This window comes from Cyrtonyx montezumae, unplaced genomic scaffold (genome assembly GCF_038088225.1).
Source record: "Cyrtonyx montezumae isolate F1298 unplaced genomic scaffold, pur_monq_1.0 scaffold_2, whole genome shotgun sequence".
In the NCBI taxonomy this organism is placed as follows: domain Eukaryota; kingdom Metazoa; phylum Chordata; class Aves; order Galliformes; family Odontophoridae; genus Cyrtonyx; species Cyrtonyx montezumae.
The window spans coordinates 19,205,366-19,275,928 of NW_027071936.1; the positions used below are offsets into that span (position 1 = coordinate 19,205,366).

The 70,563-nt window shown below is 40.5% G+C and overlaps 1 protein-coding gene across 2 annotated transcripts; it reads left to right on the plus strand.

Moving 5' to 3' along the window:
- The first annotated feature begins 5,892 nt into the window (after nt 1–5,892).
- Nucleotides 5,893–46,893, plus strand: DCTD (dCMP deaminase). 2 transcript variants are annotated; one of them, XM_065736562.1, is made up of 6 exons: nt 5,893–5,984; nt 32,074–32,185; nt 33,524–33,659; nt 41,774–41,890; nt 43,441–43,537; nt 45,492–46,893. In XM_065736562.1, exons 1-6 carry the CDS (start codon nt 5,893–5,895, stop codon nt 45,568–45,570), a joined length of 633 nt encoding a protein of 210 aa, XP_065592634.1. In that variant the 3' UTR covers nt 45,571–46,893. The 2 variants fall into 2 exon arrangements, with proteins under 2 accessions (XP_065592634.1, XP_065592633.1); XM_065736561.1 differs by lacking the exon at nt 5,893–5,984 and adding an exon at nt 28,665–28,743.
- The last annotated feature ends 23,670 nt before the right edge of the window (nt 46,894–70,563 follow it).

Below are 70,563 nucleotides of genomic sequence, written 5' to 3' on the forward strand. Positions count from 1 at the left end.
CACAAATTTGACTTTCCTGCACGCCATCATAACTGTGGAATTGCACTGTGTATTCACTTCTGTCTAATGGCTTTGGAGAACCACAGAGGCGCACCTGGTCAGCACAGCAGGTCTCCAAGAGCCTGCATGCATGATCAGAAAAGATCTTCTGTCTGATGAAGAAACTTAAGGAACTTTTTTTCTATCAAATGAAAAATACTGTTTGAAACACAAAACAAGTAGAAACCTTCCAAACTGAAATATGAAAAAAAAAAATGCACATTTTCTACCTGCTTCCCTTCTCTTATTTCCCCTTAATCAAAAAAAGCTCAATTTCCTCATTTGAGTGCAAAGCAGTTTGACTTCTATCCTGGCAAACAAACAAACCCCAGTTCTATCTTATTACTGACAGAGGCTAAAAATGTGCTACATGGTTATTCAAAACCCAGAATCTCAATGAAAAGATGAAAAGATCACAGCATACTATTATTATGTTCATTTTGTGGTAGACGTATGAAAAGAGATGTGTTAAGTGGCTTAATGGAGTAAAAAATACCTAAATGAAATAGGACAGAGATCAGAACATAGGATGCTTTCAGCTCCCGAGCTGAATCTGTCGAATTGCACCAGTTCATTTTTACTATTTCAATATGTGATTTCATGACCATCTGGGCCACACTTTCTTATCACAAAGAAGAGACTATAATTCATACCAAAAAATCCTTCTATTATAGTATATATATATAATATAAATATTTATTTACCATTCCCAAGTAAAATATGATGTATAAAAGTTACAAAGTCTACATGGTGAAACATACGTTGAAGTACCTACGTCTGCATATAAGATGTGACACTATTCTTCCAGCTCTTCTTTGAATTTCTTGGTGAAACAGTGTAAGAAAAGCATACATTGTGGTTAGCTATACTTGTATTTTCACAACCAGAATGCACTAATAAAAAAATAACCTCCAAGAATATAAGAAGATTGTACTCGAGAGGAATTCAAAGAAAATAATTAAAAGCTAGGCAAAGTCTGCAAAATTTAAGTATTAAAATGTAATCTTCAGACAGAAATGTAAGAGTTGTTGCTGATAGTCAGCTGTTCTGTAAAGGTATAAATGCAAATCTGAAGGATATATGGTTGATGCTTACTCCTGAGGAATCACAGAATCATTGAATGAATGAGGTAGGAAGAGGCTTAAGGAGGTCATATGGTCCCACCCCCCTGCTGAAGCAGGGACACCCTGAGCCAGTTGCTCAGGATGTCTGTGTGGCTTTGATAAACTGAAGATCCCAACACTACTGTGGGCAGTCTGTGGCAGAGGGACACACCTCCTCCAGGACATCCAGATCCTTTTCTGCAGATCAGTTTTCCAGCCTGCTGGTCTGGAGTGTGAGATTATTCCTCTAGGATTCAGCACATTTCCTGCTTGCCCATTTCTCCACTTCCAAGAACACAAAGGAGTGCCACATTATTCAAAACAAAGAAATTACCGTGCTGCAGACAGCCTTCTAGAACTCTAGAGCAGTGATGTCCCAGCAAATAAACAGCTAGATGTTTAGGATCCATTCTGATTTCCTCCTAGCCTAGCTAGGCAATGAGAACAAAAGGCAGATCTCCTCAGAATGGAGATCTCAGCAGGCTCCAGCGGTATCGTCGTTCACAGCAAACTTTGTTGGTTTTTCAAAATGGAAATATTCATACTTGTTTCTCCAACTCAATATGCCACCTTCAGCAATAGAAACAAAAGTGTTCTTTTATAAAAAGGAAAAAGGGAGCTTTTCAAGCAGCAGCTCAGAAACTCACTGATTACTTACCACTCATCTCCTTATTTCAAAAAATAAAATATGCGACAGAAGGATGGTACATACAATAGAACTACGTTATGCAGCAGCCTGCTTCCCAATCCAGGAATTCTAAAAAAACCCCACCACCAATAACAAAAGAGTTTATTTCTCAGATTGCACAGCAAGGCCTTTCAACCTGAGCAAATAAAGTGGATAATACCTTCTAAATGCAATGAAGCAAGGGCTGGCTGTTGCACAGTTTCCATCTAGTTTCACCTTGTATACTTACCCCAGGATTCGGTGGGATTGGCTGGAGTTATCACTGAAGCCATCTTGCTCTTGAGAGAGAACCCTGTCAAAGTCAAACCAGGAATACTGAGTTTTACCCCTGAGTTATCTTGGGAAAACCTCCAGGTGGAAATGAGTATGCTGTACATCCTCCCATGGACTAGAAACAGCACAAATGCCTGATTGCCACCCCAGCAGAACCAGAGAAGCTGTCATCCTCTTTGCCATCCTCATGCCCAACCCATGCCTCAGGTCATCCTGTGCATCCAACTAGCTTCCCTCCATTGGGACTTACCACCAGCACTGGTTCTTCTTTCCAGTAGATCTCTTTACCATATGCCACGACACTTCAGGTCCCAGGAAGGCTAACTGCAATGTTCAGGAGCAGCACTAAGCTGCTTAAGTAGGTATTGGTGGACATCATGTGGAACTAAGGCCTGAAATCAGTGTTCCTTCTAACTAGTTACAGGGGAAGAGCAGTTTTCAGGTTATACATAACTGCTAATTACAGCCTTGAGATACTGTTAAGAGAAAGCAAAGATAGGACTGATAAAAACGTATATTTCTGAAGTTCTAGGTTGTTTTCATAGGCCTTGAACAAACTAATGCAAGCTTTTTGTTTTGTTTTGGTGAGGAGGAAAATATATATGCAGGAGAGGTAGGGAGTTATGAATATAAGAGATTCTCAGAAGGGCACATGCAGATTTCATGTGTCTGTAACACCACATTAACACTTTTCTAATATATCTCTAAGAAATCTGTTTCTATGTCTCACTGTAAATGAAGAAAGGTACAGAGAAAAGCTGATGGCTTCAGAACACTGCCAGCTGTAGTGAACCTCTACAGCTACTCATGTCCTTCATCCTTTAACCCACGAAAGAAAACGTAAGGTACACTACCTTTTAATGCAGCAGAGGCCTCTTCTGAGCCAGCTTGTTTAATCTCCCTTCTCAATATTCCACATCTGTGGAATACAGTTCTCTAGCAATCTCATTTTAATAACATATTCTAATCCATTAAACTCACTCTGGTAAGCTTTCAGTGAACCATGACATTTCTAAATCAAAGTAAAATCAAAGGCCTTAAACTGGACTGCAGAGCTAAAATTCTTTCTTATCCCTTCACTTTATTTACAAAAGATTCTTATGTTCAAATATACCAAATCATTGTGACAGAATAATTACGGTGTCTTGTCCTGTCATATTTTTGGAAACAGTCAAAAAATGACCTGAAGAACCTGCCAAAAACTAAGAAATAGCAATAATAATAATAATAATAATAATAGTAAACTCAACCAAAAAAACTCGAGCCAACCCAAAGACCTTGAACTTAGCTAAGCAGTGATGGATGAAGGACAACCCGTAATGAGTCTTGTCAGAACTTTCAGTTTCGTCTCCAACATTACCTGACAGTTGATGCTTTTGCAGCACCAGGGGAAGTCCTTTTTTATTCCAATTATTTGAAATCCTTAGCATGACTCCTCCACGCCAAATGCTGTCAGTGCAAACCTTTCTTCTCCTGATTAGCACTGGGATCTAATCTACACTGATTGTTACATGCGGTTGTGATATTGATGCTTTTCACTGGGCACAGTTTTAGACTAACTGCAAAATAATTTGAACTACCTTTTTATTAGTTAGTCTCGAACTGTTTTGTAAAACTAAACTGATTGTATTTCTATAAGGCAGTTTTGCAACCCAAGAAAGCCTACCACAAAAGCTGGGCTCGGGGAAAATCAGTAATCTTATATTTCTTCTGCTGAAGACTTATTTGATATTTTACCAAATCTCTTGAGCACTCTTCATTTCCCATCTATTCCCTGGTGGCCCTTCCTTTCCCCAGCCCTGAACCCTCACACCTTTCCAAAAATCTCGCTTCTCATTCCTTCAGGACAGCCTGATAAATAGATGCACTGATAAAGGGCTATCACTTCTACTGCTGCTCTGACTCATCCAGGCTGCTTGGAAGGGAGTACAGGAAAGGGCACAACCCCTTTCTATAACAAATCATCTTCTGGACATTTTTCTGCCCCATGAAATTGAGTTTTATGGCTCCAGGATTTTAGAGGGACCTTTTAGAGCCACCAATCTGTGACATCGGAAAGCAGCAGGTTTCTGGAGAAGCAGCACCTGGAGTTTTCTTTCCTGCTGGAAGCAGTAGGGGCAGCACTCGGTATTTCATCTGCCTTGGCAGCCAGGCTGGAGTACTTCACTGAGTGAGCCTGGCTGATTGCACTCTCATCCTCCTGCCGTCAGCACCGTGCTAAGCAGGAAGGATGCTGGCGCGCCCCTGCCCTTTCAGCAAAGTGGTTTAATAGGGCTTTTCTCATTGCTCAAGGTTTCATGTTTTCTACAGACACAGGCAGACATTACAACGGGGATCATGCATATCAGGATTCAGTCAATCTAACTGCCTGCCCGTGACATATTAAAATGTGTTTGCACGCTTAGATTTTCAGATAGCACGTGGATAACAGGTCACATATGCATGCAGAATGTTTGGAGGAGCTGAACTTTGTAAAGTAGCAGAAGCTTAGAAGCTGGGCAAAATGTAATTTTAAGCTAAATAGTAAAAATAATAGTATGTGTATATATGTATAATTTGACAATACATTAGGTTTTGCTATTCTTTGCTAAGAATGATACCTTTAATCTCTTGCTGCATCTGGACATTTATTTGACACAATAACCACAATTTTTTCATCAATATTACAAAAATTGCACCTCAAATAAAAATATTGTTCTCACGGGATGAAACTTTAGATGATATATGTGGAAGTTACAGCAGCATCCATGAGTTCATATTTTGTAGCTGTTTTCATTAGGGAAAACCTTTATTAACATTTAGCATTTTTTTCATCAGCAAAGCGCTTTCCAAACATTTGCTAATTAAAACCTTTATATCTTTTAGACAGTGAAAGTGCCTTTTCCAGCCCGCACATGCTATGTAACTTATTTTATGAGTGGTTTAGTAATAAAGTCAGATAAACCTTTGATTTAATAATTAGCATTTATAGAGTGCTTTCTGCCTTCAAAGCACTTTGCAAACATTAACTAATTAATTCTTGCAACTCCCCTGTAATTTGGGGAAGCAAGCATATTCATATGTGTTTGTATGTGGTTTAGGGAAGAAAGTATTATCTCAGGCATTTTACAAAACAGAGAATTAAAACATATAAATTAAGTCCACAAAGACAGAAACACGTTGTCAGAGTAGGAACTGGAGCACATTCATCCTCTCATCCTTGGCCATGCTCTTGACCGCTTGGCTCTTTCAGTAGTTTTCTATGGAGAAGTGCAGCTAGGTCATCTAAAGCAAGGAAGGCATGGATGCTAAGCAGTGGTTCCCACCTTCCTACAACTCGGTGTCCCAGGCACAAACCTACCCAAGGAACATGTGTGGGGTATGCTTAATGTGGTGATCCACAAGGCAAGCTTGTCTTGGACGCTGGCCACGTGCCTGTGGTTCACAAACAAGGTGAGGGTCATAGCAAAGGGTTGCAGTGGGGCTGGCAGCTTCCAGCAGGCTCTCATTAATGAACTCTGCTCACTCTTATCCACCAGGCATTCACACTGCCACTCTATGAAAACACTGTCAGTATTCTGTGGACAGCTTCCTTTGTTTCTGTCTCCAGTTTAGGTGCAGCTTGTTGTAAGTATGCATCACAGTAAAACAGGAATATAGGCTGTCCCTTTTCTTTCCTAACTCATTGATTGATTTGGTACCTACAGTAATACAGCTTTCCTGCCTACCCCTTCCAATCTGTCTGGGATATTATGCCACATTTTGGTCACACAGTAGATAAATACTTCTTCTGCATGTGCTATAGGTGGAATGAGAAGAGTACGAGGTGCAAGAAGGCTTCACTATGCACCAGAGCACCAGAGGTCTTTGAAATGTCATTTGTGGTGTTTCAACTCAGGAAAACAAGTAAGTTCTCTTTACCTTACAGGCTTTGAGATTTTTTTTTTAGATAAAATGCATTCTTAAAACATGTGAATGCCATGAAGGAGGTTTCAGAATGAACAGCTTGTTTTCAATGAATTTAAGAATTTCATGAGGTGCAAATGTCCAAATATTTATCATTGTTTATTTTTGCTAGATGTTGGGAATTAGTGTTATTGTGTACATTTTTGAGTGATGAAGCAGTAAACCAGAAATCAGAGCTGTGTATCAGCTAACATTTCAAATCTCCAAGAAACTTCAGGACATTTTCAGTAGCTCAATTGAGCCAAGTTTTCATGTGTCACAGTGTCTTCTTCAGACAAGTGAAATAGAGTGAAATAATAAGAAATATCTGGCTGCTTGCTAATGCACATTTCATCATTGCATTCAGATAAACCAAACAATTAAATAATGCAGGAGGTTTGTGTAGATTAGAGAATTAGGGACAAAGCATTCCTTGGTGGTCAGCTATCTGTTAAGAGTTGAAGAGTAACTTTTGTAATTCTGCCTCTGTAAGCCGTGTCTATCAAGTAGAGACTACTGGAAAACAGAAGAGTGCTGCATTTTGCATGTGGTGTGCCAAGCACGATTTCTCTGTGGATATGAACAGATTCTTTTTTAATTTGTTATTTTATTGTATTTATAATTAGCCGTCTGGAAAAAAAAAAAGAGAGAAAAAAGTTCTCTTTTAGCATCTGCAGTGATGCATTGATTCTTTCATTACAGCAAATACGCATGACCCCCGGTGTTCAACTGTAAACAATAATAGTTACTGGCTTCATTAGTAAGCTAGCAGATGGCTTATAAGTTCTCATGGTAGCTTTTATCCATTTGAGGCTTGCAGTGTGCAAATGTTTGTCTTTTAAATAGGATAAAAACAATGTAAAAGGGACTCTGTGCTTTGTTTTCATTAGTAGCAATTCATTTGGATCGGAGATTTGAATCTGAACGTACTGTCAGTTTTTCCTGTCTCCAGGTGAAGTACTTGCTGGGCCTTGCCTCTGCCTCTATGGCATTTTCTGTACCGAAATAAATGAGGTCAAATATATCTTCTCGAGTTTTGTCAGGGTCAGATTTTAATTAGTAGCAGTCCCGTTCTAAACTCACCCTTCCCTTCTTTCCAGATTCAGGTGGTGCCCCCTTTCAGCAGAGAGGCAGCATTGCCTCTGGTTCACCCTACGTGGCTCAGGAATCTGACCGCTGATGCCATTAGTGCCATTTTGTATTCCAAAAACTTTCCTTATGCTGGCAATATTTTTGCATATGCTTTTGGAATACCCAGTGGAATACAGCTGATCTGTGTCATCACCAGTTTGGTGCCCAGAGTGTGAGGAACTTCAGGATGGTACCCTGAGAGGCTGCACACAGTTACAATGAATCTCAAACTTAACCTAAACATTCATTATGGGACCATGCAGAGCTATCTAAAGACTAGTTCAGCTATCTAAGGACCAGTTTCCCTTCAGTAAGACTGAATACATACCTCTTTTAAAAGCAGAACCATTTTTGCATTTGACTGGTTGATTTTTTGCAAAACAGTTGCCTCTGCTTAGATAGGAATCAGCCCTGTGTTAGAATTAGAAACTTTTCCTTTAGTAAAGGATAAGTCTTATTTCGGGGGCTTAAATGAACTAGACTTCATGGTCCATGCGTTTCCTTGTGGTGCATTAAATAATTTTCTATGACTATCAAACTAGGGGGCTTTTCTGAGTACACGGCGATCTAGTGAATTTTTAGAGTTTTATATTGTATTTTCATATCCAGTTTTAAAGTTTAAACAACTTTTGTTTGGAGAGGTGGCTATATCTCTTGGATAAATATGGGCATGTTGGTTTCAGAGCATATATTTTCAATTCTTATCTTCTTATCTTTTATTTTAATATTACAAATAATATGTGCATAAAAATTTACTTTCTTCTAAGCCCATCTGCTTTTGCTTCTACCTTACCTGAAGATCTAACCCTTTGCAAGTGACATCTTCAAGGAAGAAAAAGCAGCAGGAGCAGATGATCTTTCAAGAAATAAAGATCCTATTTTAATGCAAATTTACAAGTAATTAAAAGTGATGAGAGGAAAAAAAAAGCATCTCAATATGCAATATCTTCAAATTTAATTTGAAATATAATAGCTTTAAACTTTCCCATAAGAACTCCTGGACTTTTTAAGTGAATTCATTTTGAGAATTGTCATTCAGATTAATGGTGTGTTTTTCTCTTATCAAAAGACACCTTTAAAACAAGTTTGTGGGTAATGGCAAGAAGTTTTAAATGCTGGTTTTTTTTTTCCCCTATGGTTTGAAATAAAGGTAATTAATTTCCTAATTAAACTGAAATTCCATCCAAGTCTGTGTGTGCACTACTCAAACAAGCCATTCTAAGGACTACTTCAAACCCAATGTGGCTTCCATTTCAGGAAGCATGCTGGCTGTACCTTCAGTATTTACTGTTGCCTCATTAGCTATCTCCTCTTTCTGAAAGGAAGTATTTTATTAAAAAAGAAAAAAAAAAAGAGGGCCTCTTTTTTATGAAGTTTTACCATTAATTATTAATCACTAAAAATTTTAAAAATCAGGAAGGGGAAAATATTTTCTGGTAGTAATGTATTCTACGGTTCTGTCCTTTTAAAACTGCTGCAGAAATTGAGAGATTTAACTTACATCTGTTCTGTCCTATTCCATTCCATCCCACCCCATTCCATTCTATCCCATTCCATCCCATCCCATTCCATTCTTTGTCTACTCTAAAATGGAATCTGAGGTGTTGAGCATTCTTGACTCTCATGAAAGACCAAGGGAGTTAAAAGCACACAAATCAGAATCAAATTAAAATATTGCCAAAGCAGTGCATACAGTTCTGTTCATCTTTGCTCTGAAGCTTTAAAGTTGCAGAACTGGAATGCATAAACAACTGCTGCCATTTTATCCTATGCTATTTAAATTCATTACTCAGTATATAAAAGTAGTTACAACTCCCATGATAGGTGAGCATTTATTGATGAGAAGTAAGTTTATTTCTGATGAGTTTGGAAAGGCTTGGCATTACACACATGTATAGGAACAATGTAAAGCTACATAACTTACATCCTGCAGAATGAAAGAAAAAGTGACGTATTGATGATTTATTGATGACAGCTCTCATTTAGATGAGCAGGTGCAGGAAGTGATAAATAGTGTAAATATTCTAAAATTCTGTCAGTGATAATCTAAAGGGAATATTGTGTTTGCAATAATACATGGAAAAATTCCTTCACTAATGCTAGTAACTAGAATTTTTTGTAGGACAGACTGAGGTACTGCCTGTGGATTTCATAGGGATTTGGTAATGGCCTATATGCGTCGGCTGATTCTTCCTATGCATTTGTGTTTGGTTTGTTTGTTTGTTTCCTAAGGGAAGCTGCAGGGCTGCAAGGATAAAGTGAGGCAGCTCTATGGAAAACTATTACTCTTATGTGCTATGAATAGGACCTACTGCTGTATTTCAGTGTCTGACATTTCAGTGGAATCAACTGAGCAGGCTAACAGTGGTTGGGTGTAGCCACATCAAGATGGCATCCTGTCCTCTAATAAACATCTTTCTGGATAAGATGTACTCAGATATTTTAGCTTCACTTTTGTACAACTTCTTCCAACTTTTAAACTGTTGGAACTTCATTGCAGATTTGGTTAGCTGCTGCCTTAGGCAGCTACACCAAGTATTCAAATTTCTTATGATAATGAACAGTTAAAGCTAACTGGAGTGTCTCTATTTTTTAATTGATTTAGCAGTTGATTGTCTCACAAGATTTATGATTCCCATGTGCTCAGAAAATAATGTTGTCAGTTGATGCCTGAAGCTAGATTATTTTTATTACAAACATCGCGCATGAAACATCATTTTTGTCAATTATGATTTTAGAGGTTGAAACAGATTGTTCATAAAAGCAGAGGATATAAAATACTATGTAAAGGTCACTATATAGGTCGGAGCTGATGACCATCTAGCTATAAATGAGCTACCAGAAGCTAGAAAATATATCAAATGAGAACGTTTGATATACTAATTCTTTTCCATGTAGTAACATAAAGCAAGCAAACTTGCAATACGTCTTTTTTTGTACAGAAGTAAGACTGCTTCCTTTTCTGCTTCTGTCCTCATTTCATTTTCATAGCTTCATTCATTACATATCTATTAAAAACATTATTATATTTCTTCCGACATAGAGGAAAGACATATAAAGAACATTCTGGATGTCTTGAAAGCATTGTAAGAGAAACAATTAAATGGAAGATTGTCCAGAAGAGGATCCCAAGAAACTATTCTTGTGTGGATTGGGCCCATTTCTATTCATCGTTGTACTCACAAAGAGCAGGAATAATACCACTGATGCCAGTGGTGCTAGCAGCAGATTACTTCTATTTTGCATATTCTACCAAAAAAAGGTCATTAGTATTGCAAAACTGAGCATTCAGAAGTTAAAAACTGACAATATTATGAAAAGAAGCATTAGGAGATTGCTCTGAGGAGGGAGAGGGAGAGTAATTTGCATCTTAATATGTGGATACAAAATCTGGAAATCAACCAAAGGTGAATATCTGAATGTCTTTGAGGAAATTTTTTAAATGAAAATATTAGATATGAAGTATAGATGTAAGATTCATCAGAGTGCTTGACAGGGCCTTTATATTACAGTCACCCAGTGAGATGATGAAAATATCTGAGATATGTTCAGAATTAAGCAAGAGTGGCCATAGGCTGATTCAAGGAAGGATAGAAGAAAACCATGATGGCTCTCCATACTGACTGCTGCTCAGAAAGATTTTATAACACACAGAATCTACAAAAAAGCAACTCAGAGCAGGCCAGCAGAGATTAGTTCAGCCCTTGCTGTGAGAAGGACTCAGATAGGATGGGGAGAAAGTTCCTTTTGTTCTCAGTACCCTGATCAACAGCACAAAAGCCTGTGAGAAAGGATCTCCAAGAATCACTGCTTTTGGTCCTGTTTTACCATAAGCATCTGACATCAGTGGGAAGGTAACCATGTTGATCTGGGTAGTGAAGGTTATAACTCACTGTGAAAAAGATGACCTGTTCTATTTTAGTCTATTCTTTGTGCTGCACCTAATATAACAATATTTTAATTTCTTCCAAAAATGAGGTAACTGTGGTGTCTATCGTCATTTAACATGGTCATCTAGCCTGTGTGCTAGGCCTTAAGAATACTGTGGAAATATGCAGTCATCTTCTGGTCTTGCTTTGTTGAGAGATGTCTGTTCTATGGTTTAGCAGGTCTTGCACATGAAATGGAAGGCAGTGACTCTGTGTGATAGTCTTTTCTTTCTGTAAGAATTGATTCTGTATGTTCTTCTTCCCCTACACTCAGACCTTCCAGGATTTTGATTGTTATACAGGGATATCTTATCCTGATAGAATATAACAAAGAAGCATCTTAGTTCAAACGTAACTTCATTTTCCTCATCTTCTAGCTTTTCATTTAGCTTGACTCGAGGCTACAAAATTCTGAGATCTCAAGACTAAAAAAAAAGCATTATGAAGAGTGGAGAGTGAGTTTTCTATGTCCAGAACCGATTCTGATTCTCAAAAGATAACAGGTTAGAGCTTCTGGACAGCTGCAGGTTTCACACACTGCTTTTCTATAACATTGGTGAAAAAGAAGGTATCATCTTCTGCGACTCACAAAGACAACTGCCTGAGAGCAAGCATGTGTCTCTGACACAGAGATGCAAGAACGTTAGTGAGAATCCACAGTCTCTTGATTATAGACTGAATTAGCCACTTGTGATTTTGTATTTTCAGCCAGAGTAGACTTACTGCCTCTATGAGCTCTTTAAGTAGTATAGCTTACTTATTTGCATCAGCTTCAGCTAATGCTTGCTTGTGAGTTGCTGTTGTCAAAAGAATAAGCCATTTTGATACCAATGAGTATGGCCGGATGTGGTGAAGTGCAGCTTGCATTTGTTGTCTTCGTATTGTCCAGCTGGTTCCACTAGAGGTTGCATTTGGAAACTGAAAAGGCAGGTGACTATGTAAATCAAGGATTTGGTAGCCAAAGAACTGCTTCCAATCTTTGGTTTTGAATTCGCACACTCTGACAAAACTCGAACCTAAAAGGCCAAATACAGGGATAAGTAGAGCAGGGATAAATTCAGCATATACTGCATTAGTTAGAGAGCATAGCAGTGAAGAAAAACACTCAGTGCTCTAAGACACACGCTTTAAAAATATGGTGCACTAAATCCCTCTTTGTTCCCAGAAGTATCACAGCAGTCTTCCAACAAGTACTGTCCTTTACTCGTATACCTCCTAATTTACTGAGAACAACAGGAAGATAAGAGAAAATTTTGTTTTGCTATTCTGTCAGTCACTAATACGTCTGCTGGCTTAGTTATCACTTCATTGCACAAAGACAGCTAACAAGTAAACTTGAGCTGTTAATCTTTGTCTTGCTGGGACAGATTCAAATTAATATTCTGGTTTTCGATTCTTGTCATGCTCATTTGTACTATGAGCCTGGATTTAGCCTTCTTCATTTTCTGCACAGAATTGTTGTCCTTTCTAACTGCTGACAGGTATTGAACGGTTAATGGTATTTATGCAGCATTCTGTATTCTTACCAAACAATTTGAGCATAATTTAATGTATAACTTATCTGATTACCTGATGTTTTCAATTTTATATCTAACATTGCCAGATCTTTGATGTGTTCAATACAGTTCATAATTCTGGGCATAACCTCTGCTATTTTTTTAACCTCCTTCTTTGTACTTCTATTCATTTTTCATTTATAATTTCTAAGTCATGTATGTATCCATTTTTTCCTGTTCAATTTGAACAATGTTTTCTCCCTTTCTGTTCATGACCAGCTGGTTCTTGCATTCTTGACACATCAAATTGCACACCTTGAAGCTCTGTCAGTTCTCCCATTCATTATTATGACAAAGATGAGCATCTAACACTAAGCTCTGTGGTGCTGCATTTGTCATCTTCCTTTTACATTTATAACCATTCCTTGACTTTGAAAGTAAGCCAGTTTGTTATCCAGTTGAGTATTATTTCCTTACCTCCTTACCCTATTCATTAATAATGTATTTGGTACTGTATTGAACACTTCCTGGGAACACAAGGGAATAATATTTACTTCTTTACTCTGGCTTGTTTTTATCATAATTTTCTCAAAGATATTATGTAGGTTGTTTGTGCATTATTTTCATTTTCATGGAAACATAGAATGGTTTGGGTTGGAAGGGACCTTAAATCTCATCTAGTTCCAGCACCCCTGCTGTGGGCAGAGACTCCTTCCACTAACGAGGTTTTGGTATATTTACACTGAAGCATTAAAGCCTCTATTTACATGGAGAGTCCGGGCATCTTACCAATATAGAAATATTTGCCTTGTATTTTTAGATACCTGCCATAATTGAATAAGCATTATTTAATATTTTCCGAGAGACATAACATAAAGCAATATACTTGGCATGGTACCCAATGCAAAAAAAAAAAAAAAGATTTCACAAAACGGATTGGAACTACGTCACTACATCCTAACAGAGAACAAAGCAGAGTCCATCAGGACATACTTTTAAAACGCCAGAAACATATATTTTATACACAGAAATCTGCCAATGAAGTTTTCACATCAGTTATAGTTTCAGTAAGTACCCTGGAGTGCGACTGTAGCAGTGTGAAGACAACAAAGGAAATACAAGTCTGCAAAAATGTCACACACACATTAAATTCATAAAGTGCCCATTAAATTTGATGGAGAAAGAATTACTGTTCCAACTTATTAGGCTGTTATACATGTAGAATTCCTTTAAAACTCTTTTCCATTAAAAGCCCAGTGAATTCAGCAGGGATTCATGGCGAAAAGAAGTCTGGTTGGAGACATTTGCCATGTGCTGCTCTTTTGATTTCACTGAAAGACCTGTGAGCATGTTAAGGGCAATCTAGACTTTTCATAGCAACACTTTTTCCTTATACCTCTTTTTTTTTTTTTTGCTTCATTAGTTGATACAGAATTTAAATAACAACAATGACAAAACAGAAAAATGGGAGCATCTTCCTTTTTGACTGCATGAAGACAGAGCAAGGCCTGTTCTTGTGAGTCACCTTACAGAGGGGATTTAATTGTCTTCTGTTTGCAAAGTATAGTCCCATAAAGTTGACCACTGTGATCAACTTCACAAATGGGTTGTTAGGCCTGTAGGTTAGAGGACAGGTTCTCTAGCCATTTATGTGACTTAAAGCTTTTACCACATTGGCTGGCATATCCTACCATTGCTTTGTGGGGTTTTCTGGCCTCAGGATAACAATTACAATTATTGTATCACAGTAGGAGGAGTTGCAACCATGGAGCCAAATAGTGAAGGGACAGAGCTGACATTTCTCTCTGCGTAATCTTGGACCAGTGGACATCTTTCTTGGCATACTCTTTCATACCCTTCAAAGATGAGACATTCTTTGTTCTATGGGCTTCACAAGTCTCTGGGACTTAACCCATTCTTCACGATAAAGCTCTGACCCTCTAACCATCATTAATTCTATGTTATAACCAGCACACAGCAATCTCATTATTGACTCCTATTTCCAAGTAATTTATGAATATGCTGAAGAACAAGTCTCAGACAGACAACTGACCATTTGCCCCAATGCTCTCTTTTCTTTGTCCTTTAACTGACTATTTATTTATACAAGTAGTTTCCATTTGATGCCCTCCCTGTTTAGTTAGGTTCAGAATCCCCTAGCCTAATATTGTCCCTGTGGAGCTTCTTAAAGCCTGCCGTCCACTCCCATAGTCCCACTACCCTGTCAGCATTTTATTTAAACAAACCTTAATCGTAGCCTAGCCACAGCTCAAGTTCAAACGAATCAAAAAGAAAAAAGCAAATATCATCATGAAATTTACCTGTAGTAAGTCCTTTTCTGCTTTCTAAACATTTTCTTCTACGTTGCATCAAGGAAGGACGCTCTTTTCAACCACCTTTTCTGAACTTTGTCGAGGGCTAACACTAAGCTTAGGCTGAAGCCTCATAGCATGCTTAAGGCCCATCAAGCAGTGTTCTCTTGGAGAAACCCCTATCTACCTCCCCTGTACTTTCTCAGAGTCTCTCTTCTACCATTGGTCTCATCACCCTCTGTAAGCATTCTGGTTTAGCAAACCTTAACCCCAGCCTTTAGGACTAGCCATTAGCATCAGGCTGGATTTGTATTGCATTAAGTCCTGTTATGGGCATGAGGGATAGCACCTTAAAGGGGGAGGTAAAATGAACAGTTAGTCCCATTAAATGTTTTACCAATCTATTGTTACAAATCATTCCATTAACACAGGAAGAAGACTTTAACAGTACAATGGAAATCATTGTATATAAACTAGTTTGTGTCTGCTTAGTTTCTCTGGAGCTGTGCTCACTTTCTGCATGTCCCATGGGGTCCTAAGGTCAACAACTACCATCTTCCTTAAAAAGACTGCATCAGAAGCGGGGCAGTTAGGAGTCACTGGCCTTCTGTGTCTCCTCTGGCAGGAGTTTCATGTTCACAGCTGGTGTTTCTTTCCCCTCTGTTCAGGGATCTGCTTGGGTTTTCTCACTACAGTCTACAATCTTCTCATTATTGAAATCTGAAATTTGCCCTACAACTTCCTTCAGACCCTTTTAAAGTAAAGGGCTATTTTTAGAGTAGGGTTGCTAAGCTTGTGCAGTATGAAATACCCACAGCTGAGTGCAATCCAGTTAGCCAACAGCCACTTGGCACTAGACAGTAGACATATACTGAAAAAAAAATCCAGATCAGCTCAAGTCAGGACCAGCACAGGCAAATCCTGGGACTCTGCAGTGTCAGGTCACTGTGTGGTCTCTGTCCTTTTGCTGCTAGTGGCAAAATCATATTTACTGGGTTACACCTGAATGCACTGAAGTCCTTTTATCAGAATTGTAAGGTGATGCTTTCCTTAGGAGAATTCAAACCTTCCCCAGATAAATCAGATCTATCCAGGTGTCCCCTAACTCTGTTACTTCTCATTGTTTCTAGTTATTTGCCCAATACACCTGTCAGACTTACACTGCTACCGTTCCCCAGATTTTCTCAGGAACCTTTTTAAAGAATTGATGTCACATCTGCTTTGTTCCAGAAGGCAGGCAATTTAAAGCAATAGGTTACCCCCTGCTATGAGTAATTCAGCTCTTTCGTCCTTGAGTTCCTTTAGAAATCTGGGCTGAATGCGATATGATCCTGGTGATTTTCACTTTATCTATTTATTCCATAATCTCTTCTGCAGTAATTCCAATTTCAGACTGATCTTCTGATGGATCCCCTGCCAAGAAGGGTTCTGGTTTCAGAATCTTCCCAGCTCCTTCCACAATGAACACCACTGCAGAGAGTTCACTTAGCATCTCCTCAACTCACCCTCTCTGGGTGCTCTTTTATGCCCTGAAAACAAGCCAGTCCTACAGATTTTGGCAAGTTTCCTGGTTGTGATGTATTCTGTGTGAAAAGGATTGTTAGTTTTGATTCTTTTGTTAGTTATTCTTCAGATGCTTTTTGGTCTGCCTTGTTATGTTTTCACATTTAACCTGACAGAGTTTGTAACTCTTTCTTGTTCTGTCCCTTGGAAATGACTTCAGCATTTTCAAAGCTGCATTTTTTGCTTCTAACAGCCTCGCTTACCCTGGTGATTAGTTACAAGAGTTTCCTTTCTGAAGTCCTTCTCAAGAGAAAGCATGCATTTCTAATACAGATCCTTACATAGGTTCCCTGGTGTCTGTACAGAGTTGAGACCGAGCTGTCCTTACCTTTACCTCTCTCTTACTTTGTTACTCTCTATTGAATTAAAATAAAACGGTAGGGAGGATGTGCTCAAGAGTAAGCTCCTCCCTGCTTCCTGCCCATGTCTAGATGTTGCTAGAGGAATTTGCTGGTGAGGTTCCCTTCCTCAGAGCTGTGTACGTAGGGAAAAAAGGAATGAAACTGGGGAGACGTGTACATGCTTTTCTATGACTTTCTGGGCTCCCAGCTGCCTTTGCTTTGTCCCCTTATGCTTATTTATGATTAATCCTGCTGCCTTATACTTCTGTCTCATACCAATAGAAATTTTGTGGAGCAGTTGTCCTGTCTGCATTTCTGTGGCACACTTACTGCCATTTTGGGACCGTGGCAGTGGGGAGTAGCTAGGCTTATCTGGCATTATCTCTAGACTGACAGCAGGGTGACCCTTTTTACAGTAAGGACGTAGGTAGATGCACATGCCTCTGGCTTCCCTGCTAAGGTAGTAGGGAGAAGTGTTCACAGTACCTGTTTGCTGACCCAACTGTTCCACTTAGGCTCAGCAGAAGCAAAGGGAATAGCTTGGCACTGTGCCTCTTTGCAGTAGTAAATTTTGACAATTCCAGTAAACGCTAATGGGACTGTGCAGAAGAGCTCTCCTGTCATCCATGGGACCATGCATGCCTCAGGTAACTCAGCCTTCCATCGGGCTATTGGGAAAACCCATTGTGCAGGGTGCTAGCCTGCTCCCCTCAGGTGTACTGTACCTTTCAGTACAATGGAACATAGCTGCATCATAGCTAAGGAAGTTGAAATATTACTCAATGGCAATGAAAAATTATGAAGCGTAAAAAAGAAAGAATGGACTATGATTCTTCTCATAGTCTTTCTGTGCTGGTTCTTTAGACTTCTAAGGACCTTTACTACTCATGTATCTCTGCAACCCCATTCAGAAATCTTCCAAAGAAGAGTTGATAAAAAGCTGAAATCCAGAAGTTAGAACTTTTTATTCTATGCCAGGGCACTTTCCAAATGATCCCAGCTGATGAGGAAATTGCAAGTTTGAGTCCTACCTACCACTTTAATTAAAAAAAAGAAAAAATAGTCAAATGTGAAAATAAACATGTAGGATTAAGCCATTCTGACATATTCTAAATTTGGGATCAAAGAGATAAACTTGTCACAGTGTGCTCTCACAGAAGTTAGGGAGATAAGATTCTTGAGGCTTTGATCAGCTTTGGCTGATCCTGAGCTGTCATTCAGTGGTTTATATCCCTGGAATATATATATGTAGTCATGGGTACAGTGGTACAGTACATCCTCTAATATGCATGGATCTCCTCTCTGCAGAAAATGAAAGTTTTGAAGCTCTTTTATAAGATAATACATCAGGATTAAGTCCTCGCATAGCTTAAATATTGGGTTTTTATTTATTTGCTCTCTAGCGGTGAGGCACCACAATTACGGTGCCTTACTCCTTTATCAGTGCATTTGCTATATCCCATTTCCAGCACATCCATTTTGAGCTGTAGCACATCTTACTTATTTTTGTTCTGTGCATTATTGTTTGCCAGCAGGTGGTCATGAGTAGAACAGAATTTCTGTGCAAGCAGTCGGTATTACTGACAGGGTTTCCTTGGCCCTACTGCTGTTGAATTATCAGGAGAATAGAGTGGAAAAACATTTTTAGAAAGCTGTGTTGGATGCCAAGTGGAAACAGAAGACTGCTTCCATGAGGAAACCTACTTTACTAGCTACCTGATACACTACGACTAGCTAAATATAAATAGCTGTATTAATATTCCTTATGGCTTCAGACTTTGGAAAGAAAAGCATTAGCTCTTATGGACCATAGCAGTTCTCACATAATCTGCAGCTCATTTCGGCAGCCATCATCTTTCATTTGCCAGCTCAAAAAAATAGACCAACTCCATATACTGTCTGTTACTGACTGCAAAAGCTGCTGTTTTTCTGGTAATTATCTTGGTTCATGCTATAAGTCTGAATTTAAATGCATAATTCAAATTCTTTTGAAGTGATATGAGTCTTGGCCATCTCATTCCTCTGAATAATACTTGACAAATTTAGGTCCTATTTAACATTTCTAATTATTATTATTATTTTTTTACATTCAAGGAAATTGTCAAGTTATTACATAAATACAGAACTTCGCTGTAAGGATTTACTCATGGAAACATACTGTCATCCTCACATATGCAGAAATTATGAGTCGGCTCCCTTTCCCTGTGGGTTATTTCTTCATTTGCCTCGTGATTTAAGGGACTTTCAGATTCACTTAGTTTGTGTTTTAGAAGTAGTTAAAATTCACTTTTTAGCTACAAAGTGTAGAAAGGACGTTTTTCTATAAATTACAGCTACAGTTCACACTTCCACACTAGCGTTTGCTGGCTCAACCTCTTAGTAGAATATCAAATATCACAAGATCAGAAATAAAAATATTCAGAAATGATAATAATGAAAGCACCATAGGAAGAAGAGCTTTGATAACTAATAGTATAATTAGCAACTGAGAAAACAATGGAAATTAATGTTAAGGAATGTTGATAAATTGCCCTTAAAAGAATATCTGGAGTTGCAGTTCTTTGTAAAACTGTTTTCTTGTTAAAAAGAAAGAAGGAAAAAGATTATCTGAATTTGGATACAGAATGACATGATTAATTCAAGGAACAGCCTTTTGTCTTTTTTAATTAAGCTGCGTGAAACCCAGAGATGTAGCCGTGTGAACACTGCAAACAGCAGCCGCTCTGTGAGGTGAACCGCGCGTGGATAAGAACGGACTTCTAAATTAATCTTGAATTGGAAATGTAAGTTTGAAAGACGTGGGAGTGTTCAGACATTCCTGTGAAGTGAGGTAGACAGCATGGTGAGAAATGATGCGATGGTCAGCTTAGACCAGGACAAAGCACAAGACTTTGTAAAAATCCCTGGCTGTTAGTATACAAGTATATATTATATATACATGTTACTATATAATATATAGTATAAGTAATATGTAATGGATCAATTATAAGTTAGTGATATCATTCTTTATTTTAAAACAAAACACGTTTAAAAGAGAATCTTAAGACAGTGTTTACTTTGCATCTGAAATTGGCGTGAGATTGTAACAGTAAGTGCTGAGATATCAGTGGGTATTATTCTCTCAACTAATAAAAGGTTAAGCAATGTTAAGGGAAATGGGGTCAGAGTTCCTGACAATTTTTCGCAGCTGATTTCTGCAAATGAGTCACTGAGGAATTTATCCTGGAAGCGTAGGAAATGCCACAGACTATACAAACCTAAGGCTCCGGCATTGTACTGCCTGCCCGCTGAAGTGAACGTAACCGCCGTATGGGATACATTAAGGAAATAAAACATCTGCGGGTGTAGTTCTTCCCATGCTCTAGGCATTTTAAGTGTGCTTTATATGTTGAATCATGAGAGTTTATAGCCCTCATACATTTTAATACTATCTAGCAGATTTTAATACTATTAAACTCTTGCTTTTTTTTTAATTCATATAAAAGCACTGTCTTTTTTTAGTCTCTTGTCTCTATAACACATCTTTCAGAAGCAAGTTTACAGGTTAATTATATATCAAGTCAAAAATTTCTTATATTGTTATTATCTGTCAATTTCTCCCCTGTCTTGTTTTACAAAGAAAAAAAAAAAGTACATAAAGGCAAGAATTTTACCCGGTGACATATATTATATACGTTTTTTGTGGGAGCATGTCATTGTGTCTTCATTCTCCCCTAGCATGGAAACACCTATTTGCCTTTGCTGCCTTCCATTGCACTGCTTCCCCTTCTGTTGTATCCTTTCAAGTTCCGATGACAAGAATACCAAATACTTTATGTAAGAGATGCTTCTGGAAACGTCTCCTCTTAAAGTGTTTCAGAATAGCACAGAAAACATTAGAATATGGTTTATTTTTATTCTGAACAATATTGTTTAGAGAATCTGAATTTCACCTTATGTCTTGGCCAACAAATCTAATTCCTGGGATTCTTCTCAGGACTGGGTTAATGTACAGTTGTCCACTAGAGAGCAGGCTGAGACCAACAAACCCATTCTGTTCCTGTCATAAACTGACTTTGAACCCAGGTGTCTTAATGTAAATCGTTAGTACATTAAAGCACTGCACCTTCTAGCTTCAGCTGTGAGTATATATACTGCTATCAAACTTGATGGATATAGCTTGTGAAGCTTAGTGACCTAAGGTGGTGATAATAAAGTATTCTGGAACCTGGATAACATTTTATTCTGTCACTATGGTTTCCTTGCTCTGGTGACATCAACTAATTTGTACTGCTTTACAGGGAATTTCTGCGCCCAGCTTTTTAGCCAGAGTCTTGGTTTCCTTACGCTGCTTTTACTCTTTTCTGTCAGACTGAATTTCTTTCAGAAAGAAAATAGTGCTCGATATTGATTCCATTGTGCTCGCTAATTTCAGGCTCTTGTCCTGTAGATCATCTGAAGCACTGCTCAGGATCTTGAAGGATTTTCTAATGCAAAATCCACAAATAAAATTACACACATACTATTGCCCAAAGAGAACCCTCTGTTCTCCAATCCTTTAAAAAACTGTTAAAAGTCAAATTATCAGGCTCTTTCCACGGAGTACACAAACGAGTCAACAGTTTACAGTAAATAAAACTCATAATACTCATAGATTTTTGGCCTATATTTTTATTTTGTTTGTGTAAAATATTCATATTCTGATACCAGTGGAGAGATTCAGAGTTCTTGATGCTGTCCCTATAGAACTCAATGGATTTTTGTAGAAGTAATAAGAAATCTCTTAGTTTACTTTCCTGTAAATGAAGAATATCACATTTCAATCCCTTAGCTTCTTCTGTTTTGAGAAAACAAGGTACATCTGTTATTTTAATTTCTTTTTCTCCCCAGGCTGCTGTGAAGGCTGGCCTCTAAAGACAATTCTTCAGTACTTTGAGCCCTAACAATACTCTCTTCTAAAAATAAAAATAGAAAATATCTAACTAATGCCTGTCTTCCCTTTCCACAAGCTGTAGCCCATCCACCTTCGATTTCGTTAATGATTCCTCCCTCAGTGATCCCATCCTGCTCTTTGCCTGCTTCACCTGGCCATCTGTTTTTAGATAGCACAAAGCTACTGTGGCTCCATGCTGAAATTCCTCACTTACCATATACTGTTTTTGCTGTGTGAGCCAATGCCTGCCTAATGTGGATATGGTTTTATTTATAATGATTTTAAAGGTAGGATGTATATATTTAAAAAAATACATGAGCCCAACCTGAAAGATAAAAGATTGTGTTAGTAGAGGCAAATACCCACATTGGGTTATTTCAGCCTGAACAAATCATGTTTGTTGGATACAGACACCTAAAAGCAGAATCTCATAATGGGAAAGTGCCAGAAAATTCTTGAGAAGGAATCACACTGCCAAATCTGCTTATAAAATAAATTAGGTTTAGTAATGATTATATTTCCCCTTGTATCTATACAGGGAGCCCAGAGTTCCTGTTCTTTGGAGCTGAGATGTCAAATGCATTTCCTGACAGCTCTAGCTTACTTTTCATTATTGATAAGTTAAAACAGTGTGGCTGTTAGCTGTTCTTCTGTAATTTGTCCAGTGAGCTTAGGAATCAGCTGCAGATTGAGGAGGAAGAGATGAAAAGAACTCACATGTAATATGCTAGTGGCACCTGAGCTGCCTTTGCCCTGCTGCCAAGCTAACGCTCAGGCTGTCACAAAATGAAGGCTCTGTGCCTTCTGCTTTGCAGCTTGCTTTGCTGCTATGTCCTAGGAACGGAGCAGATAAAACTGAAGATGAGACAGAGTAAAAACAGGGTGATTACAGCAGTTCTTTTTGTTTCTTTGTTTAATTTTGCTGCCCGAGATGGTTATCTAAGAATCCTGAAATACTTGCCTGTTTTGTTTTTTTCTTTTTTTTTACCCTAATCCTCAAGACAGCTGACAGGGTAACTTGTCTCTTATTACAGAATGGATTTAGCATGTTTACTTAAAACTGCTCATGCTAAAGCCCATATGAATATGTAAGAAAACGATTCTGTATAAGAGCTTTTACATGAGGATTGAAGTATTACCACACTGTAATAATGAAATCTAAAGATACAGCTAAGATAAATGACAGGAAATTATACATAAAAATAGGAGAATTCTCCATAGAATAAATCTAAAGCTTATCACAAACAAAGAAAAAAAAATCAAAGGAACAAGAAGAAAGGTAGAGAGAAAAAACACTGAGGTAAGAGGAGATAAGCATAAAAGGAATTCTTATCAAGGAGAAAAAAAAATAAAAAATACTCTAAAGAGCAAACCATTTGCCCAGATATGAAGGGATACACGTGTTCAGCATCTGTACGTAACAGCCAAGTAAAGGCTTCTTTCTTCCAAATGTGTCTGCTGTCATGAGTACAGCTCGTGTTATTGTCCAGTTGCTGTTATTACAAATCGATGCCCTGTAAAAGAGATTTTGTCACTTAGGCAAATGTTGTGGAATTAACATAAAATGACAATGAGCGTGACAGGAAAATCATGGTAAAGTGGAAAGTGCAGAAGTTGAAAATAATCTTAAATATCAAAAAAGGCCTTGAAAAGTGAGAAGCTCACAGAAGAAATAGGAGGTTGTTAAGTACGTAGGCAGGTGCTAAGTGCAGAAGCAGCATGCCAAGAAAGTGAAATCTTATATTAAAAGCAGAAAATGAATTTCTCACTTCCAGTTAGGGAATAACGGTGACTATGGCCAGTATGGGTGGGCACAGAAGGTCATTTATCTTTTGGAAGAAAACACAAGGGTTGCTGAAAGACTTGCCATCAGAGACTTCATGTCTCAATTAACTTTCCAAAGGATGACTTAGCAAGATTATCTAGGATTTATTCTTGAAAGAGATATGAGAGTAGATCACATACCGTATCATCTATTTCTATAGCACTTGTCTCTGTCCTGACAATCTGTCAATCGTTCTGCTTTGCATACAGCAGAGAATTTGGCTTGCAAGGGCAGGTATGAATGGAAGAAGGAATTTAAGAAGTAGAGGTCTGGTTAGAGATATAGATAAAAACATTATAGGAAAAAAAAAGAGAAAACATCATCACATCACATATAGAAAGAATGAATATAGCTGGAGAATATACTGCTATCAGAGTAATCATGAGGGGATTGAGATACCAGGAAAATACTATTTGCCTACATTAGAAAGGTCAGCATGAATAAAATGAGCAGACAGACAAAATTAAGAAAAAATGCCGCATTCTTAAAAATTTTAGGAGAGATGAGAAATAGCTGTAATGTTAAAAACAGAATCCAAGACTGTTTTATTCTAAGAAGACTGTTTTATTATATGCTCATTTGTGATTCTAGTGAGAATAAATGCAAATAAAAGATCTCAGAGAAGACTCTTAGCTGCTATTGCCAGGGTAAGAAGCTGGATTTAGGGAGCTGGTAAATTGCAGAAAATTTGAGACTAGAAGACAGAGAATGTGATATTCAAAACAGTGTAAGACTTGGGCTGGAAGAAACAAAACTTAAATCTGGCACTCCACTCTAGGTAAGGTAATACACAAGCCAGCAAATCTAAAATAGAGAAAACTACTGGGCCTTAGAAATCATTACATTAGTATTGGATGGATTCTGTCAGAGATGCTTGTCTTGCACAGTTTTATTGACTGCAATAAGAGGTTTTTTTGGCATTCAGTGTTTAGAAGTCTGTGAAGATGAAGGCATCTAAACAAAAGACATTGATGTCCTGAATTTTTCCACAACTTTGCAAATGGATTTGCAATGGGCTTTCACCTGCACCAACATTATGATGATACCATCCTCATTCTACTTGGTTTTGACCAATGGCTGCTATTAAACTGCATTTCTTAAAGTTGTTTATAAGTAATTCCTAAATTATATAGAGTTCAATTTTATATGCTGAATTTAAAACTTCTGTAGCAATTCTGAAATAATGTGTGTACTTTCCATATAAAATGCTACACTGTACAAATGCAGCAGGCTTTTGTAGTCTATTAATAGTCTGGTTTACTGATGAACCACTGCTGCTAACCAGTTTAGGTCTTCCAGAAAGGGGGTTATATTGATAGGAGTTTATTCACCGAGCTAAGCCTTATATTGCAACAAATGGCAGTTGATGAGTAGTAAATTCATGATCTTGATCAGATTAACTAGAGAAATTGAGAATTTTAGCATATATGAGTGGCTGCACTGGGATTGAACAGGTTCTTAGTGTCTAAGAAAGTACAGAAGGAAAAGTTTAACCAAAGTAGAAATTCCTATTTGGAAAAATATTTGGACAATTAGACTTGCCTAAAAATGAATCCTCTTCTCTAACTGTGAAAATGATCCTGTCAGCTAGCAGAGCTTCTCTGAAAGACAGATAAGAAACAGATGCTAAGAAACAGGCAGATATAGAGACATATTGTCATATTTATTTATTCATCTTTCTCTCCAAATCTAGCAATTAGTTCCTGAAAAATTTGTTTTGTTAGGGAAAAACACAACAACTCATTAGCAATTTCTTTTTACTTTTCCCTTAAGTTTTGAGAGTGATTTCAGGGTTGTCTAGCAAACCATATACTGCATATCCTGGCCCATGTTACTCTCTAAATAAACTTACATGTATACTACATGTACATATAATACGTTGACTGTTGGAAAGCAGCAAAAATATGGAGAAAGGGTTTGAAACATTAGATTTCCCCAAACTCAACTTGGTTTGCTTTGACAAAAGGTACAATATAGACATTTCATAGGCAATAAACTAAAAATATTAAAATCTTGACAGATGGTTATGAATTTAGTATGTCTTTCAAAGTTGTGTTGCTTCTCATTAAGAAAAGCATCTAAAATATTTGTGTTCAGCTCAGAGTGTTTATTGACACCTGCACAGCAAGTTCATGATCCTCCATGCTTGGGACTTTCATCTAAGAAATGAGAGACAAAGCAAAAAAAGCTCTAAAAGAAAGCACCTGAGGTACTCCATGCGTTTTACTACATCCTGCTTTTGGGGAATAGAGGAGGAATGCTTAAGGACAGGGCTAAATTGTCAGGTACAAGTTAGAAGAAATTCAGCCCATTTGAATGCATGCCTTTCTTAACGGGGACTTTGAGTGTTCCAGTTCTGTCACGAAGATATGAATGGTCCTGAGACAGATGAAGGTTGTAAATAAGTTTCTAGATCAAAGCATAAGACGAAGGTAGTGAAGATGAGGATTCAGACAGTAGCTCCAGTGCTAGGTGGACAGCAGACAAAGCTTACTGAACACACCAGGCTGTGGGACTTTGCTCCTTACCTGTAAGGAAATCAAGCTAACTGTCCTCAATGCAAGCCGGTGTTTATACCACAGTGTCCTGGCCTCATCTAATTGAGGCACTCGTTCCTTAGATACCTGTAGTCGTATAACCTACTTCTGATATGTGCATGAAGAAAGAGGCTGTCATGTCAGGAACCACCTCCACGGCACGTTGTCAGAACAGGAGTGACAACCTGGGCATAACAGCAGTTTTCAGTATACAAAACAAAAACACACACGCACAAACAATCAAACAGAAGAAAAACAACATCTAGTTAGGTTTCCAGAAAATGTGTCGTTTAGGAGATTACTTACTGAAAATTCAATTCAGTCAAAATATGTTGCTTCTCAGGACATGAGTCGCTGCTGTATTGTTAGGAATTCTGAATGTTGTTGAGCTGGTTGCTTTATTGAGGGAGAACAAGATAAAAGCAAGAGTCAGGAACCCCTGAAAAATGAAAGAAATGTACATTTCTGGACTTAACAGAGGGAGATAAGGATAGGTTCAAATTATTAAGAAAACTCACTTGCTAAAATGACAAAAACATTTAACTTTTGAATTTCAAAAATAATTCTAATATAATTTAATATAAAGTTGTAACTTCAACAAAACAGAACCTTCATCATTTAATAACATAAGCACTTATTCTGCAGTCTGTATCTGTTACTTCTCTGTCAGGAAGGGAAGAGAGCAAAAATCTCAGGTTTCTTTTTGTGAAATAGGGGCTCTCTTATTTTGAATCTGGTTCTGGCTGTTTTATAAATACTAGCTGAAAAATGTGATAAATTAAAGGTTTGTGAGAACTCCTCATCAGTTTTCACAGATAGAAAATCCTTCATTTGCTGTATATGATCAGTGTATAAGCACTGTTTTTGAAAGGTTAGTAGCTGTTACAGTTTGTCCTCAGAATCTTAATTATGTAAAGTAATAAATTTAGCATGAGTAATTGTAGCACTATTAATTTTAATTCATATTTCAAGAGTGCAGAAACATATACAGATAGTAGCAAACTTTTTGAACTGCATTATGCTAAATTTTTCTCCAGATTAATTGAGTGCTCTTTAACTCTCTTCGTGATCAACCATAATCAGGCCTTTCATTTCACCTTCAGGCTCATGTTTTCCTGACTGATGGTATTTTCATTAAATTTCTTTTCCTTGCATTTAAATTGTTCCTTTTCATGAACATTTGTTGACCAAATGAAATTGTGAGCATAGAGCTCTTACAAACTGAAATAACTATATGTTTTCTCACTCTAAGGGCTGAAAAAGTTAGCTGCTTACATCAACTTCTCTCATGACAACTAAACAGGAATATCTGTGAAATTAGGTAATATTTTCATACTTTATCTTTTGAGAGTTATTTAAAAAAAAAAAAAAAAGAATAGCAGATGCAGCAAACTAAAGAGAAGGACCTGGGTGTCCTAGTGAACAACAGGATGGCCACGAGTTAACAGAATGCCCTTGTGGCCATGGTATCCTGGAATGCACTGAAAAGAGTGTGGCCAGCAGCTTTACTCTGCCATGCCCTGGTGAGACCACATCCAGAGTACTGTGTGCAGGTCTGGGCTCCCCAATTCAAGGAAGACAGGTTGTTGCTAGAGAGAGCCCAGCAGAGAGCCACAGAGATGATGGGGAACCGACTTGGGGCATCTCAGGTATGAGGAAAGTCTGAGAGACCTGAGGCTGTTTAGCCAGGAGAAAAGAAGGCTGGGAGAGGGGTATAAGCAGTGCACTTTATATATTTGTAAACATATAATATAAATGTTTATATCACTGCAGAAAGTGCAGGAGTCAAGTCAGTGGGGACAGACTCTTTTCATAAGTTCATAAGTTCATAAGTTCAGTGGTGCCCAGCAACAGAACACGGGGCAATGGGCACAAACTTGAACACAAGTTGCTCTATATGAACATAAGGAAAAACTTGTTTACAGTGAGGGTGACAGAGCTCTGGGTCAGGCTGCCCAGAGAGCTTGGGGCGTCTCTTTCTATGGACATATTCAAGACCTGCCTGGATGCCAGTGTGCACAATGTACCTATTGCTGTAGCCTGCTTTAGCAGAAGGTTGCACTTGGTGACTTCCATTGGCCCCTTCCAATCCTTATGATTCTGAGTCTCTATGAAATATGAAAGCATTAGCAATATGTACTTCTGTCTTTATCACCACTGTGTGTGCCTTTTTGGGATGGTTTCAGCTGCAGCTGTGACCACGGTGGGATCGCTGACTTGGCCACTTCTGCAGTTTGCTATGCATATGGTCAATACGGGGAAACAAAGATGACTCTAACTTTCAAGCGCTCTGATACGTTAACGCTCAGCTTTCATTGATAGCATTAACCTCAAGAGCTTGAGCTGGGAGAAAAGCTGCACGCTCTTGTGAACCGTTAGAAGCAACATCGTCCAGAACGCGACACCGAGGACCACCAGAGCACCGACTAAATGTGACTGTGGACTGCCACGAGGTCTGCAGGAACACAGGAGTGGGCCGGCTCAGCGAGATCGGTGCGGGACCCCGCAGCACCCCCACAGCCCAGCCCTGTGGTGCAGCAGGGCGGAGGTCTGAGGAACCGCCCCACCCGCCGCCGGGCTCCCCGCCTCCCGCCCGCCCCTTCCGCGTTGGCGCCAAACGGCGAAAGAGAGCGGCGGGATGAGCGGCCATCAGCCCGGCCACGTTAACGGGTACGATCCTCCTCCTGCCCCGCGCTGATCGAGCAGGGGCACGACGGGGCGAAGAAGCCGCGGGTGCGGGGTGTGGGGGTGGGAAGTAAAAGAGGCGGTCACGAACTGTTGTGATGGGACAAGGAGAAATGGTTTCACGCTATAACAGGATGTAAGGAAAAAGTGTTTTACCCTAAGGGCAGTGAGGCGCTGGCACGGGGTGCCCAGACAGGCGGTGGATGCCCCATCGCTGGGGACAGCCAAGGTCAGGCTGGAGTGGCTCTGAGCACCTGATGGAGCTGCAGCTGTCCCTGCTCATTGCAGGGAGTTGGACCACGTGGACTTTAGGGGCCCCTTCCAACTCGGACGGTTCTGTGATTCCATAATGCACATGATATCAGAAATTAGAAAGCAGCAGAAAAATGAGAAGGAAAAGGGGAAAAGAAAGTCCAGTACCCATCCGTTCACCAGTTGTACCGCGTTGTATGACAGACCACCGCAATTCATTCTCTGTATTCTATTTTAAGATTCTCTACCCTTTTTGTTCAGGTAAACATTTTTTTCCATGGCTGAATGAAATTTCTTCCCTTTTCTGACACAGTGTTACGGTTTACTTGACGATGAATGAGAAAGAACTGAGAACATAGGCTTGGCCTTAATTGCACTCTTTTTCTCTGTTTGCCTTTGAAATACTGTTTACATAGGCTTTGCTACAGATTATAAATCATTGTAGAATCTGGGGATTTTTTTCCTTCCTTTTTGAGTGGTGGCTTCATGGCTTTCACTTCCCATTACTTTTATTCATAGATTTGTTTGAATTATCGCAAGGATAAATCTTATTTGCTCTTTTTGCAGCTAGCTGTAATATTTTTTACAATAGATATTCTTCATGCAATTCTAGAACTTAACGAGTGTGAGGGGGATGATGAGCTGCCCCAAATCTTTATGCTTAATTTTCCTGTTTGTGCTTGACCGCTAGCCAAGTCCTTGGCTTGTGCTTAATCAGAAATGAAGTGTCTTATACCCATTTCACACTCTTGTGTTCCTGTGCAACGAACTGAGGGAATAATCTAGCCAAACGTTGTGATGTTAAGTAGAAGTAATAGAGTGAGTGAGGGTTTTTATTTTTTCTAATGTTCTCTTTGATGTAAGCCTTCTGCTTGTTTCTCAGATACGCTCCTCTTGCTGTGAAGCTGGTACTCCGAGGGACTTCACTTACATAGTGTTTTGTGTTACAAGAAAGCTAAAAAGTAGCTTTTGTTGTTCTTCAAATAGCAAGAGTTACTAGGAAATAATGTAAGAGAAAGAGATCTCAGGATCTCTTCGTTCTAAATACTATTATTTTTTTGTGGAGAGCTATTCCCAGAATGTGTTATTTGGTGTAGTCCTACATTGGCTGTTATGTATCTTTGTTGAGGGCTCTCTGAAGACATCACTGTGAGTGTCACTTAGGAATGTATTGGAGTATTCATTTAAAGTCTGCTGGGGTTTTGAATTGTATAAATATACTTCTGTGGTACCTTGTAAATAGTCACTCAAATGAGTTGAAACGTTTTCTTCCAATTCCAGTTAACCTGTCAGTGCTCAGTTTGGCAAGGAGAAGCATGTAAGGGAAAGTTTTCAATTTCTGCTGTGAACGTCTTGTGCTCTGAACATTTTCCTTTGTCAGTAGGATACAGTTCCTACTCTTTAGATGATTCAAGCCAGATTGAGCACCCTCATTTTTGTGTTTGCTTTCATAAAAGACATTTTTTGACATGGTTCACAGTGTTGTCAAAATGTGGGAGAGGTGTGCTGCTTGCACTGAAAATGTGCATTTCTCCCATATTACACTGAGATGATGGCCTTAATGATAATCCTCATTCATTCCAACAAGAAGCCAAAATTGCTGACTTCTAAGGTGCCGCATATAAACCACTCAAAAGCAGTAATTTGTCTTTGGTAAATAGAGCCTTGGAGGTTTCTAAAGTACAGTTTTATTATGTACCGGCATTCTCTTCACTTAAATAAGTGTGACCTCCGCGTGATGAGCTAACTGCAAGCCTCTAATGTGTGCTATTTTATATTTTTGGTTGTAAAAACAATCATTAACAAAACACTTGTCTTCTAATGGTTGTGCTTGGGAGGTGCTGGCACTAGGGTGGCTGTGAGATGTCTTGCTGTTTGCAGTTACCCCGATGCATTGTTCTGCGAGGCTGTACATTGCTAGAAGGGTATTTCAGTCTCCTTTCTCTTTTTTCCTAAAACATCTTAAGCTGTCTTCCTGGTAAGAAGAATCCAGGAGGAAAAATCACACACTTCTGTATTTTTATAAGCTGTTTACTGTCTTGTCTTTTTGTTGTTCCAAGGACTGCCGAAAAGCTGTTAAAATCATTACATCATTTTGGTTTTCAAGTGTAGCAATGTTAGGTGGGATCTGGGGGGAGTTTCTTTGGGTTTGATATTTTCCTGGAAATGAGCGCATCTTTAAGATATTGGAGAGGAGGTGAAAAAAAAACAAGTCTGTCTTTCTTTGCCTTCATTTTCTGAAAAGCACAGGTGCTTTCCTGTTGTGTTCTGTGTTGTCCAAGAAGTCTTTCAACCGAAAGAAGGCAAGGGGAAGTGATGCATCACTTCTCCCCTGCCCCTTCTCTCAAATAAACCCCTCAGTGTAGGGGAATAAGCAGCTTTTCGTGCCACATTCATACATTTTGTCTAAGGGAAAAGTTCTTGAACCCATCTCATCACCCTTTAGGGGGCTTTTGTAAAGGCCATTGTCTCAAGAGAAACTTTGCATTGGACCATCAGAATGGTTTACAACCTCAGACTGTTGCCTGTAAGTGTCTAAAAAGAGGCAGACTTACAGCAGTAATTGTACAGGCAGAAACGAATGTCTGCGCTGGAAGCCTCCAAATAGAAATCTAGTGAACACTTGTCATAGGCAGAAGTACAAAATAGCATAGATTAGAGGCTTGCAGTTAGCACAGTCATCACAAAAATGATTATGTTGTTTGAGTGAAAAGAATGCCAGTACAAGATATACCTGAATCTTAGAAATGCACAAGGTGTTATCTATCAAGGATAAATTGCTCTGTCTTTATAGCTCAGTGCTCTGAATAGCTCAGCCTTCTTATCTAAAAGAGAAATTTGCAACCTTGCTGGGTTTCCTTTCCCCTGAAAGGAAATGTTGCATGTGTAAGTTCTTGGAAAGCAAGTAACACTGATGATTTTACTGGTGAATAAAAGGTGGTCTTTGTGAGATTCTAATCCTTTAGATTACTCTAAACTTGCTCTCATTGAAAGAATACAGTCTGTAGGAACTTTACCTATGTGTTATTTACAGATGGCTTTTTTTCTTTTCCATTGCCATAGTTTTGGTGATGAAGCATCCTGCAAAAAACGAGAGGATTATTTGGAATGGCCTGAGTATTTTATGGCAGTCGCATTTTTGTCAGCACAAAGAAGCAAGGACCCAAGTTCTCAGGTAAGAAGGCAATATACAAGAGTAACACAACCTAATCTGCCTTGCACATCACGTCAGATGCACATGTAGCACTTTCAGGGTTTTCTTATTAAAAGTTATTTCAGTATATAGCTTTTGAATTTCTAACATGATCAGCATTTTTTGTTACAGAAATTCTTTTCTTGGGTCTGACCTCGTGTATAATTCTGTGTGTACACTTGTAGCTTGGAGTTCTGTAAATATTCTCTTCATCTGAAGGTTAAAATGATGCATACATTTATTTTTTTTCCTTTTTCTAGTAAATAGAGTTACAGTTAGAGAAGGATATAACTACTGGAAGCTATGGATTGCAATTTTTTTCAGATCTATCATCTCAGAAGTTCCTTTTCCTCATCTGCAAGAGAAAAAAGTTCCTTGTTTGTTATTGGATTCAAGTTGTCTGTCTCTCTGTCCTTTGCTTTGGTTATGTACCTTTCTTACACTTAAGAGCAGTTGGAGGTGAAGGTAACTTCTCATGAGACATCAGCTCTGCAGGGCCCAATCAACCTGCTGGTATTTCTTTCCCTGGAAAATTTCAGGAAGAACATCCCAACAAGCAGTGGATGAAAATGCATGTAAACAGTCTGCTTATTTACTTGCTGGCTTCTGTGTGTTAGGGCTCTCAGTTCTCTGAAGCATTTTTATATAGGGCTAAGTTCTTGTTTATGCAGTGCTGGTTAGTAAACACGTTGTGTAAATTAAAACCAGTGCCATTGCTGTTTCAGTACATCTGAAATATGGACAGAAAACTTAAAATTCTTCTTCGCTTCCTCAGCCTAAAAGAAGTGCTTTGTGCAGATTTGGATTAAAGTAGTAGAAGGTAGGAGTTAAAGTGTCTGGTCGTTTGGTGCCTGTTTGCATAAACAAGCCACGAAAGTTGAGTGCTTATCTCTGTCTAGGTCAGACTACTACATTTTTGATCAGTCTTCCATCCGTTTTCTTTAGCTCCTGCTGCTGCTTATATTTCCACAGGAAAAGCTAGTTTGGAGAGCAGAACTGACAGAGAACTTGTATTTAGAACTGCTGTGTTCTGGGTCTGCTCCCTGAACTTGGTTCACAGTGCAGTCAGGCAAGGAGCAGTGCTGGCACACTGAGTTGGAGACTGCATGTCTAGAGGGTGGCAGGCTTGCATCTGCCCTGGTCTGCCAATTAGGTACAGTTGTGACTTTGTTTTCTGTAGCCTTGTCATGCTCAAGACGGTGTGGCGTTTGTAAGATAAAGCTCACCTCTCTTAAATTTGCAGGAATGACTTTTCAGGTGTTCTGTTTTGATATATCATTTTTGTGTGCTGTTGGTACTACAAAAGTTTTTTTTTTTCAGGTTGGTGCTTGTATTGTAAATTCAGAAAACAAGATTGTTGGAATTGGGTACAATGGGATGCCTAATGGCTGCAGCGATGATGTACTGCCTTGGACAAGAACAGCAGCACATAGATTAGACACGAAGTATCCTTATGGTAAGGCTAGTGGAGCTGACAGCTCAGACTTTTGATGTTCCTGTAGATGTAAGTTCGTTTGGTAAAACTTCAGTATTTTTCCTCCACTCATCCATCTTTGTTATGTGCTCTTACACGATACATCAGAATAAAAATCACAGCTCTGAAGGTAAATTAAAAGTCTTCATGAAGGGCTGACTTCCTTGTGAAGTATGTTTATAAATGGTTAGCCATTTTGGACTGTGTAATGAAGTCTTGTAAATATAATGCAGCTCATCAGCACACAAATGACTGCTGTTTTCCTGTGTTTGTCTCCATGAAAATTACTGAAAGCACATATATGCAAAACAAATAATTAGTCTAAAGTATTGGTATTAAAATTGTAAACTGCAGTGGTTGTGGGAAATCCCAGTACTGAGGTGGTCATGACATAGACAGTACATGTTATGACATGTGGAGTTGAATTTTGTCTTGAAGTATGTGATCACATTCTGTCGTTCTATGCCTCTTTTCATTTAATGTAGCAGTAGATCTGCACTGCTACAAGTGAAGTGATTTTCACTGTTTGTTTCAACCTATAATTTGATTTGCATTTACTAAATGGAGAGAATGAATGAGGGACAAGGACAGTTTCATGGTAAATAAAGCTGAGTGCTGCTTTGGATCCTGTCTTTGCAGCAGACTTAGTTTGGCCTTCTGCAAGCCTGCTTTGAAGGCTCCTCTGTGACTACTGGCACATGTATCAAGGCTGCACAATTACACCTCTGGGCCATGTGTGATTTGCAGGAACCAAAGGGGATGGTTCTCTGAGCTGCCTGAGGCATCACTCCATGAGGACTGACTGTTGTTGGGCATGGAAATAGTACTGAGAGTTGCCTTGCAGCTTTCAGTAGCTGACGTTGGGAATGAACTGTGGTTAGGACTCCAACAGAATTGTGGAGAGGTGCACACTGTCTTCAGTCCCTCTTCATGTTTTTACTGCCACACCAGATCCTGCTGAATCTCCGTGGGGTGAGACCAGTGCAGCAGGAGCTGTGGGAGCAGGAGAAATAGGCAGTTCCTTCATTTTGTGCTTCATCTTAGTCCTTCCTGGGTTCAGGAGTGGAAGGGGAAAGAATGGCAAAACCATATGAGAACCCTTGAAGATTTCTCCCTTCCCCTTTCATGGTGAGGGGAAATGAGCACCAGAGTTCAGTGGTTATAAAGATACTGGCTCCTCCAATATGCAGAAATTATTTCTGTCCAACAAATCCATTTTCTTGTTTTTAACTTCTAAAAATTGATCTGATACAGAAATTAGACTTGCATTAGCTTGGAAATTTCTTGTGTTCATCCAAAGCTCTTTCTGAACAGTGATATTACATTTTCCTGTAGTGTTGAAGTGAAAGATTCTATGCTGTGGTTCAGCTCAATTAATCAGGTTTGTGTTTGAGTTCTTACAACTCTGGCGCTTGTTCAGTTCACCAGCTTATCATAAGGCCTCTAAAATTAACTCTTAAACTTGATCAGACTTCTTATTGTTTTGCATAAGAGATGCATTGCTTATAGTAGCACCAGCTACTGGCAAACTGTAACATCTGTTCTAAAGCACAGGAGCACTGGTTTTACATATAATGAAGATACTGTAGTGGTTCAACGTGGTACGACTGCTTTTTATTTATAGGGTGTGGAAACAAACATTAGTCCATCGATTAAAGACCAAGTACTGAAAAGAGAATATTGATTTTGGTTGAGTCGTTATGCTTGCTGGAAGGTCTCAGTTCTGAACTGAGATTGGTATGTGTGGTCTTTGGGACTTCAGCATGCTTCAGGGGAGATGCAGAAATAGGGCTCTCAAATATACATCTCATTCATTGAAACTAAAAACCTGGATGGGGTTTGTGGAATTCTTTTTGTGCATGAAAACATGAGGGATTTTTAAGTTTTGTTTTTAGTTACTGCTGATAAAAGATGTGGAATGTTTCTTTTTTAGCATGTAAAAAGTTAATACACAATGGTTTAAAAAACCTGCTTCTCGAATTTGAAGGCCTGCAGAGATGAGTTCGTTTCTAGGAGTTGGTCCAACTCCTGCCTTTCCCGGAAGAATCTTAGTCTTCACCTCGTTAAAAAAAATCACAACTTTGTAACAAAGTGTCTACTGTGACGAATAAACGGCCTTTAGTAATTCACAGGTCACTTAAAGCTGAGCGCTTTCTTATTAATCTTGATAGCACAGTTGACAGACCAGGCAAGTACATAGGAAAAATAAAATCTGCTTTAAAAAAATTCTGTTAGATTCAAAGCGACACATAGAATTGCTGCTAAAATCTCATTAAACTGTCATGTTTTTCTTACTGCTTTTGCTAATTACCACAGCATTTGTGTAAATTTAGCTTTTTAGCTTTGATTTTTCTTGACTAGCTTGTTAGAGGGTAGTGCAGTCTCACTGTATGCTCCGTTAGCTTATCAGGGGATCACTGGTGCTGACTTCAGTAGAGCTGGGATGTTTTTTATGTAAAGATGGTAACTGTGCTTACCACCATGCTAACCTGGAAGATGTCTTCTAGAGCTATTTTATACATCTGCACTGCTACAGAAAAGGGCTGAGGTTGGAGCTCGTTGCTGACCTCCTGGTTTTAAGTTCTCTATTGGTTTAGCATAAACATCAGCTCACTTTTCCGTGTGTTTTGGACCATTCTGAAGGGCTGCCTCCAAATCAAAGCCTGGGTGTTGCTCTGAGTGGCTCTCTCAGAGACTGCTCTACAGGACAGGGTGGAAAAAGGGCTGTAAGAGAACTCCTCCTGTTGTGCAAAGCCTGCTGAGATAGTATGCTTAACCTTCCTCCCTCCCTCAGGCCATACTGAGGCATATGCAATGCATGCTCTGCTTCATGCTGTGAAAGTACCACTGCGGTGGGCTGCAAAAAAGTCATCTTATTTCTTTATGCAGTTTGATCTGAAACATACAAAATAAATGTGTGCTGCCCTGGGACTCTTGAGATGTGGAGCCTTGTGGAAACCTAGGACCAAGTTGTATGTAATGCTGATGGACCCCTGAGTAAGATGAACACGCACTAGCACGTGCCAGTTGGCCTTAGGGCTGAGGGTCAGTCCCTGGCCCTGTGTGTGTTTAGTGTTAACAGACACAGCAGGGGTTTGGACCTGGAGGCTATCCTTGCAGGACTGTGTTAGGTGATCCTGTAATAAACATCTGCTCCAGCAGAACAGATGGATATGCTGACCCCACAGCTCTGGTCGGTTTCACTGCTTTATGGCTAGAAAACTTCTTATTTCCATGTTAAATTGTGTTCCTCTTTTAGCTTTTCTTACTCAGTGCCATCAGCCCTTCCTCCTTTCCTTCTCTGCCCGTGTGCTTACTGATAACAATCATCTTCTGAACTTAGGTTTTAAGGCTAAATGAATCCTGTCACTCTTACATTTTACTGCATCTTAAGTCTTGTTGGCTTGAAATTCCCTAGTGTCTCAGTTACCTATATCTGCCACAATATACCGTATATTGTACATATCTAGCCTGCACTGTGAAATGTGGCTTCTGCTCAGTGCAATGTTAAGGAAAGGGCTATGCTTGATTAAAAATTATATTTACCCATATCTAAATGTAACCTGAGCTCCTACTGACAGAAGGCGTGGAAATGCTAGGTAGTGCTCACTTTACCTCAGAGGGTGTAAATGTTTGCAAGGTGTTTGGATGATAGAGGAATCACGATGTGGATCACCTGTATTGATACTCCGTGTTCCCTATGAGAATCTTGAAGCTAATGAGAACTTCCCTTTTGAGCAGTAGGATATAGTTAAACAGGTTAGTAGTGTAGCCTTATTACTTCAGACAGCAGTTAATGTTTTGCTGAACACTGTTTTTTGCAGTGTAAAATGAAGCTTCTGTTGCTTTGTTGGGAACTGGTTCTTTCCAGGCTGCCAGTCAGTGACAGGAACGGGGATGTTTCTGTGCAACTCAGAGAAATAGAAAGCTAGTTTTGAACACCCACTTCACTAAGATGTTATTAAAAGCTCTTCCTAAAGCTTTGTGCTCAGTGCAGTGTACAGGAATTTCTTAATAATTAGACAAAATTCTGGCTCACAGAGTCAAAAGTGAGTGCCCCCTGTTGCTGTTAGATGAATGCAAAGCTTTGATGATGCATTATTTCTTCTCACTGATCATTTTAAATACTACATTTTTCTCCTGTTAGCGTAAGTCTTACTACTGATGCTAGTTGCTGTGCTCCTGTTACGCCCTCTGTCTCCACTGTAATCTAAGAATATCTATTTGACAACCAGTCTCTAATTAAGAGGTTTTTAAATTAAAATGACTGGCAAATATAGAAACCTCTAAGCAATAGAGAAAATACTGAGTAAATATGCTTACAAATATTTATACAGGTTCAGATACGATAAAATATGTGCTGTGGCAGAAAGTATACTCTAATTGAACAGTACCTGCTGTGTAAAATGAAACAAACTGTTAGCACCATTTTGTCGTGTTAGGATTATGAGCTTTTCGTCAATTTTTTTAAGAGGCGAATGCCTGAAGATATTCAGGCAAATGTTACTTTTGTAGAAGCTGTTATTTTGACAGCATAGAACTTGATAAGGCACTATGAAGAAGTGTGATGTGTTCTCTCCAACTGGCAGTGCAAAGCTGAGGCTTCAACTGCAGTGGGGATCTACAGGAGACGGTCTCCACCTACAGCCTCTCACTCTCTTGTCATGCATGGACTTCTTTCTAATTCTAGTGTCACACACCAAATGTCCAAGAAGTTTGGGAATTTGGAAGTAGTTTCTCGTATTCTGCTTGCCTCTTAAGGAACACCTCTGTGTTCTGATGAGATTAGTGCAAACTTGGAGCAGGATGCGAAGAATGGATTGGATTAGCTACTGCTTTTTAGGTTCTGCAAAGGGCTTCCCTGCCTGCCCCCAGCAGATGTTATGTGATGCTCATAAACGGGCTGGGTAGTCCCCTTCTTCGCTTCCCAGTTCTCCTTTTTTCACAGAACAAATTAATCAGGTGTGGCTCTTCCTGACTGCAGTCAGAAGAGGCTAAGACTCCAATGAAATGTGGCCGTGTTAACCTTGCCTTCCTGCCCTGACCTCAGCAACTGCACAGAGAGCACAGAGAGCAGGAAGGGGTCAGCACAAGTAGCTGTGAGCAGCCCAACATCAGTATTTTATCTTCCACTAATGCAGTATCCACCCGCACACCTTCACAAAGGTTGAGAAAAGATTGGCATGGCTCTACAGTTTCCATCAGCCACAGTCCCCTGGGGCTGTCACTCCAGGGTGAGTGCATTTCAGTAATGTCTCATTGCCTTCCATGGTCCTCTCTGTGTTCGGCATTGGGTACAGTGAGTAGAGGGTAACAGGAAGATAGAGCAAGTCAGGAGGAACATGTTCATGGTAAATGTTTAATATTGAAAAATGATCATTGGTAAGGTAAGTAGGAAGTCTCTTATTAATGGGTAGGTTTAAGGACGAGCATTACCTCATATGCATTAGAAAATGCTATGCAGTGAGAAAAGGTAGAAACACAAATAGGAATTAATACTACAAGAAATTAAGTGAACACTCCTTTGTTTTTTTCCCCTTTCATGTAACATTGTAGTGGGTGAAGGAAATGTCACAGGACACACTGTATTACTGCATGATTGTTTCTTCAGCTAATGAAGTCTTTAGAGAATATTTTTCGAGCCACTTTTCCAGCATAGAAACCAATCGTCAAGACATAATATAACATTAACTATATACGAATATTACTAAACTAAAATGAAAGACTAAACAGCTGGGAGTCCCCAGAGGTACTGCAAAAATTCTGGTTCTGCTGGTCTGCTTAAATCAAGAGCTTTCACGTTTCTGAGCACTATGAACCTGTGCAAAGTTTCTTTAAGTTAACTTCTTGCTGTCAGAGATGGAATAACATTTTACTAATAGTAGCTGGAGCTCTTTATGGGTTAGAAAACTGTAGCACCTTAAACACCAACTACTCTAGTTATTGCAGTTAGGGATTTGGAAATCCTGGGTTTGACTTTTGTCTCTTTCAGTAATGATCTCCACAAAGTTGGTTTAGGTCTGTAAAATGATCTGTTACCCATTGAATTTTTGAATCTATAAATGGATCAACAGTCAGTGCATATTTGCCAGAGAGAGTGCAGGAGGAGAGTTACTGTGGTACTGGTACTGAAACCTGTCTGTTTTTATGGCTGAAGACCTCCAAGTTTTAGTAAAGTAGGAATATTTACTGAAGGAATTAGGGATGGTTTGTTGTTTCTTAGTTCTGTGAGCCTTTGAAAATATTCTCTCATCCTTCTTTCTTTTCTGGAGACCTTTGAGACAACTGCCTGGAATATAAGTATGTTGTTCAAAGGAACTTAAAAGTTGATAGCTCTGTCCAGTCAACAAACCCCAGCTGCTGTTTTTCACTTAATCTTCTGTAACCCCAGGAGAATAATTCTGTGGCTGTTTCTTTGAAGGCTGTGTAAAATTAATGTAACTCAGTAATATATTTGGAGTTAAAAGTGTTTCCTGGATTTTCAAAGTTTAGAAGCTCTTACAATTTTATATCTTGTATAATTAACGGGATAAGTCTAAAACACAGTGTGATGCAATTATAATAGTAGTAGAAATAATAGTAACAGAAACCATGTTTCTTTTTTTTTCTTTTTGCTGTGTTAATTTCTTATATTTACGTTGGTTTCTGGCTTTACTTTTTATGAGAAGGTACATGAACAGCATAATCACAGTGATCCTGGGGACTGCTTGTCTGAGTGAAGCTGAGCTTTCTTTACTAAGTGTTTGTTCCTCAGTGACCCGCCTCCACGGGCAGGTTTGTGTGCTTCACGTTAGGCTGTAAATGTATAGAGCATTAGCTGTTACACAGAAAGTTCCACATGGACCTTTAGCACATACGGAAAACATTTCCATTCAGTAAGGATTCCTGCATGCTGGAAGTGCAACACTCAGTTATTCTCTGAGCGCTGAGATCATTCACACAGGGAACGTAGTACGTAGTTGTAACTATATTATGAACTTGTGCTCATAACTTTGCCTGTTCTAATTCTCCCATGTGTGGAAGGAGGACTTTTTTTTTTCCTTTCTCTTCTTTTTAATCTGTTCTTCAAAATCAGCAGTGGAATAAAGCTCTGCTTAGTGCTGTCCGCACACACAGGTCCCTGGCTGAGCTCAGACCCACACCTGAGTGCCTGTTCACATTAGTCAAGGTGCCAGGCAGTTTCTCAGGAGGTAGAGGTGTAAATTCTGCAACTTGCTGTCGTTCCTAGGTATAAACAGGAAGTTGTAGCAGAGATCCTGTTTCCTAATGGTTTTCTTCAGAGCTTCATGGTGGATGACCTAAACTGAGCTCTCTTCTCCTTTGTAACACCTTATGTGCTCTACTGATGCGTACGGCATAAAAGCTTGAACCCTCAGTTGCCATCCGTCCAGAAAGAGCTGCTGTGTAATGGAGGAATAAGGCAGAGTTGTCTGTTGCTACCTGGCCTTTATCTAATCCATGGAGAAACAGAGGACTTTGCTTTCTTGCTTGGGAAGTCTGGCACCTTTTAATGAGCAGTAAACTTGCTTTAATATTAAAGCTGGGACGTTTTTATGGTGGAGTGTGTCTTGTGTATTCTTGGGGTGAGAGAATCATGCAGCAGCACTGAGCAGTTCTGGGACCCAGAGGACAGAGCTGCTCAGTTTTACTTCATGATTCTCCTGCCTTTAAGAGCGCGCAGTGTGCTCTTAATAACCATAAGAATGTTCCTATCCGTGCATGTAAACACATAAATGAGCTGTTTTATACTGGCAATTAGATACTCCAGAGAGTTGTGAAGCTGTGAGATATTGCTTCACTTAGGGTGGCTGCAACTACTTGGCCCACAGCCTAAGGCTTTGTTGCCTGCTATAGGTGTTAGCAAATGGCAATGCTAATGTGCTTAATGATATCATTACTAATCAGCAGCCTGGTCAGAACAATTGACCTTCACTGATCTTGGTATTTCTGCTTTTATTTGTTCCTATGCCCTTTATGACAAGCTGTGCAAGCTATTTGCCTTTGAAAGGATGTAACACTTTAATTTTAGTTTGGCTGATTTATTTTAATGAATGTTATTATGAATTGTTGTTTCTCTCTTTTTTTCTTTCAATCAGTCTGTCATGCTGAATTGAATGCCATCATGAACAAAAACTCAGCTGATGTGAAAGGGTGCAGCATGTATGTTGCCTTATTTCCATGTAATGAATGTGCAAAGCTCATCATCCAGGCAGGTAAGGAGTGGTGCCAGCCTGATTTGTCAGTGTTGCAGTGCTGCCTTCTCATTGGTATCATGGATGTATTTGATGTTAAATTGCTGCTGTTAGATCTAAATTAATTGCACTGTCAGCTTCATAAGATGCTACTTGTGTTTTGTTGGGTTTTTTTTGCATCTGAATGGTGCCAAATTTTTTCCAGTGCTAATTGCATCTTCTGTGATTCTAAGCGTGCTTCTAATTTAGGTTTGTAACTTCTTAGACCAGGAGCTGCCAAAGAACAACAGAGGCTTTGCATATAATTACTGTCAATTTTACTGTGCTCTGACGCACTGAATGGAGTAGGGCAGAAAGAAATAAACTCCTGCCATGACAAAGGGTCTGCTGGGAGTATATACATGAAATTTTAATTTGAACGTGATGCATGGTAGATATTTGAAGATTTTAAAATATCTTTGCTCATAAATGTCATAAGACTTCTATGATCCTACTTTAATTATGTCTTTTATTGCAAATGTTATAAATCTGTGCCACTGCAGGAAGTGTGCTGGCCTAAATGTGTCGCCTTCTTTCAGAATAGGTATCTGCAATAGGCCGCAGCTCCAAAGAAAATCTCCACTTAAGCGGAGCGCGTTGTGTTGCACATTGAGTGAAGTGTTGCAGCCTTAGCATGCACTGCTATTCTGAGCCTCTTGCCACTAATGGACAGCAGAAAGAACAAAAGAAAAACGGAGTACTTAATCCTTTTGGTCAGTAAGGCTTGAGGTGGAGAGGGCTGAAGTTGGAAAGGCAGTGGGATTCTTCATTTGTGCTAGATTTCTCTTATGTACAGAATAAAAATCCAGTTGTCTTCAAGGCAGATTTGCTTGCTGCTTGTTCTCGGTGTGGTCACTCATCCTTTTCCTTATGAGCTTAGGTCAGCAGAAAATAGCAATGTATTGATATTTGTGTCATCTGGTAGATAAAGGAAGATGATGTTAAGCTCTGACACATCTCTTGGGTCAGCCTTTATATTTCCTCTGTAAGTAGGGCACAGATAGTTAATTTGGGCATGGCTCTTTCTACCGTCGTGGCAATGAGTGCTTATTAGGATTTCAACTTGGAACTGAAAGTTACTTATTGGATGGAGAAGAAAAACATATCCTTTTATAGGTGTGTATTTGGAAGGGGATTGAGATTTGGGGTTGAGTTCTTCAGGAGGAATTTCACCTGTATTAGGTAAAAGGACAAGTTTTCAATAACTTTTTGCAAAAATGTTTAATTTCTACTCCATCTATCTTGAGGTTTTGCCTGCAAGTTTTGGTTTTCTCACATGAAATCAGGTGAAACCAGGGAAAATATTTTCTAACATTCCAAGAAAAGTACCTTCCTAAGCAGCTCTAGCTTACACAGGCATATTTTTGTGAACAAATGAATATTTTGGGAAGCAAAAAGGAGTGTACCAAAGAGTTCTCAAGTATGTTGGATGCGTGCTCTCTCTTCTGATTTTGTGTACCAGTTTTTATGTCATTACGTGTTTCCTTCTAGTTCAATTCTAACTTTATTTTTCCTCTTTGTAACTTTTCTAGGCATAAAGGAGGTTATTTTTATGTCTGACAAGTATCACGACTCTATTGAAATGACAGCGGCAAGGCGGATGTTTGATTTAGCTGGTATTGTATACAGGTGAGACAGCTTACAATTATCTTTATTTTTATTTAGGAAAGGAAGAAAACATTTGTGAAAAAGACCAACTTTAGGGCAAAAGTGTTTTTCTGTTGTACAACTTTTTATTCTCTCTTAGCCCGCTTGATCTGTGTACCTGCAAAAGATACTCGGTTGACAGACAGTTGCAACATTGTGTTTCCCTTCTGTGCTGCTAAAGTTCAATTTTGTAATGTTTGTATGAAAAAAATTATCCACTTGGAGTATTCCTTTTCATTCCTGGACTTGTCTTTTGAGACTGCTAGTGAAATTGTGAATGCGATGGTTTGTTTGTTATGCTGTACTCAGAGAGCCATTGCTGACAATGCTTTGAGTACTTCAAACTTCCCAGTGAGTTGCTAGAGTCCCTCACAACATGAATTATCCTACGTGCGTAACTGAAATGACCAACTTATTTTGCATGGGTGACCTGATACCTATTGAAAGCTCAGTACCTTCTTGTTGCAGTCAATTTGGGCAGGTATCAGATCAACCACCTGCAATGAATTCTCGGTGCCGATAGCTGTCCAATCTTCTTTGGTCAGCATTTCTTGTGAGAAAAGTATAAAGTCTGGAATACGTGCCTTAAAGTAATGAGAAACTGGAAAATGTTTGAAGAGTAGTTTTTGAAGACGCTGGCAGAGATACCTAAAGACAATCTGTTCAGCAGCTAGTTTGATAGCAATAACATGCTGTGGGTGAGGCTAATTATCCGGTCAGGGAGGCATTGAAACTCTGAAAAGTTTTACAGTATTAATATAAAGGCTTCGAAAAATTTGCAAACATAACAATTCTGGCAGATAAAATTTTATGATGAAAGGTACCTACTGAGTTGAGAAACATCCATGAAAAAATATAGCAGTACTTGAAATTCAGTTTCAGTCCTTCAGTGTATTTTGTGCCTACTAAGACTGTTTGACTAAGAAGCATAAATCATTCTCTTGCAAGTCAAATTTTGTAACTTCTCCAGGGTGAGAAGTGTTTCTTGTATTTCAGACTGCTGTTCTGGACAAAGTACGCTGTAGTCTGTCAAGAGTTTCCGTGGGCAGCAGCACGATCTTCCCTATGTTGACCATTCTTTATTCTTGTATTGATTATTAAAGATGTAGGTGGTGTTTAATGAATCTCTTGAACTGAATTGCAGAGCTTAATTAGGCACTAAATCCACACTATTTGCATAATCCTTTGTTTACTAGTAGACTGTAAAATATATACTCAGTCCCCAAATACCTTCCTTGCTAATTGCTGTAGCAGATGCTCTAATGATAATAAAAGGAAACAATTTGTGGCTGTATTAATTTCATAGTTCTAAAGTTACAATTTTTAAACGATTCCCTCTTAACTGGTTTGGTTCTTTCTCAGTACAGTACATAATGTGATCTATTCCCCTGGCAAAAAAAAATATTTATTACACAGAGGCAAAGTTTGAAAATGTTCTCTGAAGATGTGATGGAGAAAAATGCCATCAAAATATTTGTCAAAATACATTTCAGATATTTTGTATATACAAATACATATACTTTTGAATATATAAATGTATATAACATATGAAAATATTTAGATATTTATGCAGGCGTATGTATATATACACACATATATGGATAAAATAATTGAAATATTTGAACAAAAATCCCAGCCCTGGTAACATGATGCTACCACCTGCAGCTAAGTTGTTAAAACTTCTTTGACTCCTGGGTAATTTATGAACTCCAATAGCCGAAGAATGTACAGGCTGACCCACCCCATGTGTCTTTTTTGTTTTAGTCTTTCTTGTCCAGGTTTCTCGCAGTGTGGGGCACTATAATTGGCTCCCACGGAGATGAAAACTATGTGAATCCAAGGAGGGCTTTTTCCCTTCAAAAATTCAGCTGCGGTTAAAGCAAGCAAAATGTTTTAACTACTCACTGACTAATATCTGTGTTTTTCTTTATTTTAGGGAATTCAAGCCAAAATGTAACAAGATCATCATCGACTTTGATTCAATTAACAGCAGACCAAGTCAAAAACTTCTGTGAATTAAGTCCCATTAAATCTCTAGAAGACTGTGATTATCCTTCTCAAAAAAGCTGCTAATACCTTTCATCTCAAAGTTACTTGCAACTTTTTAATGGCTTCTATAGCTAAAGTAGACTTCTAAGAAATATAAGGCATAAAACGTTTCCCTCACTTCAGCTTGTCATGTGGAATCTAAATCAACTTAAAATTTTTAATGCCTTTATCAAATCTGCTTCAAAAGTCTAGAGACATGTAGATGAGACGATATAATGCGTGTACAGAAAACTGTTCTGGTTCTTGCTGCAGTCACCATATGCTCTGATAGGCTGTCAGCATTGATTTAGACTCAGTTTAACAGTAGTTCTCATTGTAACCAATAGTACGTTCAAATATGTTAATATATGTTGATCTCTCTATTGGATATGTGGATCTAAATAGTTGATCCCAATAGATGACAGAATGTGTTATCCATACAAATACTAATCTTCCAACGTGCATAACACTAGTATTTTAAAAGCTTGTACAGATTAAAGTACATATGATATTTTACGCGCATTACCCAACAAAAAGAAGTTGTTTTTTCTATTAATTGCTATCTAACACTGTTATACTTGTGAAGTGCTGGGAGAGGAAGTTGTTCTGAGAATGGTTGATGCTGGAGCAAGCTTTAGAGACCTTTCAATTCCTGACTTTACCAAGCCTCCAGAATTGAAGGGGTTGGAAGGAGTAAATCATTTCTCTCTTACCTTTGGGACTCTTATTTGGGGTTGCTTTTCATGTATAGAAGGAAATCAGTTTATTGGTCTGAGTGCATTCTAGACGATCCAACATAGTTCAGTCTTAAAATGAACCTGTAAGGTAACTCAATCATTTTTTGTCCTTTGAGAGAAATTGGAGACGATCAACCCATATCTACATCTGTGCCAAAAGAGGTAATTATTGTGTTAGCTTGTTTCCCAGTGCTGGCGTAGTACTTCCATTTTCATAAACGTTGCCTAAAATAATATCCTTTTTAATTTTATTTGGGGATCTGGGAATATATTTTGAGTTCCTTTTCTCTAATTTGATTTTTTAAAATTAAATACGCCTAATGGCTTTGTTTAGATAGTGTTGCTTTTTTTTTTTTCCTTCTAAAATGTGGCTATACTTCAGTGAGCTTTTATTTTCCCAGTAAAAGCTATGTTTTATATTTTGGGACATTATATAATTTGGCTTCATACCAGCATTATTAAAGTCTTATTAAAATCCACTACATTGAAGTAGACTTATTATCCATGTGCTTGGTTCCAGAGTGCTGCTGCTTTTGCAATCATGTGCAAAGCATATTTTGTGCATTTGTGATATTACATAAAGTGTAATGTTCATGAAGCCTTTGGCTACTACAGGAAACATTGTAATGTGTTACAAGATGTCTGTTTACAAAGTAATTTCTGACATTCTCTTTTTTTCTATACAACTGTTTCCACCTCAGAATTGGTCTGTGGCTTACTGCCAGAAGAAATTTGCACATATGTGGAAGGGGAGGGTGAAATCTGAAAAATTACATGAATAAAATGCCACTGAAACAGCTCACGTGGATCTTTGTCTTTGGTCTGAATTGGAACTAAACGCATTTTGAGTTGCACTGTTCTGACAATGGGATAGAGGGGAGAGAAGGTGCAAAATTTTGGTTTTGGCAGTAAAATCACTGTTTTCTTCATAGATCTAGGTTCAGGCTTAGAATATGCATGTATTGCCATTCTGGTTAATGTAAGCATTTTTATATAAGGCCTTGGATAATGAGAATGAATAGTGTACATAAAAACTCAAGAGGCGTTTGACCTGGAGTTCAAGTGTTTCTAGGAATGCACTAGTCTTATAATCACACTCACACCAGGCTTTCCCATATTTGTGTAACAAAAGAGCAGTACTGGAGACTACAGTAGGATTTTATATTTCTTCCAATTGCTGTTTTTAGTCTGTTAGGGCCACATATATATCCTGTCAGAATACTTTTCATTAGAATGGAAAAAACAAACAAACAAACCTACATGCACACTCTTGATACAATGTGTGCATAGCCTGAGGTTAATGCTTTAGAGCAAATCCTCCAAATTTGACCCTTAACATCTGTAGGTATGCCTAGAAATCTATTTCTCTAGCTTTTTTTTTTTTTTTAATAGTCCAGGAGATAACACTTTGCCTTACAAATAAAGAATTATGTCAATTACCAGAGCAAACTGAAAATCGTCAAAGACAGTAAACTGTTTCTGCTCCCAAAGCTCAGGTTCAAGATGTGTGGAACCACTTGGGCTAGAAAGGCAACTAGAGGCCGTGTAGTCCTACTGTTGTAGTCCTAATCTTCATGGCTGGCAATAAGTTGGATCAGTTTGCTCAGGTTTTGTCCAGGTGAGTTTTGTATGTTTCCAAGCATGGGGATTCTACAGCCTCTCACTACATTTTTTGTTTTACTTTAGTCAGTATTTCCAGTGCTCGTGCTTATATCTCGTCTCTCATCGTTTTGCTGCACCTGCCTGAAAAAGGTGTCTTCCTATCCATAGCCACCTGTTAGGTAGCTTAAGTCAGAAGCTGGGTTCCCTTCACCTTTCACCTTTTTTATTCTATAGGCTGAATGAATGCTGCTCTCATTCTGTCTCGCACATTACACGCTCCAATTCTTCACCATCTCCTTCACTGTCTGTCTGGGGAGCCCAAAGATCGCACAACTCCAGATGTAGCAAAAAAAAAAGTTGGATAGAGGAGCAAGAATAGACACTTCTGTTAACCTGCTGGCTCTGAGCTTTGTGTAGAGCTTGGTACGTGCTTAGCCTTCTGTGTTGCAAGGGTACTTTGTCGTCTTGTGCACCTTGGTCCTTGCCTAGCCAGGAGGCTTCCACCCATTGTGCAGCCAGCTAGTCCCCTCAATCAAGTTATTCTGCTCCTGGTGCAGAGCTCTGCATTTGCCTTTCTGGAATTGATCATGTTTCCATCAAACCTGGCTCCATTTTGAGTCACCAGCCTTTAATATGGGGCCTCACAGGACCAACAGCACAGGTGTGGAAAAACACCTCCCTAGCACGCAGGGAAAGGCTGGGCAAGCAGACTGAGGTTCTGCCAGGGGATTGCTGCAGTAACACGGAGCAGGAAGCTGAAAGGAGGCTCTGGTGCGTGCAACACACATGCAACTCCACAACCTGCAGTACTTCAACAGCTGCTGAAAAGAATCTCGCAGGAGCTCTATCCTTGCTGAGAACAAGCGAAAAATACAAATTGTGAAGTAGGGCAATGGTAGGCTCGGGGCAGGCGACGCGTGACGAAGCGCAGGTGCTGCAGGCGCGCGGCCCCAAGCAGCAGCCAGGCCGGGCTCGGCCGCACCTGGGCGGAGCTGATGAGGTGCGGGCACGCGGAGCTCGTGGCACAAGATGGCGCCTGAGGGGGGGCCGAGCTGTGCAGCAGGCGGGCGGCGGGCTGGCGGTGAGTTTATGCTTTCTTCTGTACCTCTGCTTTTGAAGCTCGCAGGCTGTGTGCCTGCCGCTAAGAGCTCACCGCAGAGTGTCCACGTGGTCGGTGGAAGCGCGGTGGTAGGGGTGCGCGGGGACAGGAGCAAGTTGGTTGCGTGGCTCCAGCGGGATTCAGGCTCCTGAGGGTGGGTCTGGGTCTGGGTCTGTGGGGTCCTGCACACACTAGGGCTGATTGAAGCCTGCAATAGAGTGACTGCTATCTGGGGTGCTTCTTGATGTCGAGCGTAACAATGCCTTCACATGATTGGCGTCGGAGGTGGGAATACGCAAAAACAAAGCGCCTTAATGGAGCACTCTGAATTACATCGCACTGTTTGCTGCTGGACGCTTCGTTTTCCTGTTGATTGCAGCTCAGATTGTGAGAAAAGCTGTAACCATCCTTTGTAGGGCGCTAGATTTTGTGTGGCTATGCGTATTCCCCTCGCGACTAAGGTGGCTGTACAGTACTATGTATTTCCTGCTCGTGATGGTGTATAAAATATGTGTTTAACTATCTTTTAAATCAGTGGGGCTAAAGCTGATGTGTGCTCGCGTACTTTCCTGGCCCGAGGTCTACAGGTGAAGTCTGATGTCCCTATTGGCTTTCTAACAATGCCTTTCTGACAAAGGCTGTGAAAACACAGCTTTACAGCTCAGTAATAAATATTCTGATTCTGGATTCTGCCCTCAAGTAGGGGCTATGCGTTACCTGAATTGATTTTAAAAATGATTTTAAAAGATCAGGCTGATGTAACTAAGGTGTTCTTTTACATATCCCACGTGGGAAGAAAATGGACTGAGGGAGAGCAGTGGAGAGCTGTATGAGGTTGCCATCTTGTCACTTGAAACTCCCTATGGGTTTCTCCCTATGGGTAACTCCTGGAAGCAAAATTAGCCATATAGTGTTGGAGCTTCACCGTATTTGTTTTATTTTAACTGCTTTCTTAGGTTAAGGCAGTATCAGGCATGCAGAACTGACCGACTTCACCTCAGGTGGGGAGGATTATCTATGAATGATGTCTCTGAGAATTTTGCGTTTGAGAGAGTAGGTCACGCGCTCATGCTTGAATGTGTTTTCTTTCTATGGGAAAATCTCCAAAAGGCAAGGTAGACTCTCTAGATGTCATTTTTTATTTTTATTTTTGTATGTGTGTGGTTTTTTCTCTCTTGCTCTTTTTTGATGTTGCTGTTCCCTTTATTTTTTCCCCCCATAAAATCCTTTTAGTCTTGGTGCTCAAAATTATGGCAGTGGTGTTTATGAGCTTTCTCACCCATGTTACTTCTACTGACTACAGGAAAATGGTCCTTTTCAAGTGCACGCCTGTACATGTGTAGCAGACACCTCTTGTCCCCGCTGCCACTGCAGCACTGCCTGGGAGTGCGGGCAGATTGGTTCGCTGTGCTCAGACATGAGCAGCGAGCGCTGCAAAAAGCATGTCAGCCTATATGGGTTGTCTGTTCTGATTTGAAAAAATCTGTTGAAGGATGCAGCAGGGGAGACAGGCTGTGGAGAGGAGCTTAGGAGACCAACGTCTGAAAAAAGGAAGCCTCTCGAAAGAGCCAGGAGTTGTGTTTAAAGAAGGCAGATTGATCTCCTTGATGTCAGGCAATGAGACTTGACAGATGAGCAAAGGTTTTTTTCCTTTAAAAAAAAAAGTTCATATCTAGCCCAGAGATAGTGTCAAGGCTACTGAGAGGTAGAAAAGGAGTGGAAAAAACACATAGTTGGAGCCCTGACCCTGTGTTGCAAGGCATGTGTACCCTAGATTTCGGTTTCTGGTGGTGAGCAGGAAATTGCAGGACACTTTGCCTACCCTGGGGGCTGAGCCGCAGCCTGCCTCTGTCACCCTGCTCTACTATCACACCAAGTTGTCTGTGCTGGCTTTACTCGCTCTTCCCCTGGCTGTGATGAGAGTTAGCATCCATTTCTTCTCAGTCATGAAAGGCTCACAAGGCAGCAGCCTGCGAACCTTGTTGTGGTTGTATCACTTAAGCCAGGGAGGGGAAAACAAAAAGCAAAAGCAGGGAGGACTTAGAGGTGCTGACCAGGGCTCCTGCACCTGGCACAGAAGTCTGATTTCAGTTGCAGGGTGTAACTAAGGAGTGTCTCCACAGGTGCTTACAGAGGCAGGATCAGGGCTTGGAGAAACGTGATGGGTGGAAGGTTCCAGCTGCTTCTAGCTGCCACGGCTGGGAGTCGCAGCTGGGCTGGCTCTCTGGGGCCTTACTCTGTAGCTCTACTCCCAGCCCTGCCTTGTCTCTGGCCATATTTCCTGACTTGACCATGTGTTTCACAGTGAAGTTAACATGTTACTTAAGTGATCTTTAACAAGACAGATACCAAAATCCACATCAGGCTGTGAAGTAACTAAGCCTTGTTTGGTTGTGCAGTGCCTAGCATTAAGTGGCTGTTCCTACTTTTGTAACAAATATATTTTGATGTCTTATTAGTTCTCTCCTCATTACAGATACAGTGAAATTTATTTAGTGATTTATGTTAATTTTACTGAAATTGATACCAAGTTGTTTTTTTAAAATCAACAAATCTGCCTTTTAAAGTTCAGAAATAGTGAGATTTAAAGTTAAGCTTAAAGAATTTTAATTGTAAATTAGAATGGCTTTTGTCTCTGTCACCCTCTGATGTCCCGAGTCCTGTTCTCATTGGGTCATGGGTAGTATTTGTTAGAGTGGACAGGTTTAAATAAGTTGGGTGGTTATTGCCCAGGGGACATGGAAGGAAAAAGGCCTGAGTAGCATATTTGTGTGGGAGCGATGAATTGATTAGATAAGGCTTTAGGCTTTGTTGGTGGAGTTACCCAAAAGCACAGCCAAAGAATAAAGCAGCTAGTTGTTTTTTCTCTCCCGTATTCCTCATCCTTTTGTCATGTGTTCAATGTATTGCATACAATTGGTATCCATGGAAATTATATCATAGCAGTAGCAGCTGATGAACTCTTGGGAAATAAAGATTCCATTTTCATGCAAATATTCTAAATAGCAAAGAGGTGAGGAAGAAAAATGGTTGATAAATAGAATTATTTCTTTAGAATATACTTCACTGTTTTCCTCGAGGCAGCGGTAGCTTTTTGAAATGGCATTCCTACTGAATGAAAGCTCTCAAAGATCAGTGTGCATGTATGTAAGTTATGATGAAGAAAGCAAAGTTTAAAATAAGGCTCATTGATTTTGTGATGAAGTATTCTAGATACTCCTCATGTAATTTAACTTTATTGTCAGAACACAATCCAATAACTTCGGAAGGAGCAGGCACCTTTCATTTAAAAGCTGGACTGAAAGAGAGATAAATTGCTTGCTAGGGGCTGGATTTTGGTGACTTGAGGGAGCGTTCTGTGTTGCAAGCTCCTGCTGTCTGTCCATGCCACCTCCATAAGGCGTGGAAATCCTGTCTTTCTCTCTGCTCTTAAATGAGAACAATATAGTGTTCAAAAGATTGCTCTGTAGGACAGAAATACTTGCACAAGTTGTGTGAGCTAGCTGTTCTCTTATGTCTCTTTTATTATCTAAGCAAAACATTAAAAGTACTGCAGTAGTCACATAGGTCAACCATCTCCAGATTTTTGGAAATAAAGTCAGAATAATTGTTAAGAGCAAAATTCTTGTGACATGCATCAATCCATCATTACCTCTATGTGGTGGTCAGTAGATCCTCAGTTACTAATGTGGAAAACACTGTGATGTGTTGTTGAAAACAAAGGTACTGAAGCAATGCAGGAATTGGTGCCACCTGTTAGAGCTGGTGGGGTTTTGGTCTGTTTGGTAGGCAGGAGCTGTGTGCAATGCAATCAAATACATGTTCCATGTATCTGGGCACTCTTAATGAGAATCAGCATTGTGTGCTTCAGATCAGTGCAAAAAATTCCCATTTGATGAATGGGTGTGTAACAGCGTATTTATCAGGATTGTTTTCTACTAAGCTCGGGCTGTTACTGATTGGTTTATATCCTGAATCATAGTTGTCTCTAGATTACTGTTTGGTGTAGTCTATTTAAGATGTATTCCAATCACTTGAAGTTACATAATGGGGTAAGATATTCACAGCTGGTCTGTAGTAGGAAGAGAGAGTGGGGAGGGAAAGAAGGTCATTAAATCTCACCTGCTTTTTGCCTTGCTAACTTAAGTCTGGACAATTCAAGGTCGAACTTCTGCTAAGTGGCACATGAAACTAGTGAGGCTCAAGTCTGATACTTTCCACAGCAACAACTGATGAGAGAAACTATGACATGTAACAGTGTTAGACATCGCAGCATGAGTGCTAAGTTGGTTGGGCTGATTGAGGCTTGCTCCTGGCTGAAATGGGTAATTGCTTTCAGATCTAGGTCCCCTGCAAGACTCCTTAATCTCTTTCCTGTTGTTCTCCAATGAGAATATAGGAGAGAAAATTACTGCAGTAAGAAAAAATCACCTGAAACACACCTAAGAGGGAGAAATTTCAGAGTTACTAAGTAGTGAAGGACAGTCAGTAGCAGATCATAGATGAGTTTGCAGTGGGATTAAAATAGCTTGAAAATCAACATTACTTCTGGATAGTGTCTGTCATAGGGAAAAGAGTTGTCCTTTCTGCTGATGTAGGCGCTACGGTTCTATCTAGGAGGGTTTCTGCTTTGAGTAGTGCTGAGAGAGCGTAACAACCTGGGAATCTTATGAAGGGAAAAGTCAAAGGCTACTTTATATATTGCCTAACATGGAGGTGTTTTCAGATACTTGAGGTTATAGGGAAGGAAAGTCTGTGACTAGGAATGGCATGTTAAAATAAAGGAAGGGGAAAAATTAAATATTGGGTGGAGTTATGTTCTGATAGTGTGACTTCAGTGTGTAAGGGTAACAGCAGTTTTGGGGAACAGTGTGCTGTTGAGTGTAATCTGCTGTTTGATTTGTGATCCCAACTAGCAGATTCATGAGGGTTTTTCTTTTTTTCCTTTTTCCTTCTGCCACTCAGCAAGTGATGTACGTACCTATATGCTGCTATATGTTAGGCATGGGCTGATAGAACAGAAAGTATCACTATGAGTATTGGCTTATGAGGAGTTCTGTTTCACGCTGTGTTGACTTGTCCCAGCTATGGTGGGAGTTTTATCAGGGACCTGCAGTCCAGGTCTTCAAGAACCTGAAATCTGTTGAAATAAAAATTCTGTTTCTGTTGTGTGAGCTCAGCACGGGGCAGTTGTACAGTTAAAATACTTATTCTAAATGCTTTCTAAACTAGACTACCAGGACAACTGCCGATGCTTGCATCTGCAAATGTTTTTCTGGAGAACAGTTTGATAGCACAGTGCTTGTGACTCATGGTGGGACGAGGCAGCATCGTGGCACAGGGATACCAAGTGTCGTGTGTGTGATACAGGTCAGAACTATTGAGCATCCAAAGCAGCTAAAGTGATTCAGTCACTTTGATTGCAGAGTGACTGCTGAGACTGCCAAGTAAATAGTTAATTTCTAGCACATATTTGGCTCTTGTGGCTGGCAGGCACCTTAGTTTCATGGATCATAACTGGTTTGTGCTAAAAGGCTGTAGCAGAAGCTTTTAAATAGAAATTAACAGGCACATTAACTTTTAGCATGCTAATAATCTGTGTTCTTTAAAAGGTTGTGTGAGTATTTACAGAGCAAAATGCCATGGTGAGCCTCGTGTTTTGCATACAGAGACCATGAAGACCACTCTACAATTGGTGTTCGTAGCTGTGGCAAAGCTACTCATTCATGTTAAGAGCTGATATGATGGCTTTATAATGAAGAAGGTGGGGGCAGGTTCTTCTCTTAAACTAAGGAGGTGGGGTAATAGGTTGTCATTAAGGTGCTTTGGGGATGCCTCCTCTATGCCTTCAGCTGTGGGAAGAGCTAGCAGGGCTGGTGTAAGCAAAGGAGGAAGTTAATGGATGTATGTGTTAGGGTTTTAGTCCCTTATCTGCCACCTGAAGAAGTATTGGTTCTTTTCACTTGTTTAAAGCGATGTTTTGGTCAGCCTTGCCCTCATTTCTGAACTCTGTCAGACAGATGTTATGTCTGTGGTCCCTGCCACGAACATCAAATAGAGCACTGTTAAAAGAAGCAGTCAAACCAATGAAAAACCCACAACCTCAGCTTCCCAGACTCTGGGATCTGATGCTCTGTCTTTTCTTTACTCCATGCCTTATGTACCTGCAGATTCTTAGTATGCTACCAAAGGAGGAGAAACAAAATGAGTGTGAGAACTCAATAATACCCACCTTGCCTCTGATTCTCTTTATTCTCTGTCACAGCTCTACCATAATGTAGGGTGTCTGAGATATATTTGTGGATATGCTAGCTGGTGCCTTGAATCTTAGGGAGCCCCTTAAAAATTTATAAATTTCTGATAGAAAGCAGGTAGTTGCATGAGCCAGCTAAAGCCATGCTTACTTTATAATGGAGAAGTGGCAGTGAATGCAGTATTGCTTGCAATATCCAAGAGGGATATGTACTCACCTGTGATTAACCTTTCTTGGCCATTAAATGTCACAGTTGGTGCGTATACATTGAGCAGAAAGAATATATATTTGTCAGTAAAAAGGTGACTGAATGAAGGAAGTCATGAAATGACATTTTTTCAGTAGGTTTGTCATAGCTGGAGCGTGGAGGAAAATTGCTTTCTGTAAATCTTGGCCCAACAGAACAAAACACACATTTCTTTCCAGTTGGGAAGCCATACTCATAGACATAATGAAAGCACTGTGAGCTCTGACTTTTGCAAACTCTGATAGAAACCAATCTGCAATCTTGACAGATATGATCTTTTGCAGGATGCACTGTTCATTTACAGCAGCTAGAGACCTCAATTAATTTATGAGTGAGGACAGCAGGCTGTGAACTCCCCAGCTCAGCCTAGGTGGAGATGTCCCTGTCTGAATTTATGTTCAGGTAATTAAAAAAGATTTATACAAAGGTTTGCTTTCATTTTGAGAGTAGATTAAAATTCTAATGGAAGCCATTTGTATGCATTTGTTGAATTGAATAATATTTATTGCTGTATGAAAAGGAGGAAGGGGTTGAAGAAAAACACTGAAAAAGTTTGCTAGCAATAAAGTTAGTGAGGCAGGAATAAGTAAGTATAGAGGCAGAAACAGCCTAAACCAGAAAGCAGTACATAGTAGAGCCTGTAGAAAGCCTACTGTTTTATAAAAACAAAGCAATTTACACCTGTTTCTGAGGAGATAGAAAATAGGATGCTACCCAGTGTGCATGGTTTCTCTGTTCTTTAATCTGTCGGTGTGATATTTCTTAATGCTTGAAAAGAAAGCGGCTTCATTGTGCGCGTGATGTTTGCAACCCAGAACATGCCCTCTCGCTCCCATGGTAGTGTGATTTTTCACAGGGGTGTCATAAAGAGCAGTCCCTTTACTCTTAGAACGAGTTTGGGAAATCTTGCAGGTGACGTTAGAGCAGGAATTCCATTGGAGTGGAAGATATTACAGGGCTTATGCATCTGGACCCAGTTAACTCATCATCTTTAACATCCTCAGTGTGTCTTCTTGCATTGCAGAAATTGGTCTAGATGACCTTTAAGGGTCCCTTATGTGACTTAAACAATTCTGTGATTTTTGTTTGGTTGTGGTTTTGGATTTTCTTTTGATGGGATAATTAAGACACCACCCACTGTCCAGGAGCTGGTATCTCTTTACTCTGTACTAGGGGATGAATAAGCTGGAAGAATATTCATCCAAGGGTTGCTCTAATTTTACTTAGCAGTCAACTTGTTTGAAGTGTGATCAATAGTTAACCTGTGAGGGTTTTGTATGAAAATGAGTAAGTAAAAATTTGAGCTGTTCTTGAAAAGAAGCTTAAGGACATAAATTTACTTTCGTTAGCTGACGTGGTAAGGAGAATGCATGCCCTGTCACAGCTATTGACAGTGCACACAAGTGCACAAGTATGCTGCCTGTGCTCCTCAGAGCCCAGATCCTCTTTCCACATCTTAATGCAGAGGTTCAGGCAAATTGTTGGCATTGTGTTGATATAGTAGTGTAACAAAGCTTAAGTAAATGTTGTTCATGCCTGCAACGAGTTCACGTCATCCAGCTATGGGCAGCAGAGTAGAGGGAGGGAGACAAGAAGGGAATGTAAATAGCTCAGAGTGTCTGCTCCCTGTGGGATTCTGGGTTGGGCTATGGTAGGTAAGATTTGAAAACATTAATTCATTGTGGTCTTCAGTGGTCCTTGGTGATGTGTATTCTCCTGAAATGCTCAAAATACATCTGTTGGGAAACCAACATTGACTAGGAAGTTACTGTGTTTCTTCGAGGGTTCCTCATGCCATGTGTGTGAATTTAGTTCCGTCAGTATCAAGATAAAGTGACTCTTGATAAATATCTGAATTACAAATGAAGAACTAATGCAGGATATAGATATTCTGAAATAATCAGGACTAGTTGTGATAATATTAATGTGTTTTCAGGCTTAGTCAAATTAAACATAGAGCCAATGTCTGATTTATGTTGATTAGTAACTTATTTTAAGCTATGATTTCTCTAACGATCTCTTAAGTTCTATTAAGAGTTGCATCTACAAAAAGTAGTTGTTCCAGAGCATAGAACAACAGGAACGTGATGATTAATTTCTAAAAGACTCCAGATGAAAAGATTAAGCACAATTGTTTAAATTGTATCCATGTTTTGATGAGATTCCTTTTTCTATGAAAAGGTAAAAAGTGGGTTATTTCTTCAAGGAATAGAGCATCTGCTACGGATCTTACGGAGGAGTAAAGCAGCTCATACCCATTTTGATCCCTGCGTCTTAACTCTTAATGGTACTACTCAAGCAGCTGCTAATTTTGAACAGGGTATAAGAATTGAGTACTTGATGAATTACCAGAGAGTCAAACAATCTAAAAGCATTTCTTTTTTTAGGCTGTGGTGTGGCAGAAGCATGCACAAATCACTATTCCTTTATTGTACGACTCTTCAGAATGTAAATCTTTTCCCTCTGCCTTTTATCTTGAGTTACATTTCATTGAACTATACAGGGAATTTTGGGGGGGTGGGAGGATGTAAATTAATACATTGCTTTTTCCTTCCACACACATTCTTCATTGCCTTTAGGGATTTCATTTGACAAAGGCCTCGCTAATGGAAATGCAAATTTTCTACCTGTCACAGAGTACTTTTGACTCTGCTGTTTGTCAGAGCAACACATTCCTCAAAAGCCTGGTTACTTTGTCTTCTGGGAAGCCAGGGGATTTGCGTCTGCGCCCACCAGGGCTCTGTTTGACCTAGCAGACAGTAAGGAACACATTTATGTAAATTTGCATGAGAAATATTGGCCTATTCAGTTTTCTGCTATAAATAAAAAGCCACATGGATTGAGAGCCTTATTAGGCTTTGATTTATTATGGCCATTCATTCATTTCCTGCTTAGTAGTTTTGTTGCACTTTAATAGACAGCAACTACTTCTTTCATTTTCTAGTGATGCATTAGTGTTTTTAGTTCTGATAATACTCCATCTCATCTAATCTTATCTTTCAAGGGTAGTAGGAAACCATGCATGTTAAAGTGGAGAAGACTTGACCATGTGATTTAGATTAGAAAACTTCCTTTGTCTGTGAAGTTCCATTCTGAGAAGAGCAGACTGCCTCAGCAAATCTTTTAACAGGGGAACCATGCAACGTGAATATACAAACTCAGATTTCTAAGGCAGTGAATAGAGAAATGAGACTTTATTTTTCCAGTTTATTTATATATATATATATATATATATATATAAATATATATATATAAAGCTCTTCATATCCCCTGTGACAGAAGAACTTTTCACTTTACTTTTTTTAAGAATTCAACCTCTTATTACAGCCTGCACCTCAGCTGCCCCAAGAATGCTGTGCTTAGGGCAAAGCAGTGACTGAAAACCTCATGGCTTTTAGGCAAGCTTTAAAATGCCCAGTGATTAGGGATATCCAGGAATTTGTGTGCCATGTGTTTAGTCCAGTATGGCAGTGCTATCAGAATGTTTTTAACCAGTTATCCGACCAGGTTTGGCAGCCTTCCTTTGTGAACTTTCTAGTCTAAGCAGTATGTCCTGTTCTGTGTTTTCTCGCTCTTCTCACCTTGAAAGCAATGCCCTCGTGTCATCACACTGCTTTTATTTATCCTGCCCTCTATTTTCTCCTCTAATTTTGCCTGGTTCTTTTCTTTTCTGGAGGGCTCTGCTCATTCCTGTGAAACCGTAGGGTTTCTTCACCTCTGTCATCCTCGAGTGTTGCATCCTGACCTGCTCATCCTTCTCTAGTGCCCTTTATGTGCCCTCTCTCACTCACTGTCTGGGCTCCTTCCCAAAGGGGAAGGGCAGACTTTCTTCCTCTGACACAGCTTGGCTCTGAGGTGGAGGAAATAGGGGAACTGATGTCTAATGCTCATACCTCACCTCGGTAACTTCTGCAGCTGATCAACACGTTGCTCTGTGGCCCTGTTAAAAATGAAATGCCATGGTGTTTTTCCTGCTTGAACTCAGGTGTTTCTTGCTGGCATTGCCTAAATTCCTGTTCCACATTACAGTGAAAGAACAATAAAGGAGCTGAATGTCCAACATATGTGAATGTATCTTTTTGCTTGCACAGGTCTTATGGTACAAGAGACAACAAAAGGCTTAACTGCTTAGTGCATTTCTCACTTGGTGATGATGGTCTTTGTGAACATATATTCTTTCCTCTGCACAAACCAGAGCAGACTGGCAGCAGCTGGTGTTTTTAGACTGCTCTTTCTGCAAAGAGACATTTCTTTTGAAATGGATGATGCTTTCTGAGGCAACAAAGTATTTACTTAGCCGTAGAGATCATAATGTTCCATGGTTTATTTGAATTATTAAAATGCAATACTGCACAATAATCATTATTGCACAGCTTCAGAACACTTACTGACAATGTGGTCTTGGCAAAGTAAGCACTAGTCTTTTTAATGGATAGTTGTTACAACAGAGAAGGGGAAACCTGTGTTTCAGACTAAGCTGTGCTTTTCAGAGGGGCAAAAGGTATCGATCGTAATATCGATTCCATACGGATTTTTATTGTTGCCTTGTATTTTTAAAATAACTTCCCTCCTCCCATCCTCTCTTAACAGATCACATGTCACTTCACTTTTCTTTCCTTGAAATAACACTGGAAGCAGACTGTTGACAGCTGTGGGCTTCTGCGCAGTCAGCAGTATGGGGGAACAGTATAGACATGAGCAAAAGTCAAACGGTCTCTCCGGAGCTCCAACCCATTAAAACAATTGCTAAGGGCGCAAGAGCACAATAAACATCTGCGGTTTGTCTCCCCAGCATACCGCATGCCTTTCAGTTTGCCTCTGCTTGGAAATGGACTTGAATTGTCTGATTGGACCCAGATGTGAACTTTCAGAGTCCAAGGCTTTTCAGAGCTTAGGTTTTGGTTCCAGGCTGAGACTGGGAGGAATTGTAAAGTTAGGTTCCAGATCAGCACTTCCTCGAATCTGAGACTGTTTTAACAGTCCTCTTAACTTCTGGCTCTGCTAGGAACTGCATCTTTGTGAACATGCTGAGCTTCAAGACAGTCCCCAGTGCTCACTGGGACCAAATGCTCCAATGAAGAAAGTCAGCATCTTCACGAATCACCCCATGCGGACTGTCTTACTCATGGGTCAATTGCAGTGACTTCTTGCTTCATTAGCTCAAGCTTTTGTGACCAAGTATGTATTCCAATTTTATTTTAAAGAGATACTTTAGCATCTTAAATGACGCCACCCTCGATATAGAAAACAACTTTTCATGCACGTACTTGTTTGTCATAGTCTGATTAAATAAGATCTTTCAGTTACAGAACTAAGTTATCTCCACGATGACCAGCCAGCTGTCATAAATAGGTTAAACAAAAAGAAAAATGAACCAAAACTTTGTAGAACTGATTTGGTAGAATCCAACACAGATCTGTTGAGTTTAGGAAAGGAGAACACTATGTTTTTCTAACGGATATCACTCATTGGTAATTCAGCCCAAAGGATAAAATATACTTTAGAGGGTTAAGCAGAAAAGAAACAATTAACTTGTTACTTTAAATTAATTAAAACTATTTGAGCAGAAGAGATGAGAACAAAGATGTTGCAGTAACTTAATAGTCTGGTAAAGGTAAATCATCCAGTGTTCAATTTACCTGTAACTGCACTTGTGCGCTGCGATGGAGGATGAACACGATCTTGTTAGCAGTAATGATATTACTCTTAAGTCTTTGCTTAAATGCTTCATAGAGGAGGAAGTGAGAGACAAATAACATCTAAAATAGGTTGGAATAGCAAGCCATGGTTGTAGCTGAGCACCTCACACTGCATGAACTTCCGTTCAAAAAGCTCAAAGCTGAAATCATAGGAAGGAGCACAAACCCTTTCCAAGTTGGAGCCACGTCTCCTTAATCAGTTGGAAGATTATTTCAGTGCAGCACAATCACAAGCTTAATTTCCTGGACGCTCACTTGCGTGCTCTGTGATGGTGGCTGAGAACACACTAAGAGGCGATAAGAAAGGCGACAGAAAAAATTCACTACAGATGGCAGATAACTTGTGTTTTAGAAAAGAAGGCAGGCTGTAAGAACGGTCCTGTAGTTGAGGAAGAAATGTATAAATGGATCCATGCATTATCTGTGTCTGGGGGATTGGCCAAAATGAAAGAGTGGGACCACAGGGCGTTCCTTCTAGGGAGAGTGGACAGGGCAAGGATATTATGGACTGAGGATTCTACAACAGAGTATGGGTGGATGGCTGTCCTGGATGAACACTGTCACAAAGGCACTGTTTGCTGGGGGCTTAAATAACCTGAATAGGGAAGCTGAGTGTCTGCCTGTTCGACGATATGTGCAAGTGCTGCAATTCTGCCAGGCAGAGCTGGTGTATCTTTTCTGATCACGGTCTGAAGATGGTGCTGGAAAAGAAATAATGAATAATCCCAGAAGGAAACAGAGTAAGGGTAGAGAGAGCAAAGCAATTTAACATCATTTTTATTCTAAAAAGTACTCCGCATAGATACTGTTTTAATTGCAGGACTGAATTCTGATGAACTGCTGTTGGAAGAGGACTAAAAATAATGAGATGTTAGGGCTGATTCTGCGTGCTTGGTGCAGAGAGGAGAATGGGGCCTGTTCACACCTCAGCAGTGAGGGGACCTCATCAACGCAGCAGAGACACGCTGAAGTGTGCAGGGAGGGAAATGGCTGTGCTCTGGCTGTGGGAAAGCAGTGCATGAGAAAGCTGACCCACATGGGATGAGTTACTGCCAGAAGGCTCCCAGCTGAGGAGACTGTGATCTGGCCTAATCAGATGCCTGGCACCTTCTCTCCCTGCAGTGTGCAGGAAGACGACCCTCACTACCAGCAATACAAAGGATCAGTAGTGATGAGACTGCCTTTTCCAAACACAGCCTGGGCAGCGCGTGTAATTCTTTTTGTCGGCTCTCAGTGGCATTACCTTGAATATGAGGAAATTAAGGAGAAAAATTGCTATGAGCTTTGTAGGCCCTTTATCGCTTTAATCTCTTCTTCTCTCTGCTTTCTATTTTCCTGTCTCTTGTCATCCATCTTTGTAGAGACAGTGACCAGGTTAATCTAAATAGCAATTCAGATTTGTTAGCAATTGATTTGATTTCTGCTTTCAGAAACTGTTTGAAATCATCTAAATGCATTATTTTAAGCAGGACTAAGTTTTCAGTGCAATTTCTGAGACAGCCAGAGCAAGAATTCAACAGATCTGTGGGACTAAGATGTAAGAAAGAGGGAAAAAAATACATGGAATGTCTATAGGATGGAAAAGTAGACTGTAGCTTCAGGATTCCCTTTTAGAAGGACTCGAGAGAAGGGCAAGAAGGATAACACCCTGGAGCATGTAACCTTACAGAAATTTGGCATGGGGTTGTTACGGTTTGGTGTTGTAAAACACTCTACAGATGCTCGCTGAGCCTGTGGATGGTTAGTGCAGAGCCTGCAAGGGCTGCTTGTGTTAAGTTGTATTGATTGCTTTGTGTATAATTTAATAAAGTTGAAGCCTGCTTGCTTTCTTTGCAGCTATGCACTGCTTCTGTCCTTGTTGGAGTGTTCCCATGGCAATCGTGGGCTGGATTTTTATTAGTTTGATTTACTCGATAAATAAATAGAAAAATAAAACAAGATAATTATCCAACAATGAATAGCTACAGTGTGAACAAAGTGAAAACTACACCAAAGACCACTGGCAATAGGTGACACTTCTAGTTTAGAAGTAATGCAGAGGTTTCCAGTGTAATATTTCTGACCTTCATTGGCCCTTCCTTCATTAGGTGTCAGGCTCTGTTGTTTGTGTGAGTTTCACTGCATACAAAATGTCTCTCCTGGCTTCTCACGTTCATAATGTTATTGTTTTTTAAACAGTGGCTGTGGTTTTATGCTCTCCTACTACTTCACCTGAACAGTTACCCGTGCTGGGAAGAGACCTCCCTCCTCTTTCCCCTGAGGGGTGGTAGGAAATCCTGTGCTAATAAAGCAAACATCTCTGCTTCACCTGAAGTTTGCTCTCCTAACAGACTGTTCCACGAAGACGTGGGCAGGCTGCCAATGGGTGCCCAAACCCCTCAGAAAGCCACTTTGCCAGGAGATACAGAGAGTTGTCAGGGATCCTAGTAGCCTTGGGGCAGTTGGAAGTGCAATAAAGGTGCCCTTTGGAAGGGATACTGTGGCACAGGTTCTCGTGGCAGACTGAGAGAAGACTAGGCAGGAAGAGCTTGGTAGTAAGTTTGAAAGGGAACATATATGATGCTTAACATACAGGAGCATAGGTCACTTCTTTTACAATGTGTTTGAATCAGTTTGCAGCGCACGGTTTATAAATGCTGGGAGTCTGGGCCCCTGCTGTAGCAGTACGACATTTGGCACTGCTCAGAATGAGAGAGTTGTAAGAGGCAGTGTGTTCAGTGCTGACAATAAAATTTGACACGGGCTTCCTCAAGTGCTCGCTTTAAGGTCTGAGTGCCCCTGACAGCTTCCCATTGCCCACATTGCTCCAACAACCAGTGGAAAACTAGAGAATCTTTGTTGTGACTTTGATACCCTTGGGACAGGAGGTGCAGGGCAGAAGTGACTGTTTCTGAATAGAGTCAGTCCCAGTTGGCTGCAGGGTACTTGTGTTTCAGTCAGGGAACATTTAAAATCCTGAACTTCCATCAGCTTTTGTACAAACTAACAGGACAAGAAAAATATTTCTCCTGAATGTTCAGGGCACTACTAATCAGAGCCTGCTATGCAGGATGCACCCAGTGGTGTTCAAGCAGCATACTAAGCTGTGCTTTTAATCAGAAGTAGATAGTTATCCCTTTGAAGGTCTCTTTTTCTTTTTTTTCTCTGGAGTGCAGAACTTGGTAGGAGCATCTGCTGAATTGCTTAAGACATGCCTAAGAACGGAAGGCATCTAAACTGATGTTTGGAAACCGCCTTGAAAGCTCATCGAAAGGCAGCTGTAATACAACCTCAACGTTTGTGGCTTTTACAGGGAATTGAAGTTCCTGTCTCAAATCTTATTTATTTCAGAGTTATGTCAGCGCTTTAAGTCTTCCACCGCTGTCAGTGGGTATGCTTTTAAAATCAGGGCTCAAATGTCAGCGTCTTTGTGGAGAAACTATCATTATGAGAAGACTCCCATGATGGCAGCCTGTTCCCACCATAGAAACTGGGAGGCCTAGGGTCTGTTTCTTGACTCTGCTTTTGGCCTGCTGTTGCTTGCAACTCTTATAATGTCTCTGTAAAACGGATAAAGCTTGGCTTCTTTTGTTAAATGTTACGAGCGCTTCAAAGATGTTTCAAAAGAACTAAGTTTTATTAAGAAGCTCGGCTGTTCTCACCTGCTTCTCTCCCCTGCAGTGTGAAATATTGCAAGACCTGTGGCCTTGGAAAGTACATAGACTCTCTCATGAGCCTATCATTGCTGCTTCTGGGGCCAGCCTGCCTGGCAGGAGCTGTGAGCAGCAGGCTAGTAATTGTATAATTTCACACTAGGAAACTTCCCCCTACTGCATAGGGTAACAGCTTAGACAAATACTGTTCTAGAGTTACTACAGCCCGTATGAGTTTAGGAAGGGTACAGTGATCAGTTTCATCTTGGCTTTCCCCAGTAGAATTGTGAGAGAATGTGCCCTAAAATAATGGGAAGAAAGCTCTCAGGTGTTTCTTCTTAGTCTGGGGAAGTAGTAAGTGCTCTATATGGCATGTAGATCATCAAGAAACTATTTAGCAAGATTTGCTTGCTGGTCTTGTGAGCGTGTGGTTGCACAGGTCTTCTCAGCCATTTGCAGTGCGCTAGGGAGAAGCTTGTTGGCTTGGGTATGGGGGAAAGGACCCTCGACCTTGTTCATTTCCCACTTAGGAGGCTTGTAAATGACAAGCAGAAGTTTGTTGTCCTGCTGAGAAGGTGGGACAGCCCCTTACATCTCAGCGAGCCCCACTGCCCTCTGCCTTGTGGAGGTGTACTAGGGAGCGAAGGTGGAGAGAATGTCCTGGGGTGGTGTCTGCTTGCACAGTCAGGCCTTCTTCCCTGCTCCAGCCCTTGGGACATTGCCTACTTTGTGCCACACTGAGGTACTGAAGCTTTCTTCCTGACTGTTTTCCTTGGTAGCTGTGAAGGAAGATTTGTTTTATTTCACCAACGTTTTCCTCTTTAGCTGGTACTTTGTGTTTGTTTTCAGCTTTTCCTCTCCTAATCAGGGCTGTTCCTCACCATGCTGAGGCTGCCCACATCCCTGTTGCAGGGAGCCTGGCTGCTTTTGTACCTTACCTGTGGCAGGGCATAGGCTTTTGATATGTGCCACAGCATGGGCTAGAGTATTTATTTTTACTCTTCCTGAACAAATCTCTTTGGAGATCTTAAGCCTGCAGTGTGGTGCACAGAAGCTGTTTCCCCAGGAAGTGATGATAAGAGTCCCTCTGAGCTGGGCACAAAGCCAAGTGGTTTCCTGCATCTTCCAGGTCCCTTTAGGTGCCAGAAGCTCCTGGTTTGGAACCCTGTACAAAGCCTGGGTTACACTGTTTGTGCTGTCCTCTCTTCTGTTTCTGTCATTCCTTCCTGTTAAGAAAATGCTTGTGCTACATGTTGCTTAAACACCTTAGCAGCTAAGGTATTGAGTTGGGGTATACTCAAACGTGAATCACTAGGCTGTTCACGTAAACAGGTAATTAACAGTAGATTTAAAAATAAATCTGCATCTTGTAGTAAAAACTTCTAACCCTACAACACAATCCGGGAATCTGTGGGGAGAGTTTGTCAGATTCTAATAGGTCTTATCAATTTTGTACAGTGTAAATATTTTGACAAATAGAGCTGTTTTGATCAAAGGTTGTATAAATCCAATCAGTCTCAGTAGCTGAACCTGTGTGAACCCTCTGCAGGGGCTTGTATCACCTGAATTCCTATGGTATGGATAAAACCTGTGCCTTCTAGGTGTACGTACGCTTTTATTTGAGCTCCTGTGGCTGCATGTTGTGGTGGGCTAAGGCATGGTGTGATCTGATATAAAGTGTGGGCTGCAAAATCCGGGCTCACCAGCATTCCTTAAGTATGGGTTGTCAGCTCCACATCTCCCCGTGTTTGTCAGCTAGTGTCACATCCACAGCATTTTGGCTGAATGTTTCTTGTTTGCTCTGACTGAGAAATAAATAGAACTCTGGAAAACAAATGGCATTGCTTTACTGAGCTGCCGTGATTTGTTCACATGTCAGTGGGAATGAGGAAAAGCAAATCCCTTCTGGCTTGCAGATTTCTAGGTTCCTGTTTAATAACAGCCTAGGCCAACCGCTTTGAGGGCACTGTTCTATTTCTTGGGTTGTTGAAAGCACTTGGCCTTGTGCCTCGCGGCACCACATGGGGTATGTCTTAATAGACCTGAAAGGTATGGCGTGCTGTGACTTGATTTTATTTACATTTATGTAAATGTTGCCATGTTTATTTTAAAACGACTGAACTTCTGCAGTTGCAGCTCCAGGGTGGTAAAGGTCACTGAAAGGACAGTTAGGTTCCTATTGTCTCAATCTGGAAGACTTCACTTAAAATCATGCTGTTTGCCATTTCTCACTTTACTGAGCTCATCCACTGAAATTGTTCTGTTGTATTTCTCGCTTTTTCTGACTCTAGTTGGCTTTCCAGTGGCAGAATGACAGCTAACAGAGCTCTGGATAATATGGGGGGAAAAAGTAAGTGATTCTAAGGAAAAAAATTAAACTTTGCAGTGTGTTTTATTTTATTTAACTGCAACTCCTCAAGCTCGTAACTGACTGTGTTGGATGTCTGTGTCTCTAACATCAGAGCTTCATCTTGAAAGGACAACTTAAGTAGTCAGAAAAGGGAGCTTTGAGGCACTACAGGTGTAATGAGATAAGTCAGTTTCTGGCTTATTGTGTAGTGCTGGTCAGGAATTTTCTGTCAGAAGGTTTTTCTTCTCTCGTCAGGATCCACGGATTTGACAGCCGTTAGTAGAAATGTACCTATCAGTTTTGGCAGGCAAACCTTCTCACGCAGGAAAGGGAATCTCTGGAGAGGTGCAGCCGCCTGCCTGCAGAGCATCCCACTCACCCTGGTGCAGCTGGCCATCCTCCCTGGGTCCTTGGGGACTTCTGCTGGTGCTCCACCAACATGGAGACCTGAACTTCCATTCCTAGTAGCTCAGGTGGGGAGAGATCCAGGCTGCTATTGGCGTTATGTTCTTCATCTCCAGTTGTAGCTATTTTGTGTTCAGCTAGGAGACTGAATGTTTATTGGGCAGAAAAGGGTGCAGGTAACTGAAGCTGTTATGGGACGACCATTTAAACTGACCCTGGTAAGAGAGGTCCTGTCCTCATCTCCGCTTTGCACCAAGCCTGGCTGCATGTTCCTGTCTTCCCTCTTGGGCAGACAGTCACACTCATCTCATGCTACCTGCAGGCATGGTAGAGAACCAAGGTCCATGGGAGAAGGGCAGGCTTATTCTCTGTGAGTTGAGGTCCTCAGAGGAGCTCACAACAGGACAAGTTGTAAATAAGTGCTGGTGCACGTGACAGGAGTCTTTGGCTGGAAAGAGGTGGAGGAAAGGCCACTTGGAATGTGACTTGGGCTAGCAGCAAGCTGTTGGAAAGATACAGCCACAGCACCTCTGTATCTCGTACATGGGATGTGTATGTCTGTACAGAAGTGTGTTCATTCAGTCTTATAATTATGCATATATGCTTTGTTGCCAGTAATCAGGAGCATAGCAGACCCCATTCACCACAGCATCGTGTCCTGTCCCCTGCCAGCTGCTGTGAGTTGAAGTCTGTACCTACTAGTGCACAAAGAGTTGAGTGGGATTAATTCTATTGCACAAGGCTGGTTGGCACTGCCATTTAAAATACGTCCTTTTTTAAAGATAGTTAAGTGAGACTTTTTATTCAGTATATTCTGTGTGTGAAGGTGAGAGCCTCTTGGCTTCCAGGCACAGGGAGCAGGGAGATGCTAGGGAAGGTAGCAGGTATTTTGACTGGTTCATTGCTAATTATTGCTTCAGTAAACAACAGCTGTTCAGATGCAGCTCAGCTTCTTGCTTTGAAAAGATTACAGTGCCCAAACTGTAGTCTCGTATTATTGAAAAAAGAAAAAAATGTTATAATCATTTCACTCCCCTACTGCTACGGATTTTATGGGCCTTGTAGTGCGCTGTTATGTCAGGCATATTAATTGCTAGTGAGTCGATGTTAAGCAAATGGAACAGCTTTGTGCAGCGTTTGGACACTCGGTTATAGACAGTTTAACAGCGGTCTTCTGGAGAGACTCTGCATTAGTCTTAGATTATTTCTCAGCACTAGAGGAATGGCTCTTTCAAAGTAACTATAAAATGAACCGTTGCTGCCGTGCAATAGCAGTAATAAGCTGTTAAGGTACCTCGCGGAGCATGAGGTCAGAGGCAGTGTGTTCTTCCAGCCACCCAAGAAGCGTAATAGCAACTAATTAGCACAGCTCCTTCAGAGAGGGTATTGCTATTGTAACAGGAGGAAAGAAAGGCAGGAAAGTGCAAGAGGGTGGGGGTTACTGTTGCTATCTGCCCTTTAGATGAAGGAGTTGTTGGTATTAACGTAGCCGAGGGTGAAGGCCTGACCTAGCACTGCGCTGAGTGTCACTGATGTGCTCTTGCCACTGAAAAGAAAAATGGCCCTGTTCCCGGCTCCGTGCAGCTCCTGCCCTTCTGCTTTCTTCCCGAGGAGCAGGATTTATAGGGGCATCTGATTTGATTTATGGAGGAGTGAAATCACAAATTAACCGCCCAGGAGCACGCTCTGCAGCGCAACGCCAGCCAGCCCTTCCTCTCGTCTTTCCCTGCCGAGCTGCCCTTACCCTTTGGCGGCCGGCAGGGCGGTCGGCCCGGTGCTGAGTTCCTGCACCGGCTGCCAGCACCCGGCTGCACCCAGACGGGCAGCAGGAGCACTGCCCTGAGTCTGAAGCAGTTGGTCTCTGCGCTGCAGCGTTTTGCTGGCGGTGGATGAGAGCCACATGTAAAGTTTCTTTTGCACAGTTAGGAACGAAACACGCGTGTGTTTTATTAAATGCGTGTACCAGCAGCCAAGCTGGCACCCTTTGACTGCAGTTAGTAAGGAACGAGGTGCAGAACAGCTGGAGCAAGGAGCCAGGCTGGCTTTCCGAGCGGGGCTGTGCGTGTCTGGGTGCTGGGGCACTTCACGTTGCGTTCGGCAGGAAGCCTGCGCTGCCTTGCCAGGGCTCCTCAGCTCGGGCTGCGGGTACCAAAGGCTGTGCCCGAGCGCCCACGGCGAGCTGACAAGCGCTTGCTCTGGGTGATGGAGAATCCCATCCCTGCGAGCCGCGGGCCGTCCCCGAGCGGCTGACATGGCGGCCGAGGCGCTCCGTGCCGCCCCGAGGGCCGCTCTCCCCCTGGCCGCCAGGGGGCACGCGAGCCACGGCCGCGCCGCGCTGCGGGCTCCGGGCCGCTCGCTGGGCCGCTGCCGCAGTGCTCAGCCACGCGCCCGCACGAGGAGCAGCGCGCTCGGGGCTTGGAGCGCCCTTTAATCTTTCCCCTCGTACAGCAGGAGCTCCACCTCCGAGTGAGGAAGGAGCCAGGAGCGAGCAGTTCCTATCGGTTGCCAGTTGTGAAGTAGGCTAAATAGGTCAGCGGTCCGCCAGCGTGTGAGCTTGTCCTAGCTCTGCTGCGGGTGTCAGCTCTTCATTTTGCACCAAGTAATGACTAGCTGTTGTCCTACCTTCAGCGCGGCTCACGGAGCATGAAACACCTGGGAAGGAGCAGGGAGAGTCAATAATTGAGGGCAATGTATGCTCAGGGCAAAGTGCAGTCACTGTTGGCATAGACAGGATTTGTGTCTTTTTTTTAACTGAAGCACTGTGTTTGGATACCTTGGAGACATAAACAGGCGTGTTGGAAGTCCCGGCTCCTGCTTTGTTCGTGAAAATAACGTGATAGGAAGTGAGTTTATTTTAGTTCGTTTTAACAATCAGCTGTATGTGGAAACCAAAGGGTGATTTTTAAAAAGCTACAACCTCACACTGCCAGTATGGAAAGGCTGGGCTTTTAGAGTC

Bases quoted from the DNA above. Each gene is read 5' to 3' on its own strand.
- DCTD (XM_065736562.1), top strand. From the start codon at position 5,893: ATGAGAAGAGTACGAGGTGCAAGAAGGCTTCACTATGCACCAGAGCAC. The intron at 32,186-33,523 runs GTAAGAAGGCAA...TTTTTTTTTCAG, and splicing joins GCAAGGACCCAAGTTCTCAG to GTTGGTGCTTGTATTGTAAA. The intron at 43,538-45,491 runs GTGAGACAGCTT...TCTTTATTTTAG, and splicing joins TTAGCTGGTATTGTATACAG to GGAATTCAAGCCAAAATGTA.